At 37.8% G+C, this 72089-nt stretch overlaps 5 protein-coding genes across 6 annotated transcripts; all 5 read left to right on the plus strand.

Annotated features, from left to right (window-relative positions):
* On the plus strand, nt 14728-19964 carry LOC109213708 (glutamate--glyoxylate aminotransferase 2-like). The gene is made up of 14 exons (XM_019377544.1): nt 14728-14802; nt 14947-15090; nt 15754-15819; nt 15904-16021; nt 16488-16569; nt 16663-16750; nt 16862-17020; nt 17458-17631; nt 17727-17858; nt 18078-18143; nt 18336-18400; nt 18808-18899; nt 18994-19150; nt 19663-19964. The coding sequence occupies exons 2-14, from the start codon at nt 14974-14976 to the stop codon at nt 19766-19768; spliced, it is 1422 nt and encodes a 473-aa protein (XP_019233089.1). The 5' UTR covers nt 14728-14802; nt 14947-14973; the 3' UTR covers nt 19769-19964.
* On the plus strand, nt 21579-25536 carry LOC109213718 (F-box protein At1g70590). Its single transcript, XM_019377552.1, has 4 exons — nt 21579-22257; nt 23210-23343; nt 24391-24573; nt 24953-25536. Exons 1-4 carry the CDS (start codon nt 21726-21728, stop codon nt 25118-25120), a joined length of 1017 nt encoding a protein of 338 aa, XP_019233097.1. The 5' UTR covers nt 21579-21725; the 3' UTR covers nt 25121-25536.
* LOC109213727 (protein DETOXIFICATION 29-like) lies at nt 26291-30160 on the plus strand. The gene is made up of 8 exons (XM_019377561.1): nt 26291-26648; nt 26797-27338; nt 28340-28426; nt 28527-28583; nt 28676-28914; nt 29014-29132; nt 29504-29590; nt 29802-30160. The coding sequence occupies exons 1-8, from the start codon at nt 26376-26378 to the stop codon at nt 29871-29873; spliced, it is 1476 nt and encodes a 491-aa protein (XP_019233106.1). The 5' UTR covers nt 26291-26375; the 3' UTR covers nt 29874-30160.
* On the plus strand, nt 33922-41167 carry LOC109213737 (rhamnogalacturonate lyase-like). Of its 2 annotated transcripts, none has more exons than XM_019377571.1 (16): nt 33922-34411; nt 35768-35841; nt 36393-36514; nt 36785-36841; nt 36928-37047; nt 37154-37279; nt 37519-37660; nt 38004-38174; nt 38306-38461; nt 38545-38651; nt 38742-38832; nt 39271-39412; nt 39492-39648; nt 39823-39939; nt 40576-40702; nt 40798-41167. In XM_019377571.1, the coding sequence occupies exons 1-16, from the start codon at nt 34348-34350 to the stop codon at nt 41056-41058; spliced, it is 2034 nt and encodes a 677-aa protein (XP_019233116.1). In that variant the 5' UTR covers nt 33922-34347; the 3' UTR covers nt 41059-41167. The 2 variants fall into 2 exon arrangements, with proteins under 2 accessions (XP_019233116.1, XP_019233120.1); XM_019377575.1 differs by lacking the exon at nt 33922-34411 and adding an exon at nt 35591-35644.
* LOC109221477 lies at nt 46229-47516 on the plus strand. Its single transcript, XM_019385957.1, has 2 exons — nt 46229-46579; nt 47076-47516. The coding sequence occupies exons 1-2, from the start codon at nt 46229-46231 to the stop codon at nt 47514-47516; spliced, it is 792 nt and encodes a 263-aa protein (XP_019241502.1).

Raw genomic sequence — 72089 nt, forward strand, 5'->3', positions numbered from 1 at the left:
CTGTTCGAATGTATAACACACCTCTAATACTCAATCATTCTACGAAGGACACTCCTATAACTCTTCTGTGCCACCAAGCAACTTGAATATCAGCAGTCTACCCAACAAGAGAGCGCTGCAATAGCAGTGAAGTACCTTTATCTCAAACACATTGCCCTTTCTGAAATGTCTACCCTCTTCAAGCCGCACAATTCGTAATATCATTTGCCTAATCATCTGAAACTGCCTGTGCTGCCTAAGAATTTATGACCTTCCTTTCAGAATTGAACCGTGACCTTTCACATGCCCATCTCAACCCTACACAACATACCGCATATACCATGCCATCCTATGACAAATACGAGAACTTCATAATCCATTCCGAGTCACAAGCAACTGCGTACTCCACTAGCCAAGAGCTTTACATTTAATCCAATCTAGAAGAAAATTGCTATACATCACATGCTCCTCAAGCCAGTACAAATTATACACCTCTAAATATGGTAGAAACCATCAAGAATTCCCTGAATCCATTTGCACAAAAACCAAACCGTCAGAACTGAATCCTCCTAACTCAACCAAGCCACGCAAGCCACCGAAAACCTAAGAGCATTGCCACGATACACCTGTAGAAACTCATTACCTCATAAGCACCCAAAGAACTATTCATATCCCTTACCATGCCGGTCCGACCTACTACCAAGTTGTCCTATTTATCCAAGTTACTTTTGAATTTCTTTCAAATTGATATTTCCCCTTGCCATAATAACGCAATCCTCAACCCAGACTCACCACACGAGACTCAAGCATGAAACCGCACTGTCTAAGGCTCCTAAGCCGCTAAATACTCTCTTAAATATTCCCAAAAGCACCACATTCAAAATATTTACCCTGAAGAGACTTCCTGCGAATCTAAAGCCATGACCTTCACCTTCCTAATACTGATGTGTAGAATCCATAATGATATAGAAATGCCATAAGTCTTAACACTCTCCTATGTAAACCTCAATTTCTGGTCAAATGTACCCCCTGAAGATCTCTAATTATTACATATAAGTCTCGAATCCATTAAAACCATACTTGGGAGTCATACACTCTACTCAGGTTTCAATTACACTGATCAAACAAACCGAACGACCTGTTCCCCATCAGCAACACCTAAAGAAGTAACCCGTTCTTCTAAGCAACCGAGTGATATCCTACTCTATACCCATTACATCCCTTACAATAACAACTAATTCATCCAACGTTTCTCATATGACCTCAAAGCATAACACAACCCTTATCCAAATTTTCCTTTACTCGAGCCATCCTCGATCTAAACCCCTGCAAGCCACAACTGATTCACTAATATACCTCAAACTGAAACCAATACAACACATAACCATACAATCAACTAATCAATAGCGGACTCCCCCACTTAGTTCAAAGCCATAGACCAAAACACCAAATAAACTCACAATGCCCATACTCTATTTCTGCCATAATACCATAGTGAGATTGAACTAAATCCTTCATAAGTTCATGCAACACAAACCATCTAGTGTTTCAAATCACCTGCAATTCTCGCATTCACCCTCGTAATAGTCAAGACAACTCCCGTACGCGATCCAAACTCAAACTGCCACACATATATTTCACTGGTAAAAGAGGACCTTCAACAAACAACATAGGGTTCACACCACTTCAGAACACTCCGCAGGAGATAACCCACCTACTCCGTCTCAAGCTAACTTCTCTTTATACCCTTCCCTCGCCATAAACATCACGCAATCACCAAGTCTTCCTGAGTCTGAACTCATATCATAACATGAAATCTACTACATTCCCCAACTAGACCACATGAAAAGATCCTTCACACACTCATAACTCGGGGCTATACATCAAATCAATATGTAAATCAAGCACCTAATAGTTCCTTCTATCCTCAAGCAGACCCTTCTCGTCATATTCAATTCATATGAACACATCTCGCAGTCACATCATACTCACCACATAGCCATCCCATCATCACTTCCACTAATAGGGACACTACCGAACATACAAATCCAGAAGCATGTGCCCACACAATCAACGCATCAGCGCTCAAGCTATAGGAAAAATCCGACCTCAAGTCCTCCAGACTGGCCCAACATCAACACACAAAAATCACATCTCGCCCTTCGATCAGGGAATCACAAGCCGTCGTTGCACAACTGATACCGAGCGCTCATGCGCGCACACGAATGCGTGGAAGGAATTCAAGGAGTTAAGCTTCAAGCTGAATCAATGTCGCACGATAGGAATTCAAGAATGTGAAGTTTATTTCCTAAAGGTTCTGCAGCCTCCCGAAGATAAGTACAGACGTCTCCGTACCGATCCGCAAGACTCTACTAAACCCGCTCATGACTCGTGAGACCTATGTAACCTAGGCTCTGATACCAACTTGTCACGATCCAAAAGCCGACTCGTCGTGGTGGAGCCTATCGTGAAACTAGACTAGCCTCAAATCAACAATCAACCCGATAATAATAAGTTTGAAAACATTTACGAAAGTTTTTACCAATTAAAGAACTATTTGAAACATAAGAAATTCCAAGAATAAATACAATCCAGCCCAAAACCGGGGTGTCACGGAGTGCATGAGCGTCTAAGGAAAAATACATAGTCTCATATAATGTCTAAGGGAACAACTAAAATACAATGGGTAAGTAAGGTGGAGAGCCAAGGCCTGCGAACGCCGTGCAGGTACCTCAATAATCTTCTAAGTCAGAAGCCTCGATCAAACATCCACCACTGGATCCAATGTGCCTGAATCTGCACACGAGGTGCAGTGGGTAACGTGAGTACACCAACTCAGTAAGTAACAAGTCCAACCTTTGGACTGATAGGTAGTGACGAACTCAACCTCCTCAAGGGTAACAGAAATAATGTACAGAAACGTAGGCATGCTTTCAGTTAAATAAACAACTCGAACAGTAAAACAGAGCAGGTATGAACAAGGTAAAGGAGTGTAACTCTGCTACATCTACATGTCAATGCACATGCTGTATGAAATGCACCATGCTGAGTGCCTCATGCGCCCACAACCTCAAATGCTCGTCCACTCAGTACTGTATATGGCTCATACGGCCCATGGAAGATCAATCCCGGAATATATACATCACTGATAGCAATCACTCAGTGCTGAGGAAGGCCATTCCAGATAATATCAATAAAAAACTCACAACCACTCGGTACTGTATATGGCTCACAAGGCCCAGGAAAGATCCATCTCGGAATATATACACATCACTGACAACAGTCATCCAGTACCGAGGAAGGCCATTCCAGCCTATGGAGAAGATCAATCTCCAAATATAAATACTTCGGACAAGATCCATGTCCAGGGAAGATCCATCCCTCAATATCATCAACTGCGCTCACTGGGGGTGTAAAGACTCCGGAGGGGCTTCTCTCTTTAGCCCAAGCGCTATAACAAAGCCAATGAAGGCATGTTCAATATCTCACTGCGGCGTGCAGCCCGATCCCATACTGTCACTCAATGTAGGCTCTCGGCCTCACTCAATCATCACTCTCCAGTCTCACACACACAGGCTCAAAATGTCATGATACTAGCCCGAACAATGATATGATGTGTCAAATAACGATAATCGAGACTGAGGCATGATATAATATGCATGAACAGGACTGAGTACAGAATATCAATGACGCAAATGATATGATAGCAATAAACGATCTCTCGGGTCTCAACATTATTGGCGTGAAGCCTTAACATGATAATTAGCATTATTTGCAGCTCATTAACTTAATCACATAATTACAACACAGATATCAGAAAGAAAGAGTCACTAAGCGGTGCCATGGAATGATCCAGACCGCAATTCTCACGGTGCACGCCCACAAGCCTGTCACTTGGCATTTGCATCACCTCAATAGTAATCATAGAACACATAGTTCGGGGTTTCAAACCCTCAGAACCAAGTTTGGAAACGTTACTTACCTCAAACCAAGCCAAACTCTAGCTCGCGATGCCCTTGCCTCTTGATTCGGCCTCCAAATGCCCCGAATCTAACCAAAATCAGTTTATAACCATCAATATACGCTAAAGGAGTGAAACCCATGCGAAAATTATCAATTTAACTCGAAAATCCCGAAATTGACCATACCAGACCCCTGGGTCCACGTCCCGGATTCCAATAAAATTCACAAAACTAGAATCCTTACACTCTCACGAGTTCATACATACCAAATACACCAAAATCTGGCCACAAGTGACCCCTCAAATCCGTAAATCAAAGTCTCAATTTCCAAGCCCTAAATCGCCAATTTTAACCACTAAATTCCACAAATTTCATGCCGAAACAGTAAAATATCACCATAGAAATAAGTTTTGGTTCCAAACATCTTACCTCCACGAAATCCCCTTGAAATCCCTCTTCAATTTGCTCCCACAAGCTCCAACCCGTATGAGAAAGTGATGAAATAACCCAAAAATTCGCGAAGGCCTTTATTTATATGCTCTGCCTCAGCGTAACCGCACTTGCGGTCATATTTCTCGCACCTGCGGTCCCAGGTGCGCACCTGCGGAAATCACTTATCCGCCCAAAATTGCACCTGCGCTCTAACGCCCGCACCCGCGCCATCGCAGGTGCGCCCAACTCTCCGCATCTGCGGCTCCAGTCCTTCATAGCATTGGCCGCATCTGCGACCCCTTTTACGCTTCTACGGACCCGCACCTGCGGTCCCCAATCTGCAGGTGCGGTTATGATAGGAACTCAGCAGCTGAAACTGCTCAAACTCAACTCTAATTTTTTCCGACAACCTTCCGAAATCATCCCGAGGCCCCCGGGACCTCAACCAAAAGTACAAACAAGTCATATGCCACTATTCAAACTTGTACCAACCCTCGGAATACTCAAAACAATGCCAGAACACCAAATCGCCCTCGGATTCAAGCCTAAGGATTCCAAAACTTCCAAATTCCGCTTTTGATCAAAAGTTCTATCAAACCTCATCCGAATGACCTGAAATTTTGCACACACGTCAAAAATGACACAACGAACCTACTACAACTTTCGGAATTCCATTCCGACCCCAATATCAAAATTTCCACTACCAACCGGAAAGCGCCAAAATTCCAATTTCGCCAATCCAAGCCTAAATCTACCACGGACCTCCAAATTACATTCCGAACATGCTCCTAAGTCCCAAATCACCTCACGAAGCTATCCGAATCATAACAACAAAATTCCGAGATTGTTTACTCACAAGTCAACTTCCGGTTCACTTTTTCCAACTAAATGACCACTTAAAAGACTAAGTGTCTCATTCCTTCACAAAACCACTCCGAACTCGAACCAACCAACCCGATACTACGTAATACAGCTGAAAAAGACATAAAGTAGCAGAAATGGGGAAAGCGGGGCTGAAATTCATAAAACGACCGGCCGGGTCGTTACACTATAGTGGAGGATACTCACCTGTATATCTACACATGTATGGTATAAAACACGGTGTCCCTGGAAAAGGGACGTCAGTACGAAGAATTTACCATGTATGTAAGGCATGAATGAATCATAAAAATAAGATACTATCATTGAGAGGGATAAGAGTCAACCTGTAATCCGACTTGCTGTTAAGGGCCATAACATGTATAATAAGTTCAATCTTATGTGTATGTGTGTGTATGTGTGTGTGTATATAATGCCATAGTCCTGACTACATCGTTATCATGACGTTAACTGCCCAACTTATCAATGGAAACTGCCCGACCGACCGTAGCACAGCGGTAAATGCATAACTGCTTGACTAACCGTAGCACGGTGGTAAATGCATGACTGACTAACGGGTTGTAGGTTGGTGGTAAATGATGATGCATGACTACCTAACCAGCCATATCTCGATGGAAAATAAAGATGCATGTAACACTACATTATGAACATTAACATCTTTGATGAATGCCTCAGTAGTGACTTAGGAACATATTTAGACATGCTTTGAATATCATTTTATAGGAAGGAATAACGTAGACATCCTTAATTACTAAGAGTAGAACCATTTATGGAATAACTTTACGTTTACGTTTCGTTGCTTGAATCATGCCAAAAGAAGAAAGGGTTAGTCTTAACATACTTAAGGAGATTCTTTTGACAATCCCTCCAACATACGTCTATCGCGACAAAACATGTAACGGCAAGATCGAAGTAGGTAAAAATTCATATGATGTCCTTGAGAGAGACTATACTTTGCTTTCATGAAACTTTGAGCTCATGTTGCTAAAAATCATCTCAAATTAACGTTCCTTGGTGATACACTATGTTTAACCTATCTATTCTTCAATTTCATTCTCAAATCAAGTGAAACAAGAGACATAATTGTAACCTTTTTCCATTTACACATGTCCTCCGTAGCTTCTCTCTTGAGACTTTGAGTTTAATAGTGCCACCACCACTTATGGGTGTAGATTAGTCACTAATCTTGTTGTTACCACGTGACATGTGAAATGTCATCCACTACACCAATTATTCAATAATCAATTTAATTTGTCTTACACTATAATTTCTCATTTAGCCAATTAATTTCTTCATCTCAGTTTCACTTAAATAATAATTATCTTATACACACTTCAAAAACTCATTATCAGTATCGTGTGGTCTAATTCTAGACCATAGCCTCCTTATACACACCAAATATTATTTACAACCACCATCATCACACTTTTAAGTCCTACATCATTTCGGGACTTCATCTCTTTATTTGCATACTTGAATATGACCAAAATTCTTCGTGGTTCGGCTCTACTAACATGAGTCGAGCGGCTCAAGCCATAGCCCGAAAGCACGGGGTATTTACATTGATGAAACTTATTCTCTTTGATTTCCTGACCACTAATCCTTACGACACTTCCTAAACACTTTTTAAACTTAGGATAACCACATATAACGTCAAAAATAATCTTGTCCTTGAACTTATATCCATTAACTTACGACAAAAAGGTGGTCCAAGTACGTATCCAATGAGAATGCCCTACCTTTAGGATAGAAGAGCACCCCCCTAATCTGGTGCCTTTTCTCTAAAATGGAATCTTCTTGTGTGGATTGCCTCGTGAAATAGCAATAGAACAACATACAAAAGTACGATATGTAACATCATTCCCCCCTTTAGAAATATTCGTCCTCAAATGTTAACTCTTAGAGACTTACAATATTTTTGCTAGTCTCCTCTGTAAACTTAACTAAAACCCATATCTTATTAGCCTGCTAGAGCAGTGTTGCGGTCCCGTTACTTCTACTTTGGTCCCTCCTTTACATTTTACAATCACAATCTATTGCTATTGGAATAGCATTCATTCCTGTATAACAAGTAATAAGTTGCTTCTTGAGTTCATAATGTAGGAAATTTCAATTGAGGGATTAATGTACCTCTAACTATCATGCCTCGGTCCTATATAAGAGCCTCGATCAGATACACCTTGAAGCGGATCATCATATCCTTATCAGCTACCTTCCTCCTCTTTGCCCGACTACTCTCCTCTTTCTCCACATATCCCATGACATACACAGATGAACCTTGATTGACGGACTCACAAGAATGTGGACTATCTAGCACTTCAGAAGAGCTGGTTTCCGTAAATACCCTGACATAGTTTTGAGCCTGAGGGGAACCTCGTATGCTAATACATGCACCGCTTCCCTTATACCCTGATCAACGGGTCCTGATAACGAAACTAAGGGCCTTGGTGAGGTCGGAACTCCTCCCACTCCATCTGCTGCTGGCGAAATCAAAATTACTCGAACGGATGACTCATATGGATCCTCGGAAGGATCCTCCTCAATAGAACCCATGATCTCCAACGGGTCTAACTCCATAGTGTAACTTATATCTCCTCTTAACACTTTCGTAGCCTTCTGACCCATACTAGCGGCTAATACATGTCATCTAGTAGTAATAGGCATCATTGAGAACATAAATAAGGTAAAGATTAGGAGTGAATACTTACGACTCAGTTCTATCGCACAATTGATGTTGGGCATATTTCTATATGTTTTAATATTACTTTATCCATGTTTTAACCACTTTTTGGTGCTATTTGGTGTTTAAAATGCCCAACATGTGTTAATTATTAGTTTTATAACTAATTAAGTTATGTATGATGATTTAGGATGTTTGGAGTGCAAAAATATGAAGAAAAGATGCTCCAACTAGAGGAGAAGAGGGTGGATGCGTCGCATCCAACCTTGGAAAGAAGGCTAGTTGGTGCACCCTTAGCAGTGAAGTCGGGCCATAGCATCTGCCTTAGCATCTGCAGTTGGGCACATCTGAGATGGAGGAACAAAGGGTGGATGCGAAGCTGAGAAGTGGAGGACGAAGTGGATGCGAAGCATCCACCCCAGCATCAATCCCTGAAGCTGAGTCAGATTAGGAATAGGAGAACTTTGGCCCACGACTTTTGTACGCAATATATAAGCCAAAAACGCCCCTTTTAGGGCATCTAACACACTTTTTGAAGGTAATTCAACCTAGGGAGAGCAAGGAGCTGCCATGGAGGCCGAGTTTCATCTTTCTTCCACGGCGGCTCCTTGATCTCCCTAAGTTGAATTACCTTCAAAAAGTGTGTTAGATGCCGTAAAAGGGGCGTTTTGGCTTATATATTCCGTACAGAAGTCATGGGCCAAAGTTCTCCTATTCCTAATCCGACTCAGCTTCAGGGATTGATGTTGGGGTGTGCATCCACCCTCGTCCTCCACTTCTCAGCTTCGCATGCTAGGGTGGATGCGAACTTTTGTTCCTCCATCTCAGATGTGCCCAAGTGCAGATGCTAAGGTGGATGCTATGGCCCGACTTCACTGATAAGGGTACACCAACTAGCCTTCTTTCCAAGGTTGGATGCGATGCATCCACCCTCTTCTCCTCTAGTTGGAGCATCTTTTCTTCATATTTTTACACTCCAAACATCCTAATTCATCACACATAACTTAATTAGTTATAAAACTAATAATTGACACATGTTGGGCATTTTAAAAACCAAATAGCACCAAAAAGCGGTTAAAACATCGGTAAAATAATATTAAAACATATATAAATATGCCCAACATCAACAATCTAGATCAGAAAGAAAAGTAACCATCCTAAATATTATAGCCTCTTGTCTATAAGTGTGATGCACAACACACCCACAAACAAGACTCTACTAGATACGGCTTGCAGACAATCTTAGGACAGACACGCTCTGATACAAAGTTTGTCACGACCCAAACCGGAGGGCCACGACTGGCACCCGGTGCCTACTCGACCGAGCGCCACATACCTTAAAGGCCATTACAGGCCACATCAATATACATATATATAAAAGCAACGGCATTAGAACTTAACTCACATAACCAACTCGTAAATAATTTACATAGATACATGAATATCGGCAAGGCCGTCATGATAGCCTAACATGCCATAACTAAAACTATACACAAAATACTGGCTGCAAAACCTCTATGGAAATATGAACATAGTCGATAAGTCGGGATAGGGCCCCCGGCATTCTCATAAACCAAAATAAGATATAAAAAACCATGACTCGGCAATACTCTAGGAAGAAGTGGAGCTCACCAACCAAAAGCTAATATCCAGAGGCAGCCAATAGTGGAGGATCCTAGTCTCATCTATCTACAACTGTATGGCATGAAACATAGCATCCCCCGGCAAATGGATGTCAATATGAAGAATGTACCGAGTATGTAAGGCATGAATGAATCATAAATAAGATACTATGACAGAGAGGAATAAGAGTTAACCCGTAATTCGACTTGCCGCTAAGGGCCATAACATGTATAATAAGTTCAATCTCATGTGTGTGTGTGTGTATCTAAAATGCCATAGTCCTGATTACATCATTATTGTGACGTTAACTGCCCAACTGATCAGTGGTAACTGCCCGACCAGCCGTAGCACGATGGTAAATGCATGACTGCCCGATCGGCCGTAACACGATGGTAAATACACAACTGCCCGATCGGGCGTAGCACGGTAGTAAATGCATGACTGCCCGACCGGCCATAGCTTGGTGGTAAATGAAGATGCATGACTTCCCAACCGGCCGTAGCTTGGTGGTAAATGAAGATGCATGACTGCCCAACCAGTTGTAGCCCGGTGGTAAACGTATGACTTCCTGACCTGCCGTAGCATGATGGTAAATGATGATGCATGACTGCCTAACCGGCCGTAGCTCGATGGAAAATGAAGATGCATATAACACTACATTATGAACATTAACATCTCTATTGAATGCCTCACTTGAGACTTAGGAACATACTTAGACATGCTTTGAATATCATTTTACAGGAAGGAATAACTTAGACATCCTTAACTACTAAGAGTAGAACCATTTATGGAATAACTTTATGTTTACGTTTTGTTGCTTAAATCATGCCAAAAGAAGAAAGGGTTAGACTTAACATACCTGAGGTGATTCTCTTGGCAATCCCCCCAACACACGTCAATCGCGATAAAACATGTAACAGCGAGATCGAAGTAGGAAAAAATTTGTATGATGTCCTTGTGAAAGATTATACTTTGCTTTCATGAAATTTTGAACTCATGTTGCTGAAAATCATCTCAAATTAACATTCCTTGCTGCTACTCTATGTTGAACCTATCTATTCTTCAATTTGATTCTCAAATCAAATGAAACAAGAGACATAATTGTAACCTTTTCCCATTTACACATGTCCTCCTTATCTTCTCTCTCGAAATATTGAGTTAATAGTGCCACCACCACTTATAGGTGTAGATTAGTCACAAATATTGTTGCCACCATGTGACATGTGAACTGAACTGTTATCCGCTACACCATTTATTCAATAATTTTATTTAATTTTCTTCCACTATAATTTCCCATTCAACCAATTATACACATAATTAATTTCTTGATATCAATTCACTTAAATAATAATTATCTCATACACACTTCATAAGCTCATTATCACTATCGTGTGGTCTAATTCTAGTCCATAGCCTCCTTATACACACCAAGTATTATTTCCAACCACCATCATCACACTTTTAAGTCGTACATCATTTCGGGACTTTATCTTTTTATATACCTCTTTGTTTGCATACTTGAATATGACCGAAATCCTTCATGGTTCAAGTCTACTTACATACGTCGAGCGGCTGAAGCCATAGCCCGAAAGCACCAGGTATTTACATTGATGAAACTTATTCTCTTTGAATTGTTGACCTCTAATACTTACGATACTTCCTAAAAAACTTTTTAAACTTAGCATAACCACTTATAACCTCAACAATAATCTTGTCTTTGAACTTATATCCATTAACTTACGATAAATCCAACATACAAAAGTATGGAATGTTACATTTAATTTATATGATCACATAGGGTAATTATAATTCAATAATCCACATAGTATTCGGCTGGGAACAACAGTTGTGGACCTCAAAGTGTGCCTAACCCCTTCTCTTTGAGGTAATTTGAGCCATACACAATCTTTGGTGACATACACTAGCTAAAATAGAGTTATTTCCAAATAGATGCCCTAATGCACCTCAAAATTAGTGGCGACTCTTCTCTTTTAATACCCATTTAAAAGAGTTGTCACATATCGAAACCTGCTTTCGCGAGAAAATAGGGCACGACAATGTTGTCACCCTAAACTAGTTCTATGAACCTAGTAGGCCATTAAGATGTGTAATTGTCCTAACCTATTTATTCTGTATGTCCCTTATGTTGTATATGCTTGTAAGAACCTTTCATGAGCTTCTCAAATGTGTTCTTTCCTGCTTATGTGCTCTATCACATTTTAGACATCATATCTCATGGTGTTATCTAGAGACTCTTATTCTTTGTTAGTTGTTCTTTAAGGATAAGATGTGCATATGTTTTTGTCTAGATTTGAAGTCGCTTGAATAATTGGTTTGGATAGGCTATCACTTGTATTATTTGTGCTCTTGTTGGTTGTTACTAGGGTTGTCAAATGGGCAGGTTGGGTCAATTTTGGGCGGGTCAAAATGGGTTGAGTCAATAATTGGGCGGGTCAAATGATCCGCCCAAAAGTTACTTGGGCTAAGATGGGTTGGGTCAAGATGGGTTAAAATTCGGGTCACAACCCAACCCGCCCAACTCTTATTAAACTTTAATTAATATGTGTTATTTTCTTATAAATTGTATAATTACTAAATAAGGCTTTTTTGCTTTTGTTATGGTCATATTTAAAATATTAAACAAAAAATAAAATTATTTCTAAGATATTTTGACAAACTTACTCATGGATCAATTTGGGCTAAAAATTAGCCCAACTTTAAATGGGTTGAGATGGGTTGGGCCAAGATGGGCCAAGTTCAATAAATGGGCGGGTTGGGCGAGTCATTTGGGCTTGGGCCAAATTTGACAGCCCTAGTTGTTAAGAATAATGGGTAAACAAGGTAGTTGCTTCTATGTTTGGGCCTGGTCTGTTGGGCCAGGTTTGGTATTGGGTCTGAATACTGAACTCAAGCGTGCTTTATTCGTCCTTGTGCACCTGGAGTTTGGGCATGCTAGTTCCATGAAGTTCAAGGATGTTGAAGGCCCATATGTGTTACTGTGTTACTTTGTATTTGTAATTGGGATTGTAATTATTCTATTTGGTCTGCAATAACTTGTGAAGACAAATAATGGGGCAAATAGTTAAAAGGGAGCTGGGGTAGTTTAATTCTCGCATAAAAGGATAGAGAGGATACCTATAGGATCCAAATGACTTTATTTGCTACTTGTCCATCATGTTCTACTTTTGTGTATTACATGTTAATAGATAACATCCCTATAAGAACTTCAGCTTTGCTTTTCCGCTAAGAAATCCTAAACTTAGGACTCCAAGCAACTGATGACTAACTGCTGCCTACATGATTCATAATTTGCTTAGAAAGCATGCCTATAAGGACATATTATATGCTAATTTGTTTGAATATTTGCGCTACACCTAGAAATCATCTCTTAGGATCCCACTTAGCTATTATGCCTATAGGATCCTATGTTAAGTAATTGAAACCATTTTTGCTACCATGTCCTCCAACTATATTCTTAATACTTCACACCCAGAAATCATGACTATAGGTTCCATAAACAAGAACTAGCATCACTTAACTGCTATATCGTTTAGAAAATACGAAACATAATCATTTACAGATCCTGTTCATAGGACTTAAATAATGAGATCTACTTCGTTGATTATCCATGAACTTGATTAACTCACTACTGGTTGTCTATGTTTTGATATAGAAATCATGTTTTAGGTCTAAATAATTCAATAACATACTCTAGCTCATAATTGTTCGCCTTAGTCCCACAATTAGATGAGCATGTTCAAAGGGCGATTCACCTATCAATTTTGCCACTGCCCTCATCGCTATTAACTGATAATTATTGGACATTCATATGAGTCTACATGTCAAGGTAACCTTCAGTGAGCCCATCTTGTTAACTATGCCTTTTTTGAATTCCTATTTGTTTGAACTGTTTGGGGCTTAGTCTTCTAATTTTAAGCAGTCTAGGAAGAGTCTAGAGCTACCTATATAGTGGTCCAATACCTCCTGGATCATAGGCATGGGACGGGTAGTTATATGTAGGGTACGACCTAGAATTGAATTAATGCGCTTTAGGTAAACAACTTAAAGATAGTAAACGGATAGGTGAAGATGATAGTGTGTGCTTGCTGGATAATATGAGCAATCATTGCACTTTAAGGGTGCGAAGTATTATTTATGTGAACAGGGTAATCTTTTAGGCTAAAAAATTTAGGATCCCCATTGTGTCCAATTGTTCCTTGCATAGTTAGTGTTTAGATTTATTTAAGTTCAATGTAGTTCAAAGAAGCAGTACCTATTAATTTATTAGTGGATATATAAAGTGTATTCTTTCAAATTATCCCTTTTACGTTATTTGTGTTACTTCTTTCGATTAATTATTGCATTCTATTCCACCTAGAATAATTAATCGCTTACTTAGATCGAAATTGGTCGGTTAATTCGGCCGGTCATTTTAAAAAATATTTAATAAAATCGATCAACTTTGTCGGTTATTTTCGTGCGAAAATATAATTAAAGAGTATAAATCAAATAAAAGGCAGTCTTAAAAAAATTGCACCAGTGGTCTAGTGGTAAGAATAGTATCCTGCCATGGTGCATTTTTTAATTACATAATTAAAATACCGACCAACTTTGGTCGGTTTTTTTGGCAATATTTTTTTTTTTTTTTAATTTAATCGACCGACCAAAGTTGGTCGGTTCCTACCAACTTTGGTCGGTATGACCTTCCGACCTTCAAAATATCGTCCACACATAAATGATCGCGTTTTTGACGGTTATTGGCCATTACCGACTAATTTTGGTCGAGTTTTTTTTGACAATTTTTTGCCCGAATTTCTAATAGCGTAAAGATGTACATATAACCCTTCAAACATAAGATTTAGGCGTTGTAAAATACCCATATGTCGAACTTAGAGACTAAACGAAGACGTAATACTTAACGAAAAATTTCTGGGGCGCACATTTGAACAATAGAGAGTAATTTGCTTTTTCTCGAAAGATAGAGAGCACATTTGAACGGGCACACATCTCAAGCCAAGAGACGAAATGAGCTGGCAGAGTGTCACTACTCACTTGTGAGCCCATTACTTCATCTGATGCAATCACATACTGCATGCCTGCCACGTGGAATAAATATGACAAAACTTACCCACGGCGTACACATGAAGTCATGTAACTATAGTTGTTGTCTTTCTTCTTTTCTTATCGACGAACTCATATTGTTCTTCTGATTTTGAATTCCTTTGTTCAAGAGCTAGAGTTGTTGAGGTAATTATTTTTTTGAGAAGTGTTATTGATGACCATTGCATTTATTGGTTTAATTGATTTAATGATGTTTTTATAATCTTCTTATTATAATCACTGGCTGCTTTTCTTCATTTTACTGCTCATAATTGATTCCTATAATTCTAGGTTAAGGTGCTGCTATAATTGTTTAAAATGACGTCTAAGCCGTTGGACTATGAGAATCTGAATGAAAATGTGAAGAAGTGTCAGTATGCCGTCAGAGGTGAGCTCTACCTTCGAGCTTCTCAACTTCAGAAGGAAGGAAAGAAGTTAAGGATTTTTAGTTTTACTCATGTCATGTTATTTATATTCAGACATTTTATAGCTTTTAATCCGTTAATAATTCAGTCTCTCATAATTTGATGTTCCAGTAGGATTCTAACTTTTTAGTCTTAATTGGTTCTATTCATCCTCGTTAATTATGCTTTTGTACTTGAGAAGTCTTGTGTGTGTGTGTGTGTGTGTGTGTGTGGCACTAGAATTCTTGTCTACATTAGAAATCCTGATTTAGGCAATAGTTGGCGTCAAATACATGCAGTTGGCGAATTTTTGGAATTTAGTGGCCCATGCCCAGCTCTATTAAATCTCATAGGGTATCTGTAAGATCATAGAGTTGATCATATGTAAAATTTGGATCTAGTATGCTGACACAGTACAAGCTCTTTTATGAATACACAATGCTGATATATGAAGCCATCAGTGGACAATTTGGCCATTTACAATATGAAGTGGTCTATTCCAGAATTCTCTAACCAAGAGAGTTGTATAATTGATAAATCGCTGTGTTTCGTGGGAGTAGTATAGATAAAACCATCCGGAGATATGTTGCTAGGCAAGTATTCGGCAGCTCAAAGAATCGCGCAAACATTTTACAATTAGTTAATTGAGAGAGAGAGCTTGTGTAACTATCTGATGAATCCTCTTACTCTGCAGATTATATTCACAAATGTAGGTAATCCCCATGCCCTTGGACAAAAGCCGCTGACATTTCCGCGCCAGGTTTGTTGTAGTTGCCGAATGTCAGTTCTATGAGATGATGCTTATGGTTTTGCACATGTAAAGCCTTGGGACTCTCTATATCAGGTTATTGCACTGTGCCAAGCTCCATTTTTGCTGGACGATCCTAACGTCGGACTCTTATTCCCTGCTGATGCAATTGCAAGGGCTAAACATTATCTTTCATTGAATTCTGGAGGACTAGGTATCATTTTTTACTTAATATATATTAATGTGGAAAATGAATAATTTCTTGTGCTTCTGTTACAGTCATGGTTCCATCTCATGTTGCCTTCTCTAATTTTTATATGCTTGTCTATTTCCTGTCTGCAATCCCTTCTGTTCTTTCTTCCCTATAAAATTTTCTGCTTTTGTTCAGCAATTACTATCCCCCTAGCTTGTGTTTGAATAAACGCCCAATTATGTTATCAGCATTTTCTCCTTTTGCACATTTAATTTATTGTTCCTCCTTATGTTCTTAATATCCTGATCTATTATCTCGTTGATAGAAAGCGTTGCATTTATCATCCGTGCTTCTTGAGCTCTATCCATTAGCATCTACTTGTCTATATTGTTGTTGCGAGTCCCCTAGCATGCTTTTGCCCCAATTTTTTGACAGTTGTATGATCTTTTGTTTGAGAAATGATATCTTTATACTGCTGTTCAATTAGGCGCTTATAGTGACTCCCGTGGGATTCCTGGTGTAAGGAAAGAAATTGCAGATTTCATTGAGAGACGTGATGGATATCCAAGGTTATTATATTGCTTTTGCATTTTAACTGGTTCACTTTTCTATGACATCAATTTTAGTTATCGAGCTTACACTTCTGGTTATTCCTTTGACAGTGACCCAGAACTGATATTTCTAACAGACGGTGCCAGCAAAGGCATAATGCAGATCTTACATACCATCATTCGGGGGCCCAACGATGGGGTAACTAATATAAACGGAAAAAAAGAAACAAGGATAGACCAGTCTTTTCTCTTAATACTTCCAGGTTCTAGGTGCAGTATAATATTTCTTACGGTACAAATTTGCTGTTAGGTATTGGTCCCGGTTCCACAGTATCCGCTATACTCTGCTACGATATCATTGTATGGGGGTTCTCTTGTTCCATACTATCTTGAAGAGGCTGCAGACTGGGGTCTTGATATCAATGACCTTCGGCAATCTATCAGACAAGCCCGAAAGAACGGAATAACTGTGAGTATGCGTTAATTTTGCTTTCCGGATATTTGCAGCACACATCCTCACCTGTATGATTCTTTGGACTTCCGAGGGATAGTTCAGTAAGACGCAATTTGAGTGACTTTTAGGCTGTGCCTGAGTCCATAACTAGTAGAAAGGGGAGCTTTACAGCATATTCGGGACTTAAACACAAACAAATATTTTCCGGGACTGGCAAAACTTGAAAAAGTTTTTTTTATGGGGCTTTACTTTCAAATTGATACATTGTATGAAAGCAATGGAGAGTGCGCGAATACTTTTTCACTGCATATTGTATGAAAGCAATGGAGAGCGCGGGATACATTGTATGAAAGCAATTGTATGAGTGGTTTACTGCATCTTGTGCTCTTCATTTTACTCAGGCATTTCTTAACTATGACCTGCAAACAACTTATGTCTTCAATTTTTCCTAGGTACGCGCAATGGTGATTATAAACCCTGGAAATCCTACTGGACAATGTCTTAGTGAAGCAAATGTTAAACAAATTTTACAATTCTGTTACCAAGAAAATTTGGTATTACTTGGAGACGAAGTCTATCAGCAAAATATTTACCAAGATGAGCATCCTTTCATAAGTGCAAGAAAGGTACATATATAGTTATGTATACTTGAAGAATTTATTTACCCAACAATATTATTGGATCTTGAATAACATTTCATGTTGTTCACCAAAATTCGTAGGTTTTAATGGATATGGGTCCACCCATAAGTAAGGAGCTTCAGCTCGTTTCATTTCATACGGTCTCTAAAGGTTATTGGGGTGAATGTGGACAGCGTGGTGGATACTTTGAGATGACCAACATTCCTCCCAAGGTTTTTTTTTCCCCACCATTCCGTAATTCAAAGATGAATCTGGTGTGATTTTTAGTGGATGACACAATTTAAATGTGAATATAATGACATTCTGTTTAACTAGACATTATTTTGAGCTATTCCGAAATGCTCTCCATCATAAAACATTTGAGGGTCATGTTATATTCCAAGAAGCTTTGTACTCATGAGATGTGGCCTTTCTCTCATTTGATGTTGCAGTCTGTCGAAGAGATATACAAGGTTGCTTCGATATCGCTCAGTCCAAATGTACCTGCACAGATATTTGTGAGTAGTTTTTAATCATTTCCTCCAAGATTGGTACTTCTGGCAAGGAAATATTATTGTGATTTAAATTTAGCAGTCAACTTTTCTCGGACATCAAGTATTTACCTTGTTTTATGTTATCTAAAGGTTACATCCAGTTTCCCCTAAACCTTCTTCTGACAAGAAATGCTTTGTGTATTTTCTTTCCGACAGTTGGGATTAATGGCAAACCCCCCTAAGCCTGGAGATATCTCGTATGATCAATTTGTGAGAGAAAGGTATTACTTCCGACTTCTGTGCTACATGAAAATCTTGAACTTCGATAGTTAAATTGTTGGAATTAGAGATGGAAGTACCCAGAGACGTGAAACTTATGGGTTCGGGATTCTAAATCTTTTGAGTTACTCGGTTCCAAATTAATAATTTATACATGTTCAATGAATTTCTTAAGACAAATACATGGTTTGGACTAAAGCTACCGCATTCGGCCGAACCCGTAGGTTCTACTCTCCCTCTGCCCCTGGAAGTACCCTTCTTTTCACTGGGTTTTCTATAATATGGTTTAGAGCTATTTGGATAAAAATTGGATTTTCATTTTTCCTTTGTGGTGATGATTGCTGTTTAATTTTGTGTTTGCAACCAAAAAGACTCTTGAATGACAAATACTAGTTGATACTTGTTGCAGCAAAGGCATCCTTGAGTCACTAAGGAGGAGGGCACATATAATGACTGACGGTTTCAATAGCTGCAGAAATGTTGTTTGTAACTTCACAGAAGGCAAGTCATGTCTAGCAGCTTGAGTCTTTGTATTATGTTAAAGTTAGACGTTAGACGACTGCCCATTTACATTTGCAATAAAATATTTAAACAGGTGCTATGTATTCCTTCCCACAAATACAATTGCCTCGTGGGGCGATAGACGCTGCAAAGAAGCTCGGGAAAGCTCCTGATGTTTTCTATTGTCTCAAGCTGTTGGAAGCAACGGGCATCTCTACTGTCCCGGGTTCAGGGTTTGGTCAGAAGGAAGGGTAAGTTTATTCTTTTTATCAAAATTGAAGCTGTGTTAAATTCCTCCCAACAATAAGTTTGGTAGGGTGACAAGCTCTAGTGGTGAGCACCTCCACCTCCAACCAAGAGGTTGTGAGTTCGAGTCACCCCAAGAGCAAAGTGGGGAGTTCTTGGAGGGAGGGAGCCGAGGGTCTATCGGAAACAGCCTCTCTATCCCAGGGTAGCCCAGGGTAGGGGTAAGGACTGCGTACACACTACTCTCTCCCCAGACCCCACTAGTGGGATTATACTGGGCTGTGGTTGTTGACTTGTTGTTGTTGTAATAAGTTTGGTAGGGCTAGGATCAATATGCTAAAAGTCAAAAGAGTTTTAAGTTCAACAAGGTAATTAGTCGTTAGATGGTCGCACAATCAGGTCACTTAAAAGGGTAAAATACTATGATAAAAATTAATTGGTAACAAGTTAAGTAAAACCTTAATTAGACTATCTCCTTGTGGAATTAATTGTAATTTGAGGGTGCTTCTGTATGTAGGGTGTTCCACCTAAGGACAACTATCTTGCCAGCTGAAGAAGAAATGCCTTCAATAATGGCTAGTTTCAAAAAGTTCAACGATGATTTCATGGAGCAATATGAATAGGACAGAGGCCATTCGTTTATGCAAAAGCTGTTTTCGATCTTTATTTTATATGTTGGCTCTCTTTTTGTCTGATGAATTCTTTCTCAAAAAGTTACTGTAACAAGTTAAACGTAATTTAAGTGTTTGAAAGCCTTCTGGCCAGAATTATTTGCTTTTTGCAATAAAACGGTTTTTTTACGGTAATTTTTCAGATTAAGAGTATGTTTTACCAAGCTTTTGGAGACCAAAAGCATTTTTGCTTTTGTATAAAAAGCACTTTTTGGAAATTTAAGGTCTTCGGTTAAGATGGAAAGCAAAATTAGATTTTTCTTTTTTTTGGAAAAAAAACTATAAATTCTAGCTTCTTTCAAGAAGCAAAAGTAGAAAATTATTTTTACGACACAAGAATATCCGTATCATAAGTTTAGATTTTTTAAGTTATATCTCATTAGTTTAAGTTATATCTCCTTTTTTGTTTTTACCATTCTTTTTTTTTTTTAACTGTGTTAGTTGAAATTATTTGCTCGTAATTTGCAAAAAAAAATTTGAAAAATTAAACTCATATTTTATATTTGATACAATATTGTAATATTAAATTTAGATAAATGAAAAACAAGAAAATCAATGAAAAAGAGGTGTACTCGAAAAGCTATATGTACATTACAGACATACAAAAAATTTAATATTTTCTTATTTTTTATTTTTTATTTTAATTAAATAAAAATAAAAATTAATAAAAAAATTTATAATAAATATTAAAAGTTAATTATCCATTTTGGAATAATTATAAACTGGATTCTGTTACTAAGCTTTTTCGTAATTTGACACTTAAAGTATCTTTTGGATTGATTCATTTCGTAAGTATTTACTTATGACTTTTGAAAGTTTTTTTCCCTTTAAGACAGTGAGGCCCCTTTTTTTCTCTTTTTTTCTCTGATTATTTTCGTTGTTTGGTATTATGAACTCAACAAAATGATGCCTTGATTAAACTTTCAAATAAACTGATTACAATAGAAAAGTAAAGGATATAGTCATAAACTAATGAAATAGACAGAAAGAAAGGAGATGAGGAGATAGAACTACAGAGAGAGAAATAGCTTGAGGGAGAGAAAGACCAGGAGAGAATAGTTTTCCAGATAATAATTTGCATAAGCGTATATTTGCACAAACTGATAACTATAGTAACTGCATTTTCTCTAATTCATCGACAGTTGTACCTCAATCTGGGTCCTAATTGTAGTCTTATAATCTCTCTTTGGGTTGGTTAATACTCTACTCACGCGTAACCAATTCTTAAACTCAATCCATTTGGTTTGGTCTACCTTGTTCATAACAATTGGATTTTGGAACTAGATTTCAGCTTGCACTGAAGATATGTCATTGCTAGTCTCTTACTCTTGTTTTTGTCGTTCGACCTATAACGAAACTTTAACATGAGGGTAAGCTTAAATAATTCTAGAAGTTTGAAGGATAAATTTAAACTTGTTTCTCGAAAAATTTGACACGTAGATTTCATTCATTTCAATACGGAGATAATTTGCTAATGACGGATAGAAAAGTTGCCCAATGAAAAATTTGATCAATTTTAAATAGTACATGAATAAATTTGGATCATTTAAAATGTGATCAATTTTAATTAGTTCATGAATAAATTTGAATTATTTGAAATAGTACTGTTTAAAATCTAATGAATTTTAAATAGTACAAGAATAATATGGACTATTATTATTATTATTATTATTATTATTATTATTATTATTATTATCAGGATCTCCAAATAACAAACAGAAATACATTGCTCAAAAACAATCTACAGTTTCGCGACTCCTCGGATGTTTACACGTGAACGATGCGTTTCAAGTTACACACCCCAAACAAAAAAAAGGAACAGATGCTCCTGCTCCATTGCCCACCGTCTTCACCGCTTCAGCTCCGCGCCTACTCCAGCCCCTTCTTCTTTGTCCTAAACCCCAATTGAATGAAACAGAGAACATGGCCGTCCAAATCGGACGGTCAACCTCGTTTCACCGCTTTCCCTTTCGCCAAAAAACAGACTCGTCCCACCAAAAACCCCTCCATTTTTCATTTCCAAGTCAGTCCAAGTTCATCATCATCGTCCAAGTCTATTCAATACCATCACGACTTTTCTCAACTTCCATACGATGTTCTCCTTAAAATTGCGGCCAATTTTACGCTGCCGAACTTACGTGCAGCTTCACTAGTGTGCAAATCTTGGTGTGATGCACTTCGGCCTTTAAGAGAAGCTATGCTTTTTCTGAGATGGGGCAAGCGATTTAAGCATGGCCGTGGAGGGGTTAAACCCAATTTAACTAAAGCGCTTGATTCTTTCCTTAAAGGCGCCGCGCGTGGGTCCACGCTAGCATTGGTCGATGCTGGCTTGGTTTATTGGGAGATGGGGAGAAGAGAAGAAGGGATTGCTTTGTATAGAAAGGCTGCTGAACTTGGTGACCTTGCTGCTCAATGCAATTTGGGGATTTCCCTCTTACAAGGTATTGAGATTGTTGCATTACTTTATTGAGATTGGGTGAATATTGCTTGTTTATTATTGTAGTTGTTAGTAGTTAAGTGGGATTTCAACTTCATGGGTTAGTGAGTTCGAAATACTACCACCGCCCATTTGATTTATTGCGTTTGAAAGTCGAGGACAAAGTTACTGGGTTGGATGAACCCATGACTTGTATGCTATGTCTTCCCCGGATTAAGTGGAAGAACTAGCTTGCAATGTTGATAGTATCATATTTTCTGGATTCTTCATCTATGATCGCTGAGTTATTTACATTCAATTTAAGTCTAGGTCCTAGGAATTCTAAAGCATTGAGAATAATGTAAGCTTGTGGTTCAGAAGGTGAAAGTGTGTTAGCAAACTTTTATATTATGCTTAATTGATATTTGTATCAAACTAAGCTGAATAAATGAATGTTAGCAACTTTAATTGTGTGAGCTAATTACTAACAATGTGTTTGATACAGGAATTGAAAGGTTTAGTCAAAATATTAATTTACATTGATGTTAATATTCTTGTTGACGTTATTGTAAATAAATTGTTTTCTAGAACCTTGTTGCCTCGCGTTCAATTGTTGACATGGCTCCTACCAAAATTGATAAAAATTTATGCATTGGGACTGTTCCAAAATATAAATGTTAACATGACTCCAAAAAAAAAAAAACAGAGGTATACATAGTCAACATGGCTCCAGTGAAGTCACTGATCTCAATAGTTAACATGCTCCTATATTGTACATGTGAGCGTTATTAAAGAGCACTACGCAGAAAATTTGCCTTTGATATGCACTTTGTAGAGTTTTAGGTTAAGCTTTCTGACTGAAAATGGTTAAAGTTTCATTTTCCATTGGTAACATTTACCTTTAATTTTCATTACTGCATAACTACTTTACTGTTTCATTGTGTTTCTGATCTCTTCTTAGTTCTTACTCTATGTAGCTAATCCTTCGGATCATGAGGAAGCTCTTAAATGGCTGTTTAAAGCCTCCGTTGCTGGCCATGTTCGAGCTCAATACCAACTAGCACTTTCTTTACATAAAGGTCATGGCCTGAATAGTAATCTCCAGGAATCGGTATGAGACTTTACCTGTTTTAAGTTATTTACTTTATATTTAAAAAAAGCTTTCACAGGATTAGTGGAATCTAGTTCTGGAATTTCCCATGTCAATTGTAAATTATATCTCCATGTTGTTTTATAAATTGCAACATGCAATAGGAGATTTTGCAACCTCTATCTAAGAAGAAAATTATTTTAGATTAATCTGCTTAAACTCCTATAAAAAAAAAAATCACGATTAACATCTATTTTAACAAATTCCTCTTGTACCTACCTAGTTACTAAAAGGCGTTGAAGGAGGATTTCGATTAACAGAAGTAGTAGTAGAAGATGATAAGTTCGATAGTGTTTTGTTCATCTTAACAAGTGTCTTTGGACGGAACAGGACGTATAGTCCTTAAATATTCAATTACGTACATAGAAAAAAGTGGGAAAAGGTCCTTGAGTCCATTTTTTTTTAAGAACTGGACAGGCCCATTGATGAAGAATATTGCGGGACACTTCTCGTGGTAGGACTGGAAAAGATACTTATGCCAAAAACATGTACTACTAGGCATTTTGAATGGTGCTTTAGTTTTATCGTAGGTATGCAGAGAACATATGCCTGCTGCTCCATTTTCAGTTGAATTAATATATTTCAAAATTTTAGTCCAGATGCTCTAGTTTCTGAAGTTGATGGACCTGTTGTTTGTAATTCATTATTTTAAAATTGTGATGAGGCAAGTATATTTCAAGATTTAGTATAAGATAATTTTAGAGTTGTTACTTGTTAGAATAATTAATTATTGGAGAAGTGATTGCTGATCCTACCCAGACTTAAAAGAATTCGCAAAAGTTTTATCTTCAAATGAAGGGGGGTGGTTTGAATTTGGATAGGGATGTTAAAATCAAAAGTTAAGTGCACCATTATGGCGCGTACGTTTTCAACTCTCTGTATAAATTGCAGATATAGGTCTTGAGAATTTTATGGTACATACAATCTTGTTCTTTTTTCAGCTTCCTGTATAAATTACAGATGTAGTTCTAATGAGACCTTCACTTAAGGGATTCTATCATTGAATAGGCGAAGTGGTATTTGAGGGCAGCAGAAGGTGGATATGTCCGTGCTATGTATAACACTGCATTATGCTACTCGGTCGGAGAAGGTTTAATGCAGTCTCACAAATTAGCAAGGAAATGGATGAAGAGAGCAGCTGATCGAGGTCATAGCAAAGCCCAGCTTGAGCATGGGCTTAGTCTGTTTTCTGTAAGTAGTGCCTAAATATTTCTCCTCCCCTTGTCTCTTGCAACAATATCCATATCTAAGTTTAAAGAAGCATATAATTCCATGCATCTGTGTGGTGCCAAGTGTTTCATACTAAAAAAAGGAGACCCCCCCCCCCCCCCACATCTCATTTCCTTTTTGAAGAATTAACCTAGAGACTCAACCGCTTAAACTAAAAATAGCCGTCGGAGTAAAATATATGTATAATCCATGTTATAATATGTGTATTACTGTTTATAATTGTATACATGCTAGGAAAAGTAAAAAGCGAATCCGGCCTACTATTTGTGTAAAGATCCCTTCCTTTTTTTCTCCCCATTAGCTTGTGAACTTTTAACAACTCATGCTGCACTTTCAACAGGAAGGGGAAATGATGAAAGCTGTGGTGTACTTGGAACTTGCCAGTCGTGCTGGTCAGGCAGCAGCTGATCCCGTGAAGAACGTTATACTTCAACAGATGTCCACTTCTTCTCGTGATCGAGTTATGCTTCTTGCCAATAATTGGCGTGCTTTACCTTCATCCCGCTGATACGCTGCTATTGTCAGCTTCCTACAGCCTAATCAGTGTCTCACTAAACTTCTAGAAGTTTAAGTGTAATACTATAAGATTTTTTTTCCGCATTTGCATGTTCCTTAGTTCGTTGTGTGGGACTGCAACAACTGATAAAGAGGGTCTGAGCCAATGCATCCCTATTAAAAATGGCTTAGAGATAAATAGATATTCACGTTGCTTGTAGAAAATGCCCTAGTTGTTAACTCAACGTGACATAAGCTCGTAATTTCTTACGTGGTTGTATGACTGCTACATCATCAAGACCGTGGTGCTTTTGATGTGGCTGTGTGGTTGCTACATTATCAAGTTTGTCGCCCTCTTAAGTTTCTTGTGGCACAACATGCCACGTGGGGCGATCGTCGTTTGTATATATTTATATTCATGTTTCATCCTGTATAAATGTCGTAGAATGTTCTTTTGGACGTGACAATTATGGAAATAGATAGAGCTAGTATGGAAAAACCTTTTGAATAAGGTTTGAAATGATGAATTGAGATAGGGTAGATTGATGTTAGCCGGCTATTAAAAGAAAAAGCTTACATCAACCTTCCCTTGTTATCTAGCGTGAAACAAACGACTCTCCCCTTTATGTTCGGGGACCACTAAAATGCAACTTCGCTCGGATACGGATATCAAATCCTGCTGCTGAGATGTCCATGGATTCTTGGGCCTTGACGAATGGCCGACCACCTTTTAAATTAGAAGAGCAAAGGTGCAGGGCATATCAGGATAAACTAGTGTGAATGAGCATCAGCTTCATCGCCCGAACACGGTTGGTGCTATATAATTGGTTTGATTTCTTTCCAAAACTCACGTGGTAGCCTGAAGGTATGGGCTGAGAGAGATACCATTTGAGTTTTAAGTAAAATGACTCACGCTTAGATTTTTGAGAAGTCATGTTTCGTTAACTAAAGGATAACATTTTTACTGAGAATATGATTTGTCATATATTTAGTCAACCAGACAAATAGGACTATGGAAACATTTTCCTCTTTTCAAATAAACTCGTATACCAGCCAATGCCCCTCACGTAATAATATTAGTATGATGAGATCACTTGTAAAATTCCTTAAATATTTAAAGCATCGTGCAACAGTCAATGGAATATTTTTTGCCAGAGGAAGATTTTAAAATAAAAGATGTGGTGAACATGATTAGATGATGAATAATAAACGGAGCAAAACTTGTAGCTATCTCAGATTTCCTCCACCAAGCCTTCCTCAGGGCATCGATGGAGGAAGCTAATGTGTCACTTCTGACATCAAGTAATTCTGATGCAGATGACATCGAATTACCTAACCGTGGAGTTAAAGATTTGATCCGTGAGTTTTCGAGGGAGACCAAGAAGCTGTGGTACCTTGCTGCTCCAGCAGTTTTTACTTTGGTTTGCCAGTATTCAATTAGTGCCATTACTCAAATCTTTGCTGGCCATGTCGGAACCATCCAACTCGCTGCCATCTCCGTTCAAAACTCTGTTATTGCCGGTTTTGCCTTTGGAATCATGGTATAATCATTTATCACACATCCCTCTAGCTAACTGTTTATATATAGTATGTCATATTTGATGATGGCATTAACATCAACTTACTATTTGAGTGATATATATATATATTTTTTGATGATGACATTAACATTTTTGTGACAATGTACAGTTTGGGATGGGAAGTGCATTAGAGACGCTTTGTGGGCAAGCATATGGAGCAAAACAGCTCGAAATGCTGGGGATTTACATGCAGAGATCTTGGATTATTGTAGGTAGCACGGCCCTGGTGTTAGTGTTTCCTTACATATTCGCCACGCCTCTCCTAAAACTCATCGGTCAAGATCCTGAGATATCGAAATGGGCGGGGACGTTTGCAGTGTGGATGATTCCGCAGCTATTTGCCAATGCAATCAACTTTCCCATCAGGAAGTTCTTGCAAGCTCAGAGCAAGGTCATGGTGATGGCCGCTATAGCCGGGGTTACAGTAGTTGGGCATACTTTGTTTAGCTGGCTGTTGATGCTCAAGATGGGATGGGGACTGGCGGGTGCTGCATTGGCGCTGAATGCATCCTCGTGGTTCATGGTGGTGGCCAATCTCGCGTATATATTTAGTGGGACATGTGGTCAAGCTTGGTCTGGTTTTTCTTGCAAGGCTTTTCAAAATCTATGGGGATTTGTCCAATTGTCTTTTGCATCTGCAGTCATGATCTGGTAAGTTCCTTCCATCATTGAAGCCTTTTTTAAATTATTCGTCTTTGTGATCTTTCCAAAGGGGAGCCTTAGCGTAACTGGTAAAGTTGTTGCCATGTGACCAAGAAGTCACGAGTTTGAGCCGTGGAAACAGCCTCTTGCAGAAATGTAGGGTACGGTTGCGTTCAGTAGACCCTTGTGGTCCGGCAGCTCCAACGAGAGGTGTTCAACACAAATACAGGGTTTTTAATTCAAACACCAGGAGATCAGGTTGTTTAATAGTCCAAACAACCACGAAGTTATTTTAGACAACCTGAGAATTGAGATTGTTACGACCATCTCATGTTGTTTAGTTCAAGCAACAAGGGCACACCAAATAATGCACTGGTTAACTACATATATATCGTGCTCTAATTGATTGAGGCTGCTACTACGGAGAGGGATAAAGAATAAGGCCATGATCCATAATTGCATACGTTTCATTGTTTCCAAAATTCTCTTAATTTTACAGACAGCGATATAAAAAGAGAACAATCTAGAATCTCGGCAGATTTTGGATTGTGCTGCAACCCTGCAGCTTGCAAAATGTCAGTTATAACATTTTTTTCTCTGGATTTTTGGACTCAAAGACGAATAATTTCGTCCAGTGACTATTTGGAGCTAGCATTTGATTCAAAAGTTTACTTCAGCTATATGGTGTAAAGAAGTCTCATTAAAAACATAGAAAGTACAATTCAACTCCTTTATCAAAGAAATTACACTTCAACTCACTTATAGCTGTGGAAACCAAATTTTCAAGGGAAAATGTATCACAATTCCCTTTCGCAGAAAATCAGTCCAATATTAGTATGTATGTATAAATTTTTTCCAAGATTTGTATAAGGTCATGAGTTATCACGATTACATTCAAAGTTAAATAATCTTATACATACACATTCTCCTCCTATTTTTATATTGTTTCGTTATGATTAGGCTTCAAATCAAGTGGCCTAGATGTTAACTAATATTCAAGATTTGTGCAGCTTAGAGATGTGGTATTACATGGCGCTGATTCTCTTTACGGGGTATCTCAAGAATGCGGAAATAGCTGTCGATGCAATTTCTATATGGTGAGAGATCACATCAAAATCATATAGGAAAACAAAATGTCCAGCACATCTGGAAGGTGTTCCCTCTCTTTCTGATTCACTCTGTTATATTCTATTGCAGCTCGAACATTTGTGCATGGACGTTCATGGTGTCTCTTGGATTGAATGTGGCAGTTAGGTATGATCCCATTTAGATTTTAAATATTCGTTATCCCCCACAACTCTCAAATCAATAAGTAGAATATGAAAGAAAGGACGTTCATGTGGCAGCATAAGGGTGTCAAATGAACTAGGGGCAGGACATCCAAGAACCGCGAAAATAGCAATGATAGTAGCCTCGTTCGCTTCTCTTCTGCTCGGTATGCTCCTGGCACTGGTTCTACTTGTTTGTCGAAGCAAGTTTCCCCCGTTATTTACAAATAGTAAGGAAGTCCAGACGGTTGTACATGAGCTTACACCATTGTTAGCAGCCACCGTGTTCATAAACAGTCTTCAACCTACTCTTTCTGGTACATATATTCACTGCCTCTTTAAAATCTTAGTGCTAATTCATGGCCTCATTAGGATTAGTGATGGTTTTTGACTGGGTAGAATTTTTGAAATTGCAGGAGTGGCCATTGGAGCAGGATGGCAAGCTTATGTTGCATATGTAAACATAGCTTGCTACTATTTATTTGGCCTTCCTATTGGTCTCATCCTCGGTTTCCTCTTCAACATGGGCGTCAACGTAAGATTTTGTTTCCTCCATCCCAATTTACGTGACGTTATTTCCTTCTTATTTATAAAAAGAACAACAACTTTGTTATAGTTAGTATTTTTATCCTTAATGATTTGGTTTTATAGCCATACAAATATCATGGTATGTTTAAGATCATAGGTTCCAGAGTCTTTCTTTCTTTTTTCTTTAAACTTTGTGACAGTCAAACAAATTCACATAAACGAAAATGGATGGAGTATTTTATTTCATTTATTTTCTTTTGTTCTATATTCTCCATCAAGATTCTCATATTTCAGTTGTTTAACATAGTGGTCTAACCTTTGTATACAGCAACAAGTACATAAGCTCCAGTGACACTGCTATTGTGCTGTATTTTGTAGGGCATTTGGTTAGGAATGCTGGGAGGTACTAGTCTTCAGACTACTGTCCTAATCGCGATGGTCCTCAGAACTAACTGGAATAAGGAGGTACTCCATTATTGTCTGCTCATAGGCACTAACACACACTTCAGAATATTGTATTTTGATACCCCTTAGTGAAAATCCCAACTCTGCTACTTTTGCATGAACTATTAGGTTCCCATATGTAGTAACACCAATTCAAGCTTCTAGACAATAAATGCACCCATATACTGCAAAATTGATAATTAAGACATTAAATTCGTCTGTCAAATTACAGGCTTCCCTTGCTGGAGACAGGATAAAACAATGGGGAGGAGATTCAGTGGCTAAAGTAATTGATGCAAGTTAATCCTTGTTAGTATCATGTTGCAGCTTAATGTTAATGCCCTGGCCTGATATTATAAAGAGTCAGTGTTGAGGTGGTTATGTCCTGTTTCAATTCCTTCCAATATTGCCCCATTTCGGCTTGGTTTTATTTTTTGGGATAACTAGTTTAAGTGTACGCGCTTTGCGCTTGATTAAAACGCGTACCTCTTTTGACAACACATACTACAAAAAAAATTTGGACTTAGTTACGAACTTCGTCATTAATCCGTTGCTAAATTGCTTGCCGTTAAATTTTATACCCCTTGTGTATGTGATTTGCATGTGCATGTCATCGTCAATAAGTAAAAAATGTAGTATACAATAAGAATAAATTGTTGTAAAGTATTATTTGATAAACTTTATCATTGGCGACTTTATGGTAAAAACCCTATTATTAATTATTTGTATGGTATTGTTTCGTATCTCTTTAATTAAAGTACTTTTGAATCATGACACTAAATGATATAGATTTAGACTTATATTTTCAGCGCACTTCTTACCAAAATAGCCTATATATTTTTGTATAAGATTATACTAATTTAATGTCTGAGAAAATAACAAATGACTTTTTTGTCATTGTGGAATCTTTTAGTGAATCGAAAAAGTTCCAATCAACATTTCTAAGGACCTTATCATTTTTACTTTTTATATTATTTATTTGTGCATTGAATTTATAATATGTATTATGTAAAAAAATATAAAATAAATTAATTAGATTGGTTTTATTTCTAAAACTTTTGTAAACGAATTGTATTAAACTTTATCACTGGCGACTTTATAGTAAAAACTCCTCTTATTAATTATTTGTATGATATTGTTTCGTATCTTCTTAATTAAAGATACTTTTGAATCGTGACACGAAATGACATATTTATTTAGACTTCTATTTTCAGCATATTCTTACCAAAATAGCCTATACATTTTTTGTATAAGATTATACTTATTTAATATTTAAGAAAATAGCAAATGACTTTTTCGTCGACTATGAATTTTTTTAGTGAATGATAAAAAGTTAAATCAACATTTCTAAGGACCTTATCATTTTTATTTTTTATATTATTTATTTGTGCATTGAATTTATAATATGTATCCTGCAATAAAATATAAAATAAATAAATTATTGGTATATTTCTAAAACTTTTGTGAACGAATAATAGGAAGGGCTCCTTATAGTTGCTAGAATAAGTTAATTCTAACCCATCTTTTTAGGAGATTCGCATGTGCAATTTAATTCCATTCGAAAAAACAAATAAGCAATCCAAAGTTCCGAAACAACTCTTGTAAATAAACACATAAAATTCTCTCCTTTAATTTAATATAGTTCAGAGTATTAATGATGCATTGTTACCATGGGAGATAAAATTCCTTCCTAAACGGTAGTGTTTCTTTTATAAGGTAAAATATTAAAAAATAGTTTGAGAAAAATAGTAAATAACAATTTTGTCTATAAAGCACCGCGCCAAACAATATAAGAGAATAAATTATTGGAGGCGTCAAACAAAATATTTCAGGACCCTTTCTGTAGATTAAATATAACAATTCTAAGTTGCAAAATAGCACATATTACGTTAAATTTTTAATTGTTTAGAGTACAGCTATTTATGTTTCACAACCTATAAATTTTTTGCAGTTTTAACGTAGTTGCTATCTCAAAAATGTACAGAGGAACACACATGCACAAACAGACATATATTACAAATAGCGAAAGAAGAATCGACTTTAAATAATTTTAGCATGTCGAATAACCCGTGGAAGTCGCCAAGTATTGGATTAATGAACTTGATAATTACTGTGTAAGAAATTATAATCCTATACAAGAAGAAAAAACTGTATTTTAGGAAAACAAATAAATTTACTTTGTAGAAGGGCTAGAAGAAGCAAATTGCACTATTATTATTATTATTATAACAAAAGAGAAACCACATCATAATTAAGCAAAAAAATCTCAGCACTTTAAATGAACATAAAAGCATACCTGGTCGGATGACACTATAGATTGCAATAAAATCATGGAGAGCATAAACAAGAACTTTAGCGAAGAGTTTATGTGGAGTTCTAAATTGAAAGTTAAAATTATTGTTAGATATTAATTCATGAAAATATACTACAAAGAATAAAGCAAAAACAAAAAGCTAAACCTAAATCAAATCAAAACAAACTATGAAACAAATTGGACAAGTATACGTTTTCAATTCCCCAAATTTACTTGGAGATATGCTTATATAGTGACTTCTTCAAGTCTCCATATTTGGAAAGAAATCAAAGGGAATAAGGATTTTCTTTTAATAAATTTGTGCGTAATTATTAGGTGAAATATTATAAAAATAATTAGGCAATAATTTGAGGACAATAGTAAATGACTATTTTGTCTATTATGGTGTCTTTTAATGAAGGATAAAAAGTTCTATCAACATTTCGCCAAGAGCCTTCGTGCTTTTAATATAATATAGAAGATTATATTTTTGGGTGCCAAAAAAAGTAATCGGCAATATAAATATACATATAATATATACGTAATCAGTGTATATATTTTGTATATTTGGACTACCTTCTCTAATAATTTTCAGGATAAAAATGAAAAAAGCCCTTTATTTTTCATTTTAAGTAATTTTAAGTTTGACTTGTTGATACGGAATGTCAATGAAGGGCAACTCCAACTTAATGGAAATAGAAAGAACAACAGAACGGAGAAGAAAAACTTAAGAATTTAAAATACAACTGGAAACAATTAGCAGAAGTTAATTACCTCTAATTAACCAAAAAGGACTAGCTCTTCTTCAATTGTGATTTTCTAAATTCCCGAAGGGTTGGATAGTTTGAAGGATCACTTATCCCTTGGAAGCCATTCAGAATATTAATGAATCTTTAATAAGTTCATCTCAAACATTAATCGTGTAGATGCTTGGGATTTAACGATATTATAATTGAGAAGGGTAAAGTATAAAATTCGGGAATGAAATACTAAATCCATTTGAGCAATTAAATAGCAAGTTCAAATAGTTTCTACTCAACCTATTAACTTCTTATCTAAATAACGTCAAGGCACGATTAGTCAATAGAAAGATTTGCTAGTCACTGCGGTAATGGTATCTTTCTCTAACACTATACTAATACAGACAGTGCACTCCATGGTAGGGGTGACAAATGGACGGGTTGAGTTGAATTTGGGCGGGTCAAAATGAGTTATGTCAATAAATGGGTCATTGTCAACCCAATCCAAAGTGTATTTGGGCTAAGATGGACTGGGTCAAAATGGACTAAATAAGAGAAACTTTCAGAAACCACTTTGTTTTAGTGATTCCAATGTTTGGCAGTAACCTAATTTCCGCCGTCAAAAACCAACGAATGCAAAACCAAACTTGGCCCTTTTTCCTTTTCTTTTAACAAATAATTAGCCGTATCATGAGGAAACAGAATCAATAAGGTAAGCAAATAGAAATTCAACTTTGGCACTGCAAACATGATGTCCTCAAAATCGCCAAATTCAACACAAGGAACTATTATCGACGGAGGAACTGATGAGAGAGAATTCATGAGTTTGTATTCATAGAGAAAATTGACGTTGAGAGAGAGGGTGGAGAAAAATCTGAAAGAATAAGAGAGAAAAATAATACAAAGCGTATTTTATGGCTTAAGGATAAGAGGTGACCGTAAATAAATATTTTGCTATAAAAATCAAAAGGTAGCTATGGAATATAATTTTTTAAAATGGTACTCCCTCTGTTTCATATTAGATGAGGTACTTTCCTTTTTAGTCTGTTCCAAAACAAATAACACATTTCTAAATTTGGAAATAATTCAACTTTAAACTCTTTCATTTTACCCATTTACCCTTAATGAGAAGCTTTTATAGCCACACAAATATCCTGGCCCCACAAACTTTTTACCCCTTAAGCTTTAAGACCACAAGTTTCAAAAGTTTCTTTTTTTTTCTTAAATTTCGTGCCGAATCAAACTATCTCATCTAATATGAAACGAATAAAGTATTTATTTAAAATAAATAAGGTATATCTCTAATAACAACCACAAAAGAAAAAGAAAGAAACATAAAACGAATAGGGTATTTCTGTCGGCGCGTTTGCTGTGAAACAGAGCGACCAATTCCCCCACACTCTCGTTCACTATAATCTTACAAAAGAGAAGTTCCACTACATATATAATTTTAATATCTGTTCCATTCAGTTTTGAAGTACTCATACAACTCCAAAAACGATAGAAGTTTATGATGATCTCTGTGATATAAAAGGAACAGAAGAGGAGATAATTGAAGTCCATTTTCGCCGACCGAGTGTGAATACTCGATCATAATACTTAGATATAAACTTGATGAGCGGCGATTCAGCACATTAACTGACGGCAGAAGCCGTGGGGTGGGTGGAATACAGCGGAAGTTGGTGGCGCGTAATTGAAATGGACGGCTAACTGATAACATTGGACGGGGACAGCGAAGCAACACAATGGGTTATTGGCGTCGTTTCAAACACATGATAAAATGCTCATGCGCGTGCGCTGTACAAACAGGTACGACGTCCAACTACGTATTCACACGTGTCCCCAAATTAAGTTGGTTTTTTCGATTCGGTTTATTTCGGTTTTTTCGGTTATTTGTCGGTTTTTTCTTAAATATAAGACATACCCTACCAAACACATATTCCGGCGACCACATTTTCAATGTAACACTATCAAATCAATTGCCCTTTGAGAAATCTATTATTTACCAAGATATATTGATGATAATTAAATCAAATAGTGATGACACGAAATGGATTCTTACACTAAACAAAAGAAAACTACCAATTAAACTATAATGTAAAGGTAAAGAACTATATTATAAGTGCAAACTATTAACATTTACCATAAATTTTTTGAAACTTTGTATAACAATATAGATATATATAGGTGTAATAATAAATTTGAAATAGCTACTCCTATAGTCGGTTTGGTTCGATTTTTTCTGATTAAAACCAAAATCAAACCAAATTTGATCGGTTTTTAAAATTCAAAACCAAAACCAAACCAAACCAAAAAGTATCGATTTTTTTGGTCGGTTTGGTTCGATTTTTCGGATTTTTATGAACACCCCTGCTGCAGAGGAATGAAATTACATTATACTTTGCTTTATAAGCAACCTCCTGTATTGTTATCTTTACTCTTTAGCTTTTAAAGTTTATTCTTAGAAAAAAGAAGATTAAAATTGAACACTCGATTTTCATTTGGACTTGTCCCAAATTAGCATCCACAATTCCGTTTTTCTTCATTATTCTTTATGATTCTTATATATGAACTAAAATTAAAAAGGTTTACCAAGATATATTCTCAGTTATATAATTCTTAACAATTCATTATTTATACGGGACCCACATATTTCTTTCCCATTAACCCCGAAGAAATTCTTTTTGAGTTTTTTCAATTTTCTTCCATCTCAATTTGAACGAGGAGAATATCAATCCACACTGTTCTTATAAAAAAAAGAGCTGATAAATAAATTTAAAAAGATACGAATATAACACATACATCCAAGTGCATGATTATTTGATATATTCCATCAGGCGTCTTTACTTCCAAGCTATATCTAATTTCACCAGATGATAGTGGCGCAATAGCAAAAGTGGATTATTAAAGCTAAAGCCAGGTCCTTTCTCTGTAGTTAAAGTTAAGTCTAATTACAAAATTGTAGATTGCTATATATATGCGATTAATGTAGCCTTATATATCTCAACTCATAGCACCAACTAACATAACTGCAAATCGTTGGTAATACAACAAGAACAATTCAATTTGTTTTTTCAAGTTAGCCATGCACATTATACTTGGATAAAGTCACAGCATTTTAATGAGCCAGACTTAATATTTTTTTTCCTTGTTTGTCTTTTACAGGAGCTTGTTGTCATAGTGGAGGTCCTGGAAAAATGTCCCAAATCGGAGTGAAGTTGTACATTCAGGATCGTCATGTAAGGATTGTTGCATTTAAGTAGTAATATTTATGTAAAAGATCGTTACATCATCTGCAATTGATTATTTACCATGTTTCCATGCTTGCTATACTCATAATTGACTTTTAAGTGACCTGATATTGTAAACTTGCACTGCCCATTGTATATTAGTTAAACTCCTATTTGTTTCTCTTAATTATTGTTTGTACTGGAGAAGTCGTCGCGTTGCTTTTGTCTTGCCAGCAAGCACTAGAACTGTGTCTCTTACCCAAGTATTTTCAGAATAAAAAGACAGAAATATGGAAAATGTTGTCTTTTACAATGTATTATTAACAAGCTTCTTACTCATGCTTCCTTTTAAGGATTATTTTGTTTCTCTTTTCTGTTATTATGTCCCTCGTGTATCAGTTATTGCACTTCATCCCATTTTATAATGCTACATAAAGATAAAGGAAAGATGTGAGTATACTTGCACATTATGAACACGTGGGAAGGAAAGTAGATAGTGGTTTGCTTTATAAGTTTTCTTCTATACAGATAAAATCATTACAACAATACTTTTTTTGCAGGTGATGATGGATAATGGCATAGTCCAAGTCACGTTATCGAATCCGGACGGAATTGTCACTGGAATACGCTATAATGGCGTAGATAATCTACTTGAAGTCCTTAATGATGAATCCAATAGAGGGTAATTGGCTTCAATTTACCAATTTCTTGCATATTCCTTATGTTGAGCTCATGAAACTGTAATTTGTCTTTTAAAAGTGCAAAGAAAAACCTAGCAATTTTTTTTAGAAATTAGGACATAAAACAAACCAAGGCATCTGAAACAAGTATGGTAGAATTTTTGATTCTAAAGATAAGTAGTTTCCTTTTATGCTTTCAGTATATATGTATAATTTTCTTTATGATGTGGAATATAGAACTAGTGATCTTAAGCTATGAATGTAATATGCAGGTACTGGGACGTTGTCTGGAATTCTCTAGATGGTGGAAGAAGTGGGGTATTTGAAGTGTATGTTTTTACTGTATTACTTATTTATAACTAATCAATAAAATCTGGCTAATTTTAAGCGGAAAACATGATCAATTATCTTGTAGGATCAAGGGTACAAATTTCAAGGTTATAACAGAGACAGACGATCAGGTTGAGATATCATTTTCCCGACCATGGGATCCCTCCCTCCAAGGCAAACTTGTTCCGCTGAATATTGACAAAAGGTTCTCTTTCCTAAATATTTCATATTGGATTAAATGAGAATGTGCATGCTATTAGGGTTGCATTACTCATATTCTTGTGTTAATCAAGCTAATGATGATGCAACAGGTTTATTTTGCTCCGTGGCTGCTCTGGTTTCTACTCCTATGCCATTTATGAGCATGTTGGTTCACCTGAGTGGCCTGCCTTCAGCCTTGGTGAAACTAGAATAGCATTCAAGCTCCGGAAAGATAAGTAAGACGAACTTTTCCTCTTTTCTCTACCTTATGCCTTACATAGTGGTTGGTAAGCAGAACTATTTATATGTTCCAAACCAAATGCCTGGTCTATAGACCTTAGATAAATGTCAATTGGAAGACGTAATCAATGCAGTCCCACCTAGTTAGAGGTCAATTGCTCTTTGGCCCGATGCCGAATATTTATTGGCTCTGTAATCACTACTTCATGATAAATTTGGTTCTTTCAATGGATAGGTTTCACTACATGGCTGTAGCAGACAATAGGCAAAGATTCATGCCTCTACCAGATGACCGATTGCCTGCAAGATGCCAACGCCTTGCCTATGCAGAAGCGGTCCTACTGAATAATCCTGTGGAGCCCGAGTTAAGAGGAGAGGTAACTCTGGTTTTTCTGATTGTTTAGTTTCTTCAACTTCTCAAGAAAATGATATCCCATAAGGATCTGGATACATTTTTTAAACAATACTTCTAGCATTTTTTTTCGTTTATTACCAAATACCAACCCATTGATACTCTTGACTAAATAGCTGATCAGTTGATAAACATCGATTAACTAATCAAAAGATAGTCCTTAATATAGGAGACAGGTTAAATAAGTTTATTCATGTATGAGTTCAAAACTTTTTAACAGTAACTCATGTTGACTCGTATAGATCCTCAAGAATTATTAGCCAGCTATAGAGAAATGGTTAGTGGTTTGATTCATCCCATGCACACAGGTCGATGACAAATACCAGTATTCATGTGATAATAAAGATAACAAGGTCCACGGCTGGATATCTATGGATCCGCCTGTGGGATTCTGGCAAATTACTCCGAGTGATGAATTTCGATCCGGTGGACCTGTCAAACAGAACCTCACATCCCATGTTGGTCCAACTACCCTAGCTGTAAGGGCTCTCTTCTTACTCGTTACTTTTACCATGAACATTTTCAACAAGATGGATTAATTCACAACAGTACGATACTTTTCCTTGGCTATACATTTAGTCATTTATGGGTGAAAATTTGATATTCACAGATGTTTCTAAGCTCTCATTACGCTGGGGATGATCTAACACCAAAATTTGCTCAAGGCGAAGCCTGGAAGAAAGTTTTTGGCCCGGTTTTTATATATGTTAATTCTGTAATGCAAGGGGAAGATCCTGTTGCTCTATGGGATGATGCCAACATACAGGTTTAGCAGTGAAAGGATTTGAAATATACTCCAAATTTTGTATATGCATGAGTTCAAAGTTTTTATATCAGCTACTGTTGCAGATGCAGGTTGAAGTTCAAAGCTGGCCTTACTGTTTTCCAGCATCAGAAGATTTTCCATCAGCAGACCAACGGGGCAATGTTAGTGGTAGACTTTTGGTTCAAGACAAGTAAGAACATAATGCTTTCTTCTTAAATATTATAATTCAACCTAAATGTCTAAATATGATTCTTTAAAGCCTTCTAACTACTTTTAATAGGTACGTTAATGATGATTATATACCAGCAAATGGCGCTTATGTTGGGCTTGCTCCACCGGGAGAAGCTGGTTCCTGGCAAAAAGAATGCAAGGTCATTTTTGCAACCTAATTATTTTTTTATTTTTTTTTATGACCGAGAAATCCGTCTGGGGCCGATCCTTTGGACCAACCGCAGCCTTCGAAACTCGGTGGATAATGGACCCGCCCCTCTACCCTTCTCCACTTAAATACCAGGCTTTGCTTTTGCATTATCAACTAATTGAACAATGTTTTCAAGATACTTGCATAAAACAAGTATGACGATTATACACCCTAAAAATTCTGTTTATGTATATGTATTTTCTTCCCCTCCGCTTCTTGAAAACTTACAACAAATAAATGTGAACTTGATTTCGAAGACCAAAGAACAAGCTGACAAATCCTGTCCTAAAGTTGGAAGCTCTATTTGATATTTCATTTCGTTGCAAAAATGATTTAGCTACTTGAAACATGAAAAAGAAAGTAACAACGTAGTGTTTATCTGTTTCAGGACTACCAATTTTGGGCTACAGCAGACAACGACGGATACTTCTCCATGAACAATATACGTCCAGGGGACTACAATCTTTATGCATGGGTCCCTGGATTCATTGGGGACTATTTATATGAGACTCCGATTTCCATAACTCCAGGTCCTGACTCCAGATTTACTTGCAATTCCCTTAACCAAACACTTTGAATCTCATGTGATTGCATGATACATGGAAACAGGTTGTAGTGTTGATGTCGATGAAATCGTATATCAGCCTCCAAGGGATGGCCCCACATTATGGGAAATAGGCATTCCTGATCGTACGGCTGCAGAATTTTTTGTCCCTGAACCCAACCCAAGATTTATCAACAAGCTTTTCGTCAATCATCCTGATAGGTTAGTAACCTACCTTTATGTATAGGCCTTATGTTTCGGTTCCTCTAGCATAGAATACGGATGTGTCCAGCTAGTCAAAATAATTCCTTTCTCTTTGAAAAAATTCATATATGTCCAGGCTCCAGCATATATATGCACTGAGAAAAACACTTAGTTGTTGTCTTTAAATGGCAGGTTTAGGCAATATGGATTGTGGGAAAGATACTCCGAGCTATACCCGAAGGATGACCTGGTGTATGTAACCGGAGAAAGTGACTATAGCAAAGACTGGTTTTTTGCTCAGGTTCCAAGGTAAGCTATTCAGCAATCTAATGAGTTGGAAAACTGAACTACTATGCTTATTAATTCTATGCTTTTCGCCAATATTTATCCGTACATGATAGTATTTCACTATTAAAAATGATAGAATTCCAAAAGAGTGCCATATTTATTGGGACTGAGGGAGTCTTCTTTACTCGTTCCATCCGTCAAAATCAAGTGCCACCCACCTGAAAAGCTGGATGGTGTCTATACTCTATTCTACTCAAAAATGCAAAATGTCGCTAAGTCGCCTAGGTGCTGAAGAAAGTTTTTGTGTTTTCTCAAGAAGAACTCTCCTTTAAACACACCCCCCCCCCCCCCCTCTTTTTCTCATTCTAACAGCCATGAAGCAGAATTAAGCTCTGATGTGAAACTGGAAACGATGTTAAATTCCATGTTTTCACCAACATTTATCTGGACGTTTTAGTATTCACTACCAAATACGTTACCATGTGTCTAAAGAGTGTCATGTAAATTGGGATCAACCTATGTCCTCCAACGCCTTCCTTTTTCTCATCGCTACAGCCACAAAGAAGAAAACTTTTTATGCATCAATTCTAGCCAAGTACACCTCCAAATAATCTTCTCTTTTTTAGTAAACAAGCTGATCTGGCTCTTTCTTTGTAGGAGAAAAGAGGATGGCACATATCAAGGAACAACGTGGCAAATCAGATTTAAACTTGATTCGGTAAATCAAGGAGGAACTTATAAATTGCGCATTGCAATTGCATCTGCAACTTTAGCTGAAGTGCAGGTACACTGATCCCCTACGGTGTCGATATAGCTCTTATTTGGCATATAACTAACTTCTGCCTTATTTGGCATATAACTAACTTCTTGTGCTTGCAGGTTCGAGTGAATGATCCGAACACAAACCGGCCTCTATTTTCAACGGGATTGATTGGAAGAGATAACTCAATTGCTAGGCATGGAATTCATGGGCTATATTGGTTGTACAATATAGACATACAGGGAAATATGCTAGTGCAGGGAGATAACACTATTTACTTAGGCCAACCAAGAAACCAAAGTCCTTTCCAGGGGATTATGTATGACTATATTCGTCTTGAAGCTCCACCAGAGTTCCCTTTTTGTACAGTGCTCAAGTAATTCCAATTCAAAGTAAATAGTGTACTAATTGTTAACTCTTTGAATTGTATTACCAGGTATTAATTTCTGGTTTGTGAAGCAATAAAATTCCACGATTTGCCCAGATGTACATAGTGTTTTCTTTTTCTTTTCGTTTATAAACTTCCCTTCACGAATTGTAGACAGTCAACACTCGGGACCAAATTTCCACTATTAGTCCACTAAGTTGAATTATCACTAGAAGAATACATGAAGTTTTGATGATCTTGTCCACAAAAATCTCCAGTTTTCCATTTTGAAAATTTTTTATATTGAGATTAACTAAACCATTGTCTAGCTTAACTAATTAAATTAATTGGTAAGTATCAAGTGCTGAAAATGATTATTTAGATTGAAGTGATGATCCTGATAACAAGCAGTTAATATATTTACAAAAAATTAAAAATTATAAATTTCTAAAATTATAAATTTAAAACTATCTTTACATGAAAAAATTTCACAAACCACTATTGTTTAGTGGTTATTAGCTAGTTGTAGCTACTATTTACCATATTACTTCCTATAGCTATGTTTTCGGGGTTTTTAGAGTGTATTTGATGTATTTAAGCTACTGTGTTCATGAATACAGTAGCAAAACTCGGCGTGAAATAGGGGATTACAACTAGATAATTATTGTATTCGACTGTATTCGACAGTATTCACGATATGTATTTGTGAATACAATAACGTAAATAACGCAATTCATGGTCTATTCAGCTATTTTTAAATGGAAAGTGAATCAATTAACATAATAGACTCCTAATATAACTCAATTACATCACCATTAACCTGTATTTGACGCGAATATGTTGAAGATTTTTTCCCGGACGATAAATAGAACAAAACAGAGCATCACCGAGTTTCTAATCCTTCCCTTTTCTGTTGATATCGTTCGTGGGTGTCTCTGTTTTCAACCAATAAAATTCGAGATTCATCTATAGTGCAAAAACATATGAATACATACTGCAGATACATTTGAATACATATATACATCTGAATACATGAATTATATTAATTAACAAAACATATAAATACATTCATGGAATACAGGGAGACAGTGAATACAATGAAATACATGGAATACAGCGAGATACATTGAAATACAATGAAAAAAAAGACAATGAATACAATGAAATACATGGAAATACAGCGAGATACATTGAAATATATTAACAGAATCTTCATGTTGCTTAGCCCCAAACTCCGTCGTCTTTGTTCAACAACCCTAATGTCGTCTCGTCGAGAGTGCCGCGATTCTGACTCGAAATGCCACTGTTCCCGTTTCGATCAAGAACCCAGTTCCGTTTCGATCTGTATTTGGGAGCAGCAGTTCGCCATGAAGTACAAACACCACCAAAAGCAATGAAATCTTCCATCACTTTAACACGCTTTGCAATCGTGTAATGAGTTCGTGCGGCAATTCTGCCCAGTTCGCCATAGCAGAAGTGGATGGAAGAGGAAGGAAGATGTAAGGCGGCTTCTAGGGCAAAAATAGCAACATGAGGATTGTAATGCTTATAGGGCTGTAAGGATTACAAGACAAAACAATTCGAGGGGATTTATTTAGGAGCGAAAACCTATCAACTTTAACACTTACCACAACTTTGGAGCAAAAAAATTTGAAAATTTTGCGAGACAATGGAGATGAATCAGTGGAGAATCGTGATTGTATTCATGGAGAAAGACTGTAGTTGAGAGAGAGAGGGTGGAGAAAAATCTGAAAGATATGAGAGAGTAAAATAATACAAAGCTTATTTTATGGCTTAAGGGTAGGAGGTGACCATAAATAGATATTTGGCTATAAAAATCAAAAGGTAGCTATGGAATACTCCCTCCGTTCCACTTTATGTGAACCTATTTCCTTTTTAGTGCGTTCCAAAAAGAATGATCCCTTTCTAAATGTGTAAATAATTTAGCTTAAACTTACAATTCCACCCTTAATAAGAAGCTTTTATAACCACACAAATACTCTGGCCCCTTTTTAACTTGTTTAGGACCACAAATTCTAAAAGTCTTCATTTTTTCTTAAATTCCGTGCCCAGTCAAACAGGTTCACATAAATTAGAACGGAGGGAGTATGATTTTTTAAAACGGTATTTATTTAAAATAAATAAGGTATCAACATTTGCTATAGGAGGTAAAATTTCCGCTAAATAATGGGTGATAACCCAACCCGCCCAACTTGACCCATGTTTTAGAACCATGATCATCTTGCATAAAAAAACCTTTTACCTTAAAATGTGTAAGTTGAAAAATATTTTGCGGGTGGGGGGGGGGGGGTATGATGGGTGGTGCAGAAAAACGAAAAAATAGCAAACAGAAAATTGAAAATACAAAAAAAAAATTGAGAGGATTTGCGCGGAGGGGGTAGGGTGGTGCAGAAAAACAAAAAAACAGAAAAAAAAATTGAGAGGATTTGCGCGGAGGGGGATAGGGTGGTGCAGAAAAACAAAAAAACAGAAAATTGAAAATATAAAAAAAAATTAAAAAAAAAAGTAATATTGGGGCAACTAAGTAAATTTCTAAATAAGTTGGGTTGAGATCTCTTTGTTTTGGGTGAGTTTCATGGGTTGTATTTGGGCTGCTTAATGGGTAGAGAATTTTTCATAAAGCACCATCTTTTAGGTCTAATTAGCCATTTATAGATACCTTTTGCTATATTACGTGTTATAGATACCTTTTATGTTTTTATACAATGTATTTTATGTATTTAAGCTGTTGTATTCATTAATACAATAGGAAAAATAGGCGTTACAAAGGGAATTCCAGCTAAGTTTGATATGTATTTAACTGTATTAAAGCGGCATTAACGTGAATACAGTAACGTATCTGCGCAAAATCTGGAAGGTTAAACTAGTTAAAAATGGAAGGAAATCAAATCACATGATATTCTCCTAATTTAACTCAACGAACAAAAACTAGTACCTATTAATCTGTATTCTGCTCGAAGATATCAACTCAAAAAACGTGAATACAGCGAAAACCAGAGCAACATCTGTTCGAAGTTCTTCCATTCGCTTCTCCTTTTTCTCTTTTCGCAGATATCAATTCAACCACGGAAAATTAGATTGATACAAATTATATACAAAATACGGTATAGTTCCTTTATACATATGGCAAGTTTAACAGTGTTGTTGCGTCATTTTGGCAAGTGGAACGATGAGGGCAATTACATCGATTTTTCAATTAAGGGAATACTGATAAAGAAGTATGCCTCCTTTAATGATCTGGTTGCTTCAATTTCTAATCTACTGGGTATAGATTTGAGCTCAAAGTCCATTAAAATTCAATACAAAGTAGAAGAAATTGCACGCCAATGGAAATATACAATGATATGGGTTACAGAGTGTATGTAGAATTGAAAAAAGAGAACAGAGAATTTGGGATGTATCCTTTGTGCATAACAACTATTGAAAAAGAACTTGTATCCGGAGGTAGTTTAAATCAAGGCGACATTGTGCAAATAGACGAAGCAGTTCAAAGGTACGATTCCAATACAGATGATACACTGGCTCTAGATTTTGTCAATTCAGGAGAAGCGATTGGAGTGTTCGAACTCCACAAGGATTTGATAATTTCAAAAACTAATCAAAGGGAGGTTATTGCTGGATAAGTGTATAAGGATAAGGCTACATTGAAAGAGGTGATGGAGAATTATGCTATAGCTCAAAGGTTTCAATTGCGGGTTGATAGGTCTAATACTGTCAGGTTTGCATGTATTTAATTTTTTTTTTTTTGTATTTTCTATTATTGGTTCGAGCTGTAAGTTTAACGTTGTTGTATTTATGCGTATTTGTGTATTTCCTCTTGATTATCACAGATGTAGTAAACATATGTTTGTTTATGGTCCTTAAATACATGTATTCATATTTATTTTATTATTTTACTGGTATAATTACATTATCAGAATGGTAAAATCGCCAAAAAATAAATTCATGTACGTGTATATATCTTTGTATGCTGCTTGGGCGTGTATATATCTTTGTATGCATATAAAAATATAAAAATACATTGCTATAATTATTCTCTTATTTTGTCTACTGTGGTTTTAAGTGTATACATATACCACCAATTGTATTCAGTTGTATTCATTGTATTTAAATGCATATAACTATAACTGAATTCAGTAGTATAAAAATATATATATATAGATGTCAGGATGTATCTATGTCAGATTGTATTCGTGTTTATATGAGTGATTTTTTTTGTAAACACTTATGCTAATCATATGTACAATGATTAATTCTTTGCAGCTATGCATTATTATGTATTTCAGAAGATTGTGAATGGGGGTTTAAGGCTTCAAGAATTAACAAATCAGAACTATTCAAAGTGAGAGAATTCATTGATAACCATACATGTCCGCTGAAGGAAAAGATGTATGAGCAGCGGCAGGCAAGTAGCAGCCTTATAGGTGGTATGATAAGGCCTAAGCTTACTATCATAAGAGGAAATACACCCCAAAGGATATTATTGATGATGCGAAATCAGATTTAGGTGTAGATGTTAGCTACATGTTGGTGTGGAGGGCTAAAGAAAAGGCAATGATTTTTTTGAGAGGTGAACCGGCTGATTCATACAAAAAATTACCAGGATACTTATATACAATGGATATGACATATCCAGGTTCCCACATCAGAATGGTAAAATCGCCAAAAAATGAATTCAAGTACGTGTATATATCTTTGTATGCCTTTATAAAGGGGTTTGATCATTGTAGACCCATTGTTGTTGTGGATGGAAGTCACCTAAAATATTACTACACCGGGACATTCGTTTCGGCAAACACGTTGGATGGTGCAGGTGAGTATATGAATTATAATATAATCTGTTAATATTTTAAATATTGAAACACATGTTTTCAAAATAATTATATTCAATTGTATTTACAGGTAATATATTGCCACTAGCATATGGTGTTATTGATTCAGAGAACAATGCTGCTTGGACGTGGTTCTTTGAGCAATTCAAGATAGCATACGGTGACAGGGAAAACATGTGCATCGTTTCAGATAGAAATGAGAGTATCATTAAATCTATATCGAGAGTGTATCCAGATGTACCGCATTTTGCTTGTATATGGCATCTATAGAACAACGTATATAAGAAATTCAAAAAGAGCCATGCCAAGTTGAGCGAGATATACTTCTCGATGGCAAAAGCATACACACAAGCTGAATTTGACAGTCTGATGGAAAAGGTGGAGAAGGTAGATATTAGGGTGAAAGAATACTTAGAGTTAGCTGGTTACGAAAAGTGGGCTAGGTTGTATGCACCTGTTAACAGGGGATGGACAATGACGTCAAATATTGCTGAGTCAATCAATGCCGCACTAGTTTCAGCAAGGGAATTGCCAATATACGACTTCCTCGAAGAAGTTAGGAAGATGTTTGGACGTTGGAATTGTAGTAACCGCAAAGAAGCTACACAGACATACACGACGCTTGGAAAACATTACCAGGAGATGCTCACTTTGAATGAGGCAATGTCTATACGTATGACTGTAAGTTATATTTTAATGTCATTGTAGTATATAGCTTAATTGTTTTCTGAATTAATGGCATGAATACAACTGAATACAATCATTTTTTTAAATAGAACTACCATGAATACATATGAATACAACTAAATTCAAACCCATACAAGACATATTTTTTCGAAGATCTGATATGAATACAACTGAATATAACTAAAAACATGCTGCAAAACCTAGTCGAATACATCAGAATACAACTAACAAAGTTGTATTATATGTAATTTTGATATGTATTGTCATGACGTATCCTTCTAATATTTTTGTTAGCCTCGTGTTGCCTAAAGTACAGCAGACTTTTGATACGTTCTGCACTAATTACAGTTCATATTCTGCTGGTCTAAATATATGATGTATTCATCTATATGCAAATATTTCAGTTGTATGTAACTTAGTAATTCAGCAATATACATATGGTAATTCAGTTAGATGTGCTCAAAACTTATATTTCTATTTTTAAATGTAGGTGGTACCATCAACTGAATACTTACATACGGTTAACGATGGAGGGAGGAATTACATAGTCTGCTTGTTAGAGAGAAAATGTGTTTGTGGGAGGTTCCAAGTTGATGAATTGCCATGCCCACATGCTTGGGCTGTATTGAAGAGCAAGTTTCTAATGCCAGAAAAATATTGCTCTAACTATTACAAACCAAATACTATTGTAATGATATACGATGTGCCTGTGTACCCGCTAACAGACAGAAATGACTGGAATATACCAGCACATGTTGCAGAGGAGGTTGTACTACCACCCAAATGGAAAAGACCTTCTGGAAGGCCAAAGAAGAAGCGCGATAAACCTTTAAGTGAATTGCTGCAGCCGAAAAATCAACATTCATGTAGCACATGTGGGCAGGGAGGACATAACAAGCGAACGTGTAGAAATGCTCCACGTAATAAATAGTTAACACTCTGACATGTATTGGTGCTTCAACGATTTGTCAACACTTATGATGACATTGTCAAGTAATAATTTCTGAAATGACTTTCGTGAATAGATTCTGAATACATATAGTTGCCTTAATGTGTTGGATACAATCGAATATAGCCTTGTCCACATATACTTTGACAGTTTATTATAGACAGTGCCTGAGTTATATACATAACTAGTCAGAATTCATCAGAATATATCTATACTCAGCTGTAATATAACAATTTCAATAAGTCAGAATTTATATTATCTAACTAGACAATAACATGTTTAATACATCTGAATTTATATTATTTTTCAAATATTAACTGAATTTGAAAGATACATATTAAAGAATATAGCTGAATACAGAGAAATACATATGAATAATACAGTTCAATACAACTGACTACAGCTGAATACAAAAAAATACAACTGAATACAGCTGATGTATTTATATGAATAATACAGTTGAGTAGAACTGAATATAGATGAATACAACAAAATACAACTGAATACAGCTGAATAAAACACTTGAATACAACTAACTACTGCTGAATAAAACAGTTGAATACAACTGACTACAACTGAATACGTATAACCTGTTTAATACATCTGAATTTTTATTCTTTAATATGTATTAACTGAACTTGAAAGATATATATAAATGAATGTTGCTGAATACAACTGAATACAGCTGAAAAATACATTCGAATACAACTGAATACACCTGAATTCAGAAAAATACATCTGAATTCTTTAATATAACCTACCATCAGAATACATAAAGTTTCTGACTTTGATATTAACATGTTCATTACCTAAAACCTATTCAAGCAAAGTTACTGAATATTAATACATACTTGAATCCTGTAAGATACAGATGAATACAAACTGAAGAATAAGCATGAATACGTATGAACAAACCAGTGAAACAGCGATTGAAAAGTTGCAATTGTCATACACGAACACTGTTGATAAAGTGATTAGTTTTTCTAACTAAATACCATCTTTACCAAAAAACTACTCAAAACAGTATTCACCTAAAAACTACATTTCAAAACTACATTAACCTAAAGCTACTCTGACACTATCTGCATCTTTGAATCTGACTCCGTGATTTGCCTAGCAATCTTTGAAGGAGCTTCATTCTCGCTTATGGCATCAATGTCTATCTTCTGCATAGCATAGTCCCAGAGGAGAGCACCATATCTTTGACGGAGTAGATTGGAATCAAATGTTGTTTGTGGAATCTCACCAAGAGTGCTCAAAAACTCTGCGTATGCTGCAACATGCACCCCACAATCCCTAAAAAATAATTGATTGAAACAATTAAAAATAATTCATACAATTAGATTTGTATATAACATACAAGAATGATGATTGAATACTTACATGCTCCCAGCTTTCTGTTGAGGCAGATCTGATATGAAAAAAACTTCAAAGGGATCATTATGTGACTTGTCAGTGTATGCTGAGTAAGTAGACCAATCTATGCCTTGACTATCTCTGTAAAAGCCACTGATTGATAGATACAGAGGTACAAGCTTAGCTAGCTTATCAATCTCAGAAGCTACATAGGCATCATGACCTGCAGATTTGTACGAGTCATACATTTTGATACATCTCTCATTGAATGAGACAACAACCAATACCCAGTGTAGTTTGTCCTTCAAGTTGACTGGTATCAAGACATTATCCATAGTATGCCAAGGTACATTAGCTAGCAATCTGTATCCCCTTATGTACTCACATACCACATCCTCTTCTTTGGCTACATTAGCATAACTATCTGTATCAGCATACCTGTCGAAGATTTCAGCGATTCTTGTCTTGAATATACAATCAACAGTTGTATACTTGAAGTTGCTTGTTTGATTGTACTTTCCCTTCTTTCTCAGATAGTAGAATATGACGTCAATATGCTATACACAAATTTAATTACATTGTGTGAGTCCAATTAATCAAACTATTAAAGAATATAGCTGAATACAGAGAAATACATATGAATAATACAATTGAATACAGCTGAATAAAACAGTTGAATACAACTGACTACAGCTGATTAAAATAGTTGAATACAACTGACTACAGCTGAATACAGCTGAATAAAACAGTTGAATACAACTGACTACAGCTGATTAAAATAGTTGAATACAACTGACTATAGCTGAATACAACTGAATACAGTTGTAGTCAAGTAAACAATACCAATGGTTATTGTTTCAGAAACAAACTAAAATTTGTATCAAAATTAGAGAAACAAAATAATGATATCAAAATCTAAGAATTAAACTTACCCTAAGCACTTGTATCGGCTCTAAAACAGTGATTTTAGAGAGAAAAGAAATGGGGAGTGATAATGGCGGAGACCTAGAGAATTTGGGCGGGAGAAGAGGTATGAATCGTGGGTTTGTGGGAGAAGAGAGTAAAGTGTATGCAAAAAGAGAGAGAGAGAGAGAGAGAAAACGTGGTTAGAGCCGATATACGGTGATTATGTGAGAGAAAAGACTAAAAAGGAGAGAGAAAAATGTTATTTAGCATATATGGTGCCTTAAATGTAGGATGTAACTATAATTAGATATTTTGCTATAAAGGATAAAAGGTATCTATAGGATGTAATATTTTAAAATGGTATTTATTTAAAATAAATAGGTTACTAAGGTTTTCTATAGGGTGTAAAATTTCCTAAAAATAATGGGTTAACTTGGGGTCAGTCCAAATTGACCCATGAGCTAAAATGTTTGTAGCCCAACCCATTAATCTCTGGGCGAATTTGGTGGGTTGGGCGGGTTTGGGCTCAAATTGCCACCCCTACTCCATAGTGTATTCTTTGGCCATCCATTGTAACTTCTACCTCTCGGCGTGGCACTTTGGGTTAGTCGATACTGTTGTTCTAAAATCTTGTTTCTTGCTGCTTGTTGCTTGCATTCCCATTTGTCTGCCTTTCTATTTTATCAAGTATTTGATGGCCAGGGATCATAACTTGTTGTTTAAGTGTTAACACAAAATTTTTCAACGAGCATTGCCATCTTTAGCTTCTAAGCGGACTGAGCTTTCTTCTCACTCAAGTTTCAAATATACCAACACAAACGTAAATTTTCACCTCAGAGAGAAATGGTTTTACGTGTCTCTTCTTTTGTGTTTCTTAATCCCATAAAATATTTAAAATGCTCGGGACCACCAATATCAACGTGTATACGGTCAAAATCAGAGGCCTCCGATTTATAGGCTCGAAGGTCCATCCTGGGCCCAAGTCCGGGCAAGGTCGAGTTCGAGCCCGATGGACCAAATTCGAGCTTGAAGACAGAGTGCAATACTCGAGAGATGGGAGTACGAGGAGTGCCAGGGCTGAGTATGCTTGACCCCAAAATAGTATCGTTATGAATCTCTAACAGAATGAGCTAGATTCCTGCCACGTCCCCAGGATCATGGCGCAAATCCCGGAATAGGATTGTACGATTCCGTACTAGGCGGTTAGACAGCTGTATCAAGAATATTCCTTACTATAAATAGAAATATACCTTATTTAGGGATTCCCCTATTATAAAAAGGGGACCCCAATCATTTGTAACGCCATCTTACCATTGAGAAAATGATATACTCTCTACCTTTTTCGCCTACTGTTCGTCAGCATTGTCCTTTAGCTCTAATGTTCTTACTTTACTTTTATTACTTAATTGTTCTTATTGTTCTAAGCCTACCTCGAGGTCACTTAGCTCGAGGTCACTGCTGCTGAGTTACATTGGTTTGATTCACTTGTCTCTTTCATTTCTATTTCATACTTCTTGATTATTAATTGGTATTGAACTAAATTACCAATCTTTAAAACCACAAATCAAATTTAATTGTTACTCATATTTTCGAGGTAAACAGTTTGGCGCCCACCGTGGGGCTAAAGATAATAGTGATTATTTTTTTACTGATTCTCGTTACACGCGTTGTTTTTACACTTTTTGTTGTCAAGGGTTTTTGATTCTCAGGCTGAAACATGTCTAGCTCACAAAATGCACCCATTCATGACAACGAAGGTCTTGGAGAAAACATCAATGCAGGGGCCGGTGTACCACCGATAAATCCAGGTGAAGTGCCAAATGTGGAACCAGTTGATATTAGTTCGCACATTGCTCTGAATGCAGATCTAGGCACGGACCTCGAAGGAAATATACACAGGGAAGCCCGATCCGGTGGCCAAAGAACACAGGGAATGGGAGATGGGGGAGTCAACCTCTAAGTGATATTCGAGATGCTGCAAGCTCAGCAAATCGCCATCGCGGAACTTCAAAGTCAGAATAAAACTCCAAATACAGCCGAACCAGAAAATACTCGGCATATTGAACCAGCACTAGAAAGGTCCGATGAAAGTGGCTCGGGGACTGACCCCACAATTTTGAGGATGCTCGAGAGCTCGCCAAGAGGATCGAGTTCGGAGAAAACAAGATTGAAGAAAATGACAAAAAGGTGGAGACTTACAACTCCCGTGTGGATCAAATACCGGGGGCACCTCCGGTCTTGAAAGGTTTAGATGCCAAAAAGTTCATACAAAAATCATTCCCCCCGAGTGCGGCTCCGATGCCCATTCCCAAGAAGTTTCGCATGCCCGATATATCCAAATATAACGGGACAACCAACCCTGACGAACATATTACTTCATACACTTATGGGATCAAAGGAAATGACTTGAATGACGATGAAATCGAGTCAGTGTTGTTGAAAAAGTTTGGGGAAACACTATCAAAAGGAGCTGTGATTTGGTATCACAACTTAGGTCTAACTCTATTGATTCATATGCTATGTTAGCAGACGCCTTCGTGAAAGCACACGCTGGGGCCATAAAGGTGGCCACGAGAAAATCGGACGTCTTCAAGATAAAACAGAGGAACGGCGAGATGTTAAGGGAATTCGTATCTAGGTTCCAGATGGAGCGAATGGAGTTACCACCGGTCTCAAATGACTGGATAGTACAAGCTTTCATGCAGGGTTTGAATGAATCGAGCTCGATTGCATCTCGACAATTAAAGCAGAACTTGATCGAATATCCAGCTGTGACATGGTCGGATGTGCACAATCGTTACCAGTCAAAAATCAGTGTCGAGGACGACCAGTTGGGAGTCCCTCGAGTTCAGTTCATCCTAACAGATTCGCAGCCAAGCCCCGGAGGGACACAGACTGGGAATCGAGATTCAACAAAGAACGGTATCAGCCATATGCCGATCGAAGAAACAGCGGCCCGAGCCGTAACACTCCTCGGAGCGATCGGATAAACGATCGAGGTTAAAGTTCTCGAGGACTCATGAGTAAGAGCGGGTTCGATAAACATACCGACCCTGTAGAGGCTCCTCGATTATTAGAGTACAATTTCAGCATAGATGCGTCGGGGATTATCTCAGCTATTGGGAGAATCAAAGACACTAAGTGGCCCAGACCTATACGGACCGATCCTTCTCAAAGAAACCCGAACTTGATGTGCAAGTATCATGGCACACATGGTCATCGAACAGAAGATTGCAGACAGCTAAGAGAAGAAATGGCTTGTTTGTTCAACGAGGGCCACCTTCGAGAATTCCTAAGTTATCGGGATAAGAATCACTTCAGGGAGAGAGATGCAAGGAAAAATGAACAAAGAACCACAACATGTAATCCACATGATCATTGGCGGAGTCAATGTCCCTCAAAGACCGTATTCAAACGCACCAAAGTACTAGTCACCAGAAAAAAATGGACTCAGAGCTATGTGCCCAAGGACGTCTTATCATTCTGTGACGAGGAAGCAGAAGGCATATCTCAGCCTCACAAGGACGTACTGGTAATCTCTATCCTATTAAATAAAATTCAAGTTAAACGTGTTTTAGTGGATCCAGGTAGCTCTACAAACATAATCAGACGTGGAATAACTCCGCCTACAAGATTAGATTGTACCTGCATCTCGGGTCCTGAATGGCTTCAACATGGCAAGCGAAACAACAAAGGGAGAGATTATCTTGTCAGTAAACGTAGCCGGGACCATACAAGACACTAAATTCCATGTCATCGAAGGTGACATGAGGTATAACGCACTCATCGGGAGACCATGGATACACAAAATGAGGGCAGTGCCTTCAACTCTTCACCAGATGATGAAATTCCCAATAAAGGAAGGAGTGAAAACAGTCTACGGAGAGCAACATGCTGCAAAGGAGATGTTTGCAATCGAGGAAGTGGTACCGACTACAGAACCTTCAACCTCGGAGAAATCGAGCACCAAAGGTAAGCAGGCAGCCAAATACCAATCACCGCCTCCAGCCTCGATGGAGTCGGAGCAACAGGTAATCGAAGACGAAGATGAGGATTCCCTTACTCCTCGAACCTTCGTCGTTCCCGAAGAATTCAATGCAACCAAATCAACTGTCGAGGAACTGGAGTAGGTCATACTCATCGAATACTTGCCCGAGAGAAAGGTATACCTGGGAACGGGATTGACCCTCGAACTCAAGAAAAACCTCATTCAATTTCTTATAGATAATATGGATTGATTTGCTTGGTCTCATTTAGATATGACAGGGATTCCGCGGGAAATCACCACGCATCGACTAAGCACCGATCCCAAGTTCAAACCGGTGAAGCAAAAAAGGAGACCTCAGTCCGAGGTAAAGCATGCTTTCATAAAAGACGAGGTAACCAAACTTCTTAAAATAGGATCTATTCGGGAGGTAAAGTACCCCGAGTGGTTAGCCAATGTAGTTGTAGTTTCTAAAAAGGAAACAAACTTAGAATGTGCGTAGATTATAAGGACTTGAACAAAGCATGTCCAAAAGATTCTTTCCCTTTGCCAAACATCGATCGTTTGATCGATGCCACGGCTGGCCACGAGACCCTAACTTTTCTCGATGCCTACTCCGGGTACAATCAGATTCAAATGAACCCGAGGACTAGGAAAAGATTTCGTTTATTACTAATTTTGGAACTTATTGTTACAACGTAATGCCCTTCGGGCTAAAAAATACAGGAGCTACATACCAATGCCTAGTTAACAAAATGTTTGAAGAACAAATAGGAAAAACAATGGATGTCTATATTGATGATATGTTGGTTAAGTCCTTGCATGCAGAGGACCACTTAGTTCACTTGCAGGAAACGTTTGCAATTTTGAGTAAATACAATATGAAGCTTAACCCGGAGAAATGTGCCTTCGGAGTTGGCTCAGGTAAGTTCCTCGGCTTCATGGTGTCAAATCGGGGTATCGAAATCAAATCCGATAAGATCAAGTCTATCGAGGATATCACGATCGTGGATAGTGTGAAGGCCGTGCAAAGGTTAACATATCAGATAGCTGCTATGGGTCGACTCATTTCGAGGTCATTAGATCGGAGTCACCGGTTCTTTTCCCTGCTCAAAAAGAAAAAGGACTTTGCATGGACCCCGGAATGTCAGCAAGCCTTAGAAGAATTAAAACGATACCTATCAATCCCACCTTTGCTTCGCACTCCGAAGGTAGATGAAAAACTTTACCTATATTTTGTAGTATCCGAGATAGCGGTAAGTGGGGTACTAGTTCGAGAAGAGCAAGGTACGCAATTTCCTGTGTATTATGTAAGCCGAACTCTAGGAGTTGCCAAACTAGGTACCCTCACTTAGAAAAATTAGCACTTGCATTGATAAGCACATCTCGAAAGTTAAAACCATATTTTCAATGTCATCCTATATGTGTATTAACCACCTACCCCCTTCAAAATGTTTTGCATAAGCCCGAGCTATCGGGCCGATTGCCCAAATGGGCCGTCGAACTTAGCGGGTACGATATCGAATATCAACCCTGTACGGCCATCAAATCTCAAATCCCAACTGACTTTGTGGCTGATTTTACGCCGACCCTCGTACCCGAAGTGGAGAAAGAACTCCTTCTAAGCTCGGGTACAACATCGGGGGTATGGACCCTTTTCACAGACGGTGCCTCGAATGTAAAGGGGTCCGGGCTTGACATTGTATTGAAGCCGCCCACGGGTGATACCATTAGGCAATCTATCAAAACTCCAAGATTAACTAACAATGAGGCTGAGTATGAGGCCATGATTGTAGGTCTCGAGTTAGCTAAAAGCTTGGGAGAAGAAGTCATCGAGGCCAAGTGCAATTCTCTATTGGTGGTAAACCAAGTGAACAAAAGTTTCGAGGTTTGAGAGGATAGAATGCAACGGTACTTGGATAAACTAAATGTAACTTTGAACCGCTTCAAGGAGTGGACTCTGGATCATGTGCCTCGATAGCAAAACAGTGAGGCCGATGCACTTGCTAATCTGGGATCTTCGATTGAAGAAGACGACATCGTCCCGGGGACTGTCGTCCAATTATCGAGGTTTGTGGTTGAAGAGGGTCATGCTGAGATAAATTCAACGAGTTTAACGTGGGATTGGAGGAATAAGTATATCGACTATTTGAAGAGTGGAAAACTCCCATCGGATCACAAGGAATCGAGGACCCTACGAGCCAAGGCTGCTAGGTTTGCATTAGATGAAGATGGAACATTGTAGTGAAGAACATTCGATGGACCATTGGCGGTATGCCTGGGGCCAGGGGACACAGATTATGTTCTAGTAGAAATCCACGAAGGCACTTGTGGGAACCATTCTGGTGCCGAATCTTTGGTCCGCAAAATTATCAGAGCAGGTTACTACTGGGATAGCATGGAAAAAGATACTAAGGAATTTGTCAAAAAATATGATAAGTGTCAACGATTTGCACCAATGATCCATCAGCCCGGAGAACAACTTCATTCGGTCCTATCCCCGTGGCCTTTCATGAAATGGGGAATGGATATAGTCGCCCCCCTACCAACGGACCCAGGTAAAGCTAAATTTATTTTGTTTATGACTGATTATTTTTCTAAGTGGGTGGAAGCACGGGCCTCGAGAATGTCCGAGAAAAGGGAGTTATTGACTTTATTTGGGACCACATCATATGCCGAATCGGGATACCTGCCGAGGTTGTATGTGATAATGGAAAGCAATTCATCGGCAGCAAGGTAACCGAGTTCCTCGAAGCACATAAAATAAAGAGGATTTTATCGATACCATACCACCCGACTAGAAATGGACAGGACGAGTCAACAAACAAAATTATCATTCAAAACCTGAAGAAAAGGTTAGACAATGCAAAGGGAAAATGGAGAGAAGTTTTACACGAGGTCCTTTGGGCATATCGGACAACATTGAAGTCTAGCACGGGGGCCACCTCGTTTTCTCTAGTATATGGTTCTGAGGCCCTCATCCCCGTCGAGGTCAGAGAACCCAGCGCCAGGTTTCGACATGCATCGGAGGACTCAAATCACGAGGCCATGAATGCTAGCCTCAAGTTATTAGATGAAAAGCGAGAAGCAGCGCTTGTTCTGATGGTCGCGCAGAAGCAAAGGATCGAAAGATTCTACAATAGAAGGACCAACCTTCGACACTTTGGAATCGGGGACTTAGTTCTACGAAAGGTCACCCTCAATACTCAAGACCCTAATGAAGGGAAACTAGGCCCGAATTGGGAAGGACCGTACCGAGTCCTCGGAGTTGTCGGTAAAGGATCTTACAAACTCATCACGATGGAAGGTGAACAACTGCCAAACAATTGGAACATATTATTACTCAAACGATACTACTGCTAAGGTATGACTTTATCCTTTGTCCATTTGAGTTTAAAACTAACTAATTACAGATATGCAATCGAAGCTATCGAAAGTACGCGATCTCGAAGACACCCTTTTTACACGAAGGCCTTAGGTTTTAAAGCATGCGTTGCACTCTTTTCCCTTAGATCGGATTTTGTCCCAAATGGATTTTACCGGCAAGGTTTTTAATGAGGCAACAATTATGTGCTACCTAAGGAGAACTCAACAGTATCCAAGGCTTCTTTTCAATCAACCTCGAATACTGGGGGGCATCACCCTCGGAGGTTATATTTCCAAGGAAAATACTTCACGCATAAGAGGGCCTAGGAAAACTTTGTAATGGGCCAAACGGTCAGATGAACCGTGTCCATATATAATAGTCGAGCCCCGACTGTAGAACATGTACACATGTATCAAATTATTTGAAGAAGCATTCCGTTTATATCAAAAACACTTTGTCTCAAAAAAGCCTACTATTATACGAGCTCTACACATATAATCCTACGGGAAACGGCTCAAGAGCCAAAACACAAACGTACACCCGAATACTCGGGGACTGTCATCGACACCCAATTGTCATCAACACCCAACATATCTGAGCCATCAAAAACTCAGACTCATAAGACCTCAAAGAGGCATCCCCTCGAAACAAAGGCCAAGGCCAATATACTCGGGGACTAACTTTTCGAACAAGTTCGAAAAGTTATCAGGAAACTAGTCCAAGTGACATACCCGAAGGCTACGGCCATATTAAAGACTACGGTCACATAAAAAGGCTACGGCCGAAATAATACGGCTCGGAGACGTCTGACTCCCGCTGTAGAAAAAAAGCCTTCAAACACTTTGAAAAAACCAGTTAAATCAGGCTACCCTCGGCAAAAGCAAAAGGGCTTCGATAAATTTAGCCCTCGAATAATCTAAAGGCTTCGATAACATCAGCCTTCGAAAAAACCTCAAGAGGTATTCGATTATGTTTACACAAACAAACTATCAATAAGGTTCCGATCCTTTGAAAAACCCAATGGGTACAAAAAACACATGCTAAGGCATGATTAAATTTTCACTAAGTTTTTTAGCCGAAAAGAGGAAAAAATTATATAGCCGTTCTAGAGGCCGAATTGGCCCAACTTAAAGAGCCTAAGGGCCAACTTAAAGAGCTCAAGGGACGATCCAAAATAGCCTAAGAGCCGAAATATATAGAGTTGGAGACCTCATTCTCACTCAACATGGACTCAAAAGTCCCACTAATCCGAGCTCACATCACCACGGGATGTGGTTTTAATCTTAGCTCGAGGATTAACTAAAACCTTAAGAGGTGAAGACACAATGAAATTCAACACAAGTCAAAATGAGACAAAAAGGTTCTTTTGTATTTCCAAAAAATGATTACAAAAGATATTTACACAAGGGATACTTGCGCAAAAAACACGAAAACAAAATAAGGAAACCTAAATCTACTTTGGGGCCGCATCTTCGGCAGCTTCATCTTCAGGAGCCGCATCTTCGAGAGCCTCACCCTCGGGGACCTCATCTTCGTCTTCTCCACTCTCAGAGCCACTGGCTGAATCATCCTCGTCAGAAAGCAAAACGGTAGCCTCTTCTTCCAAATTCTTCACCCTTTCAACGTCGGTTGAGAGATCGAAGCCACGAGCATGTACCTCCTCGAGGGTTTCCCTCCGGGACTGTCGCCTAGCATGGTCAAGTGCACTTGATAACTTAACTTCAGCCGTGGAAGAGATCTCCTTTGCTTGGGAATTAGCGCCGCTTCAGCGTGGGCTCGATACGAAGATATAATCGCCTCAGCGTCAGATTTGGCCTTAGCTAGCTCTGAAGCGGACTTAGACTTAAGCTCCTCAAGTTCGCGACCTCGAGCCAGACTCTCCTCCTTTACATTTTTAAGCTGACGTTCGAGTGAAGCCAGCTGCTCCCGAAGAGTTTCTTTCTCGGAGGCAAGGCTGTCCATACCTCGCCTCCACCCCAGGGTCTCGGCCTCCTTCAGCTTGAGCTCCTCTTGAAGCTGCTCCACCAGCTCGCCCTTTTGTTGAAAATGCAATGTAAAAATGTTAGAAGACCGAGCAGGAAAATCTATAATAAAACTTTAGAGGGAATATTACCATTTCGGTAAGCTCATTTTGTTCTTGGCAAGCCTTTGTCAGTTCAGCCCGAAGATTGCTGATCTCCTCCTCTTTCTTGACATAGAGGGTTTTAAGACCGTCCATCTCTTCCAAGATCTTCTTAATCTCAGCCTCACATCGAGCAAGATCAGCTCGAGACTTGGAAAATGCCCTTTTATGGAGCACCACAGCCTTCACAAAAAGGGGAAAGTTTAGACTTAGAACAGCAAGGACAAAACGCAGGCGTAATTCTAAAGGACAAAAAACTCACTTGTTTGAAGAGCCGACGAGCCTCATCAAATATGAAAGAAGCATCTGGGTCAGGGCCATCTTCAATCCCTGTGAGGCATTCTCGAAAGATGTCATGCCCTTCGTGGCTCGTCCCTACTTAAGAAGATCTCATGTTCTGAGCATCTCGGATTTTCCCCTCGGAGAACTCGGGACCAGGCGGTGAGTCATCCACATTGATTACCCCAAGTGATCCACCTAGGGCATTCTCTTCTATTTGAAGGGGCTCGGGACCGGGCCCCTTGGCCTCGCCCTCCAAATGGCCTCCTAGATGAGGTGTCTTTTTGCTGTCCGATGGCTCGGGGACTTTGCTTGAACTCCCCTCGGAGATCTCTTCGGCTCTGGAATGAACCACATCAACCGCCACCAGTTCGACAGACTTCGAAGCACTGATGTTTCCACTTTTGTGAGCTACCAATAGGCAGTCGTCATCTTCTTCTTCCTCTTGATCCCGACGGCGTTGGGTCATTTCCGGAGATAAGGCCACCGTATCGGCCTTGGAATTTCGAGCCACGCTTTTCTTGGGCTTTGAGGGATTTGCAGGCGACTCCCTTTTTCTTTTCTTTTCTTTAGAAGGCTTCGGGATCTCTTCTTCACCATCCGGGGCCGGCCGCATAGCAACAGCGTCTCCGAGACCTGCACGAAAACGAAGTAAGTATTATTCCACTAAAGAAGTACAAGTAAACAAACAAGATAACTCACCATGATTTTAGCCTCCCATCGGCCCTTGGCCAAATCTCGCCAACAACACTCCGAATACGAGGAAGTGGAAGCCAATTTTCGGACCCAGCCTTCAAGGTCCGGGACCGCACCAGGAAACCAAGCAATAGCTGCGCCATGGGAAAGAGGTTAGACCAAGGGAAAAGATAAAGCCGAGAAAAAGAAGAGAAAGCAGGGTATAAAGTTACTATGTACTTACGTTTCATGTTCCACTCCTCGGGGAACGGCATCCAATCAGTAGAAATCATGTCGGAGGTCCTGACTCGAACAAACTGGCTCATCCACCCTCGGTCATTATCCTCATCGATACTGGAGAAGAGAGATTTCAAGGATCAGCACTGCAATTTTATCAAGCCACCTCGGTAAAGTCGAGGACTGTACAGTCTAATCAGATAGTCGAGGGTGAAAGGCATCCCCTCGACCTGACTCAAAAAAATCTGATCAAATAAACGATTCGCCAGAATGAAGGGTAGATCTAGCCAAGCGTCACTTGGTATCATCGGCAAAAGTCAAGAATGACTGGACCTATGGGACCCTGAGTTGGAATTGTGGGCCCAGCGTGAATGGATAGGTATACACGCTTAAGTACCCCGCTTTATATGTAGTGATATCCTCCAAGGGGGAAGGGATCACTACGTCATTGTTCTCCCACTTGCATTCCTTCTTTACTTGCTCGAGCTCGTCCTCGGTTATCAAACAAACGTATCGAGACATGGGCTCGCATCGGCCTGGTGTTGATACAGGTTTCTTGATCTTGAAATCGGATGTTATTTCACATGGCGGGGGAATGCACTCCTCAATACAAGGGGGCACTACCGCTTTACTCTTGGTCGGTCGAGAAGATGAAGAAGCTTTTTCTTTTTGGGGAACTGATTTATATGTCTTAGCCATTATAATGCAAAAATTCAAGAAAATAGAGAATGTTGATAATGAAGTAAGAGCTAATAGAAGAGAAGGGAGAATTCAGAGAATTTGAAAGAGCTAATGAGACTTTGAGAACAATATGAGAATAAAGTTTGCAAGATTGTGAAGTTGATCTATTTATAGAGGTCATTTAAGCGTACTGAGGAAGCCAAAAAGCTGACCGTCAGTCGCCTCCAATTAATGACCTTGGGAACCGCATGAAAAGCAACAATTCAGTCACTTCAGCCGCTGACATTGCGAGATTGGCATCAGGATCAAGGCGTCGATGATTAATTCGTTTCTTATCGACCTATTTTGAGTTCGAGCAAGTGCTCACTCGACTACTAAGCCAAAGAGCTACCCGAGTTTGAGAAAATTCTCACTCGAGGACTATAAAAAAGCCTAAGGGCTAACTTTATTTCGAGTTCGAGAAAGTGCTCACTCGACTACTAAGCCCAAGGGCTACCCAAGTTTGAGAAAATTCTCACTCGGGGATTATCTACGAAGCCTAAGGGCTAACTTTATTCCAAATTCGAGACCTTGCTCTCACTCAACTCGGACTGAGGAGTCCTGATGTCCCGAGCTCGCATCAAATCAATTTAAACTTAGCTCGAGGATTAACAAAAACCTTAAGGGGTATTATATTGATCGATTAAAAACCTAAGGGTTTATTATATTCTGAGTCCGGTATTCGGACTAATCACTAAAGTTATACAATCAAATTTTCACAAATAAAGACAGAATGGAATTCAAAACGAGGCAAAAATGAGACAAAGAGATCCTTTTATATTTCCAAGAGATGGTTACAAAATATATTTATAACATCCACGAAGGGTCCTTACACAGGAACAAAGAAGCAAAAAACAAAAGCCAAGAACCTAATCTACTTTTAGGGCCACGACCTCGAGAGCGGCATCTTCGAGAACCTCCTTCCCGGGAACCCCATTTTGATCTTTGGAAATGTTTGTGTGCTTGAAGAAATTTAGGGCAGAAAACCCTCGATAAATGTAACTATGTTTCCAGCAGCTGGGATTGAGCATTCTGTTGAAACTTTGGGCCATAATCCGTTAAAAATAGCGGCAAAAGAAAAAGGCCAGAAGGTAAGACAAGAAGATGTAGCTTCACCTTATATCACATGAAAAACCAAAGAAGGTTGCAAGATGCACGAGCAACGATCCAAGAATATTCATCCTTGGGACGCTGTACCGGTATGGGATGCAAAAGTTAGTAGATGATAGTGCCACCTCACTCCATGGAAAGCAAAAGGAATGAAGTGCCACACCAGGTTGAAGTTAAGAGAGATGAGCGGCAGGGTGAAAGTTCACATATTTTCTGATGCGGGAAGGATTCTGCGCCCTTCTCTCGTTGTTTCAAATCGAAACTTTGAAAAGGGGAGCCTTGGCGTAACTGGTAAAGTTGCTGAGATACGACCAGGAGGTCGCAGGTTCGAACCATGGAAATAGATGATTAGAGAAAGAAATAAAGAAGGGAAAGAATCAGAGTAAATGAAGATGAAATGAGTACAGTTCTTTGTTCAACAAAGTAGCCTCATATTTATAGAAAGGCGACGACGGTTCGGTGGCTCTAGTGGACGACCAGTACTGGCGCGCATTTGATGTTTTGGAGGAGCGTGTCGATGTGACATTTCCAATCACTTCGAGCACCTACATCACGGGCATGACATCATCATAAAAGGCTCGGGAAAATCGAGGTTCAAATCGTTTCTTATCATCTTATTCTAAGAAATGCGGGGACTATCTATATACGGTCAAAATCAGAGGCCTCCGATTTATAGGCTCGAAGGTCCAACCTGGGACCAAGTCCGGGCAAGGTCAAGTTCGAGCCCGGTGGACCAGATTCGAGCTCGAAGACAGAGTGCGATGCTCGAGAGATGGGAGTACGAGGAGTGCCAGGGCTGAGTATGCTTGACCCCGAAATAATACCTTTATGAATCTGTAACAGAATGAGTTAGATTCCTGCCACGTCTCCAGGATCATGGCGCAAATCCCGGAATAGGATTGTACGATTTCGTACTAGGCGGTTAGACAGCTGTATCAAGAATATTCCTTACTGTAAATAGAAATATACCTTATTTAGGGATTTCCCTATTATAAAAAGGGGACCCCAATCATTTGTAGCACTATCTTATCATTGAGAAAAGAATATACTCTCTACCTTTTTCGCCTACTGTTCATCAGCATTGTCCTTTCGCTCTATTGTTCTTACTTTACTTTTATTACTTAATTGTTCTTATTGTTCTAAGCCTACCTCGAGGTCACTAAGCTCGAGGTCACTGCTGCTGAGTTACATTGGTTTGATTCACTTTTCTCTTTCATTTCTACTTCACACTAGTGCCGGTCATATATCGAGTATAACCGATAGCCCAATCCGATAAAATACTATTGGATTATCAATATCGGGTTATTGGGTAAATAGTTCGATAATGGTTTAATGTAATTTAACTATTGGGTTATCAGTTCGGGGCTCGGTTTGCCCAATTTTATTAACGTTTAACCGATAGCCCAAAAAGCTTTAATAAAATTATAATTTTACTCACTAAGTATATAAAGCCATCTTATGGCTTCATTCTCTCAATTCTCTCGGCATATACTCTTCATCTTCAGACCTTAATCCTTAGGGTAAGTTTTAAATTTTTCTGAATTTCTCATCTTTAATTCTTCAGTTAAGATTTTTAGTTTTAAACTTCAAAGAATTAGTTGTTCAGATTTTGGTGCACTGATTCTTTAGTATTTACAAAATTAGGATTTTATTATTTTTCTGTGAATTATGCCCGCCCACAGTGAGATAGTTAGTAATACTAGATTGTTGAATGTCTTATTCTTACTCCTACTAACTTATAACCTTGAAAATTGAGATCATTTATTGGGATTTTCAAATGCAAATAAAGTTTTCTTTTCCAAAGTTGAAATTTAATTCATCTTTTCTTAAGAGCAAAAGTTCAGTTCATTTCTCTTAACAATATGATCACGATTTTTATAATAAAAACATAAATTTTTTAGATATTTTTTATTTTTATCGGGTAAATCGATAGCCGAACCGATAAGGATCGATAACCAAGTAACCGACACCCGATAACCGATATCTTATCGATTCAGTTATCGGTTTAACATATTTATAAACCAATAACTGATATGCCGAATCGATAATATTCACAACCGAACCAAACTGGCCGATGCCCACCCCTACTTTATATTTCTTGATTATTAATTGGTATTGAACTAAATCACATATCTTTAAAACCACAAATCAAATTTAATTGTTACTCGTATTTTCGAGGTAAATCCAACGGAATACACTGGTGGTAAACTCTCTACAATTGGATTAGGCTTATATTTTGCTTTAGGGGAAAAAAGGAAAAGGAAATACTTGGGCAGCCATTGCACGTGGAGATGATGATCTATGCAATTCTCCTTTGGGATTTTTTCCTAACTATACCATATATGAAACTTTATTATCAAAAATGTGCATTGTTTGTTAATTACCCGTCCAGTCCACGTTTTGCCTACAATTTTGTACCATTCGACTATTAGGCATTAAAAGGGCAGAATATTCCCTAAAATTAAGGAGAGAATCTTGGTGTTAATTGATTCTACATTAAATTCAATTTTTAAAAAGAGAAAGGAGATTTCTCATCTGCGTATTTTTCTCCAGAACTACAATTCAAATTCTTGAAAAAAAAAAAATAACGAACAATTCAAATTTTCGAGTTTCAACAACTCAAAGTTGAAAAAATCAGTTCTTCGTCGTTTCTTCTATCACGGGAGGTTTGAGAGACTTCAATACCAAGTTCCGTTACAGCAGGATTAGGGGTGTTTGAGGATCCTGATCCACCACCCTCTACATATACCCTTATCTTCTACTGATCCTCCCACCGCAACTGATCAACCCCTTCAACATCTTCAAGGCTAAGATCAAAATGAAGTCAATGACAATAACTTAAAGCTTGTAAAGAACAACAAAAATGAGAAGAAAAAAATAACAGCAACAGGTCTTCTTAGTTTTATGATATTATCTACAAATTTACTACATATATCTACAATTTGACTACAATTTCTTTATTTGGTGCAGGAAAAAAATATTTTAATATACAGTGTCTCCAGATTGTAGATATATTGTAGGCAAATTGTAGTTTACTTATAGTTTGTAGTTAATTTGTAGATAAATTGTAGATAAAATGTAGATATATTGTAGATACTATATTTTTAATATTGTAATTTTTTTTCTTTGTGTTTGTTCTGAAAATGTAGGTGAGGGCTTCAACAGATCATATACATACTGTGTTGGATGGTGTGAAGCGGTACATTGTGTGTCTAGAAAACAAGAAATGTAGTTGTGGCCAATTCCAACTTGAAGAACTTCCATGTGTAAATTGTTTCCAGATTGTAGTTATAATGTAGGTTAAATGTAGTTAATTTGTAGTTTTTGTAAAATTTTGCAGACAATTTGCAGATTAATTGTGGATGTCACATTTCTACAATTGGCTCTTCATCTACAAAATTTGTACAAAAAGCTACAAATAAAAGCTGCCAAAATAGCAATTCATAACATTCCAATCAAGAAATATGAGAAGAAGTTTAGAAGTGATTTATTATCACGTCTTTTTCTATTAATTGGATCGACACTAACATATCGCCCATGCTGTTTTATGACACTTGATGGCCACGATGGTGATGCCTGCAATCTTGATGGCCACGATGGTGATGCCTGCAACCTTTCGACCAGGTGACGTCGAAACGGAATTCAAACAAATCATTTTCCAGAAAGAGGGAATTTTGTTTGGTTACAGAAGAGGAAAAATGGTAAAAAGAATGTGGGGTATGGGTAAAAACGTGGGTGAGGGAGTGAGGGGTAAGGAGAGAGAAACGTGAGATATATGGATACCTTTAATTAAGGAGTAAAAAGTGCCCATTAATTAGATATGGATACCTTTAATTAAGGAGTAAAAACAACCCATTAATTAGACCCTTAATTAAGTATGGTATAGGATTGGTAATTTGGTATACGGGTTTGTAATTAAATCAAACCTTAAACATTGAGGGTAATAAGGTTTCACATGTTGTATAGGAATGTAAAAATCTCTTCTCCTTTCTTATTCGAGATTTGGCTCAGACACTCTATTCCAACCAAAACACGTCTTTTCTTTCAATGTGTGCTTGGAAATTCAAAGGGGTCAAAGAGATTATGACTAAAAGTTTTTTGTTTTCTAACTCTGACATAGTGGTGGTAAAATGGTTAAAAGAAAATAGTTAATCACTCATATTATTTATACTACTAGCCAATAATTATGTAAACCCATTAATATATGCTCAATTACTCATTATAGTCCGATTTATAACAATTCCTAACCCCGATCGAAAAGTTGACAAAATTGCCTTCGGATCCACGTGCCAATATTCCGAATTTTTTTGAAGAAAGTTGTTACCCATAACCTAAGGATCAAGAATATGTTATTTCTACTCCATTCCATAACCATTTTCGTGGTCAAATCTCATTTTTATCCAAAACCTAGATTTTTCATCTAAACCCTTGATTTCACCAATTTATACATGTTAATCTAGCCATAATCAATAAAAGCAGAAACTGCTCCATAAAAGATCTCAATAATTCGTCAGTGTATTCAGTTAAGAAGTTGTTCTAATTTTATAGTTTCATCACTTAAAATTCAAAAATTATCATTCTTCCTTCGCAATTTCAGCAGATAACATTTTTAAAATCCTAATTTAAGAAGTTCACTAAAAATCAAATTAAGTTGATGAATGCATTAACCAACAAGGAAACTAAACCTTAGTGTTCATGGAGAGCAAATTAAAAATTGAGATATCAACTGAGGGTTTTCTATAAAAATATTTTATAATATATTGCATTTAAAACTTCTTCTTGTTCTCTTATTCTTTTTTCCTTTTGAACATACGACAATTTTGACTTTCCTTAATAGCCATATTAACTAAAAAAAAAAAAATCCTTTTTTAACCCAACGACAATCGCTCTTTGTTAGGGATATAGTTATTGAAGGAGTTTCCACTTATTCTCTTCTTCTTTTTCATTTTTTATCATATGGCAATTGTTTTTGTAAAATTAAAATGTATTTGTATTTGCTATTTTATCCAACCAAAATGAATTTATGAATTTTTCTATGGGGGGTGGGGGTGGGGGTGGGGGAGAGAGACATAGATAGAGAGAGAGAGAGAAATATAAAAATAAATATAGATATATATAGATTTATCTAGGTTTACATATGAGCGGACTTGGTCAGCCGGTCCACAATAACCCAAATAGAATCAAACTTCTTCAAGGTCCGTGGAAGTCTAGATATAAAATCCATGGTGATGCGCTCCCATTTNCATTTTTACATCATAATTCTCAAACCCTAACTTACCCCCATTTTTACCCTTTAATTCCTTGGGTTTTCAGTGTTAATTCATGTTTATACACAATAATAACATAATCTAAGCCCAAGAATCCATACCTGATGATAGCCCTCAAAACCCTCTTCAAAAATCGCCCAAAATCTCCTTAGTCCGAAGTCCAAAATGTTGTTCTTTCAAAAATTCACGAAGATGATTAATTTCACTTAACTGCTAGGCATTTCGCTTCTGCGGATCCAGTACCGCTTTTGCGGCTTCCGCTTATGCGGTCAACGTCCGCTTTTGCGGACCTTTCACTTAAGGCAACCTTCCGCTTCTGCGGTCCCCAATCGCATCTGCGGGACCGCTTAAGCGATCCAATGTTCCGCTTCTGCGGAACCTGACCAGGGTTCCAAATTCCGCTCCTGCGAGGTCTAGCTCGCTTCTGCGAGGCCGCCTATGCGGTCCTCCTTCTGCTCCTGCGGAATCTGGCAAGGGCCAAGACTTCCGCTTCTGCGCGTCTTCTAATCGCTTCAGCGAGACCGCACTTGCGGTCCCATAACCGCAGGTGCGAAACCAACAGATACCAGCAAGGTTGAACCTACAATTAACTCCAACAACCTTCCGTTTAACCACCCGAATTCACCCCGAGGCCCCCGGGACCTCAACCAAAAATACCAACACATCCTAATACCTTATTCAAACTTGTTCCAATCCTCGAAACACTTCAAACAACGCTAAAACCATCAAATCACATCGGATTCAAGCCTAAGTTTCTTAAAAACTTCCGAATTACGCATTCGATAAAAAACCCGACCAAACGATGTCCGAATGACCTGAAATTTTACACACATATCCAAAATCACCTAACGGAGCTACAGCAACTCTCGGAATTCCATTCCGACCCTCGGATCAAAATCTCACCTATCAACCGGAATTCGCCAAAATACTAACTTCGCCAATTCAAGCCTAATTCTACACCGGACCTCCAAAATCAATTCCGATCGCACTCCTAAGTCACAAATAATTTCCCGAAGCTAACCGAATCACCGGAAATCACATCCGATCCTTCTACTCATAAGTCAATGTCCGGTTGACTCTTCCAACTTAGGCCTTCCTTAAAGAGACTAAGTGTCTCATTTCTTATCAAAACCAATCCAAATCAACTCTAACACACCACATACCGATAACGAAACATAAAGAGCATAAAATGGAAGAAACGAAGCAGTAACACCTGAGACGACGGGTCGGGTCGTCACATTTGGCTCAATGATACTTCTAGCAGAAATGCAAGGTGGACCCCAATATGGTCTGACCCTTTTCTAAATCCCTCACATAACGGGAGCTTAGTACAACGGGCCGCTCTTTTTTTCCCCTTACGAGATTTAGCACACAATAACTAGAGGCGTATGTAGTGTTATAGTACCGGGTTCATCTGAGCCCACTACTTTTGACACGGAGTATAAATTTAGTATAAAAATTCTCTAAAATTGCAATATATAGTGGGTCCGAACCCATAACTTTAAAAATATAATAGGTTAAATACTAAGAACAGTGAATGCTGAATCCATAGAATTAAAATCCTGAATCCGCCTCTGACAATAACAGAATACTACTGATATTGACATTCTTTTTAACAATAAATACTATTTTTACAGGAAGGATACAAAGTTGATGATGAAATAGGTGTAAGGATAATGTCACGTAGGAATTGTTGAAGTGTATTTGGATAGAGTTGGTGTAATTGTTATCTCATTAGGAGTCCTAACCAGTGACTACTTTGGAGTCTTATTCTCCAAGAAACTCCTGTATATATATTTATGTATTTGCACACAAGATGTGTGTGCTGAGAAGAGCGTTCTGTTCTATCATGGTATCAAGAGCCACCAGAGGTTAAACCAACCCAAAATCTTTTTTTCGCCATAAAAAAAAAGAGAGAGAGAGGGAGAGAGACCAACACGTTTCCATAGGTGAAAACAACCGCTCTTCCATGACTTCAAGCCTATCTGTTGTCTCATCTTCTCCAAACCTCGCACATCAATTGCCCGTGAAACTCACATCTTCCAATTTTCTATTATGGAAGACACAATTTACGCCTATGTTATATGCATATGGTTTGAACCATCATATTGATGGTAGTAAACCGATGCCAACACAATTTCTGGATGATACCAATACCAAACCCAACCCGGACTATACGGTTTGGCTACGTGAAGACCAACTTGTTTTAAGTTCGATTGTTGCTTCTGTTTCAGAAAACATCCTGCCTCAATTGGTTGGAGCAGCGACTGCTCGTGCAGCTTGGGACAAAATTGTTGCTGCATATGCATCAGGATCAAAGCCACTAATTCGTGACCTCAAGATGCAGTTGCACACTTTGCATCGGGATAATGCTAATATTGAATCGTATGTGCAAAAGGCAAAGGGAATAGCAGATAAGTTGGCTGCATTGCAGCATCCGATTCCCAATGATGATTTGGTGGAATTTGTTCTTGCTGGACTAGGACCTGTCTATCGTCCTTTTACAAGGTCTCTTGAATCACGTCAAGAGGATATTAGTTTTGATGCATTATATGGATTGTTGTTGAATGAAGAACGGTAGTTAAAAGGGATGAAGCCCATACTGTCATTGCACCTACATCACAGTTTACTCAGAGTTCCTTTTCTACCACTCGTGGACGTGGTAGAGGTCCCTCCCGATTTTGCCCGCAACATCCAATGGCAATCGACACTTACTAAGCTTCGCCCCATGCGCACGGCACCTTGCGGCGCTACTTGCACGATGCTCCGCCGTTCGTTGCCAAATGCCAATGTTTGCCACGAGCGGTGTCACCACCCAGGGCATACTACGAGCCCCACACCGAGTACTTCGGCGTCGGTTGTGAACTTCGGGGAACGTAGCACGGACAAGCCGTGCATGCNGGGGTGGGGGGAGGAGAGACATAGATAGAGAGAGAGAGAGAAATATAAAAATAAATATAGATATATATAGATTTATCTAGGTTTACATAATTTTAGAACAAAAAAAATTCTTGAAAAAAGATTGGACTCAAAAAGATTGAGTAGGAATATAATTGAGTAAGAATACTTTCGGATTATGCAAGTCCTTTTAGATTACGTATTACTTTTTGGACTTTAAATTTTTGCTCAGGAATATTGTACTCAAGATGTTATTTTGTGGTTAGGGAATATAATTGTATTCCTAATATTGAAAAATAAAAATAAACGATACATAAAGTTTCTTTTGGATAAATATCTTACTTGACTTCAAAGTCTTAATATGAGGATTCATAAATATAGTTTGTGATAACATACTTTAAATAAGGAAAATATTTATAAAGTAAAATTTTAATTAATTTTAAAGTCCTAAATTGTAGGACTTTTTTTTACATAGTTCGAATAAGGAAGGATTTAGTAATCACTTTTTAGTTGTTTTTAATGTCCTAAATATTAGGATAAAATTATTAAGTGACTATTTTATCGGTGTAAACTCTATATTTAAAGGGTAAAAAAGGCGAACGACATTTATCTAAGCACCTTCGTGTTTTTAATATAGTATAGATATTAAAACACGAATGCTCTTAGTGAAATGTCGTTCGACATTTTTACCCTTTAAAATAGATTTTACATTGGACAAAATTGTACTTTGGTTTATTTTCCTAATATTTAGGAATATTTTCCCATTATTTGGAACTTTTCTTCCAATTCTAGAATTCCTGCACTTTCAACTCCATTAAGATTTAGGAATACTAAATAAGCTTTCAATTTACAAATAGGGAAGTCTCGACTACTTTATACTCCTTTTAGGTTAGGAGGATTTTTTTGGTTTAATAAAATTTTCTCTTTCGACTCCATTTATATTTTCCTTCCCAACAAGTTAACATGACAAGACAAAGTTGTTATGGGGAATAAAAAAATTAATTTTCCTTCAATTTGTATTTTCTTTAATTCAAGTTTGATTCACAAGTTATTATTATTGTAGTTATTTTTAAGTGGTATATCTACATTCAAAATGAATTATTGTAATTCATTCAATTAAAGCAAACCGCAACTCAAACAAGTAATTAAAATTTTGCTTTCTTTTTCTTCTCGCATTTTTGTAGGCAGTTTTGTAACGATCTGACTGGTCGTTTTGAGCAGTTACATCCGGTTCAGCAGTTTGAGGTCACGAGCAGCTTCATATTATGTGTATCCACTTGCGTGCATGGTTGAATTCTGTTTCCGGATGAATTGGAGTCGAATTGGAAGAAGGAATCTAGTTTTGGAAGCTTAAGCGGTTAGAGTTTGACCGGAATTTGACTTTTGAGTAAACAGCCCCGGAATGAGTTTTCGATGATGTCAGTAGCTTCGTATGGTGATTTTGGACTTAGGTGTGCGTTCGGATTTGGATTTAGAGGCCGGTAGGGTAATTTGAGGCATTTCGGCGAAAGTGAAAAAGTTGAAGTTTGGAAAAATGGAGAGGTTTGAACCATAGTTAACTTTTGTGTTATCGAGGTCGGAAAGCGATTTCGAAAGTTGTAACAGCTCCGTCATGTCATTTGGAACTTGCCCG

This window comes from Nicotiana attenuata, chromosome 2 (assembly GCF_001879085.1).
Source record: "Nicotiana attenuata strain UT chromosome 2, NIATTr2, whole genome shotgun sequence".
Taxonomy (NCBI): domain Eukaryota; kingdom Viridiplantae; phylum Streptophyta; class Magnoliopsida; order Solanales; family Solanaceae; genus Nicotiana; species Nicotiana attenuata.

Bases quoted from the DNA above. Each gene is read 5' to 3' on its own strand.
- LOC109213737 (XM_019377571.1), top strand. From the start codon at position 34,348: ATGGGTTATTGGCGTCGTTTCAAACACATGATAAAATGCTCATGCGCG. The intron at 37,048-37,153 runs GTTCTCTTTCCT...ATGATGCAACAG, and splicing joins CCGCTGAATATTGACAAAAG to GTTTATTTTGCTCCGTGGCT. The intron at 37,661-38,003 runs GTAACTCTGGTT...CCATGCACACAG, and splicing joins AGCCCGAGTTAAGAGGAGAG to GTCGATGACAAATACCAGTA.
- LOC109213718 (XM_019377552.1), top strand. From the start codon at position 21,726: ATGAAACAGAGAACATGGCCGTCCAAATCGGACGGTCAACCTCGTTTC. The intron at 22,258-23,209 runs GTATTGAGATTG...TACTCTATGTAG, and splicing joins GGGGATTTCCCTCTTACAAG to CTAATCCTTCGGATCATGAG. The intron at 24,574-24,952 runs GTAAGTAGTGCC...CACTTTCAACAG, and splicing joins ATGGGCTTAGTCTGTTTTCT to GAAGGGGAAATGATGAAAGC.
- LOC109213708 (XM_019377544.1), top strand. From the start codon at position 14,974: ATGACGTCTAAGCCGTTGGACTATGAGAATCTGAATGAAAATGTGAAG. The intron at 15,091-15,753 runs TTAAGGATTTTT...CTTACTCTGCAG, and splicing joins TTCAGAAGGAAGGAAAGAAG to ATTATATTCACAAATGTAGG. The intron at 17,859-18,077 runs GTTTTTTTTTCC...TTGATGTTGCAG, and splicing joins TGACCAACATTCCTCCCAAG to TCTGTCGAAGAGATATACAA.
- LOC109213727 (XM_019377561.1), top strand. From the start codon at position 26,376: ATGGAGGAAGCTAATGTGTCACTTCTGACATCAAGTAATTCTGATGCA. The intron at 27,339-28,339 runs GTAAGTTCCTTC...AGATTTGTGCAG, and splicing joins GCATCTGCAGTCATGATCTG to CTTAGAGATGTGGTATTACA. The intron at 29,591-29,801 runs GTACTCCATTAT...GTCAAATTACAG, and splicing joins GAACTAACTGGAATAAGGAG to GCTTCCCTTGCTGGAGACAG.
- LOC109221477 (XM_019385957.1), top strand. From the start codon at position 46,229: ATGGCAAAAGCATACACACAAGCTGAATTTGACAGTCTGATGGAAAAG. The intron at 46,580-47,075 runs GTAAGTTATATT...TTTTAAATGTAG, and splicing joins CAATGTCTATACGTATGACT to GTGGTACCATCAACTGAATA.